The sequence below is a fragment of the Zingiber officinale genome, chromosome 7B (assembly GCF_018446385.1).
Source record: "Zingiber officinale cultivar Zhangliang chromosome 7B, Zo_v1.1, whole genome shotgun sequence".
In the NCBI taxonomy this organism is placed as follows: Eukaryota; Viridiplantae; Streptophyta; class Magnoliopsida; order Zingiberales; family Zingiberaceae; genus Zingiber; species Zingiber officinale.
The window spans coordinates 82,852,121-82,924,209 of NC_055999.1; the positions used below are offsets into that span (position 1 = coordinate 82,852,121).

Genomic DNA, 72,089 nt, shown 5'->3' on the forward strand with positions numbered 1-72,089 from the left:
AACTTTTGTTTAGAATTAATCAAGGGGGAGAAAAAGAAAGTTAAGTTAAATATTTTTATTTTTCAAATGTCAAAGTATTTTTCAAAAGGAAGTTAAGTTTTTCTTTGGTTTAACTATTTTTGAAAGTTTAACTATTTTATGAAAATAACCTTAAATATTTTTTTAAGGCAAGTTTAAATAGTTTTTTTTTTCTGGAAAAATAAGTTTTTGAAAAAGTTTTTTTTGGTTTTTATGAAATTTTTTCAAAAATCTGAAATAAGTTTTTGAATCTCTTACTTAACTAAGATCTAAGTACTTAACTAAGTTTTTATAAATCCTTTTAAAGCTAATTAAGTAATTAAAGTATTTATAAAAATATTTTTAAAGCAAAGTACTTAACTAAAGTTTTTATCAAAATCTTTTGAATGTTAAATACTTAACTAAGTTTATGTTTAAAAATTTTCAAAAACTAAGTACATGACAAATTATTTTTCAAATCTAAGAATTTAGCTAAGTTTTTAAGGAAAAAAGCTAAAGCCTTTAAGTAACTTTTGAAAGTGCTGGAAACTTTGTTTTGTGTTCATATGTTTCAATATAAGTGTACCACTATAAATAAAACATAGATTGTTTTCAAAACATTTAAAATGTCTAACTATGATATATGGGCAAGATGTCCATTGATTAAACATTTACTTTTCCCATAGTTGGTCTATGATTACTATTTTTGCACATTTCATGTTTCAACACTATAGCATAAGCATAAGTGAATTATGAGTATCATCCTGCCATCTCACATCTATGTTTAGAAATATAATCCAAGTCATTGTGAGATGTAATGAAGGTAACCTCTACTTAGCTCTTCTTATTATAAAATTCTATCAAGGCTAATGATGTGAATCCAAAAAGAAAGATATCTCAAGAACCCACAATGAATGGAAGAGGAAAGAACTAAATCGGTAAGATTGATGAAAAAAACCTCGACCCAATGCTTAGAAAAGCATGAACCTTGGTATAGAAGATGGTAGACGCCACAACCTTGGGATGGAGGTTGATAAGTCTTCGAACGCCACAAGGAAATGCCTTGATAAGTTCTAATTCAATGAAGAACCAACAAGTGAGAGCCTTACCGTGCTTTAGATTGAAAAATATGTCAAAGATACATGTGTGGTTGTCACCCCCTTTATTTATAGCTATAAGGTGACAAAAAATTCCTAAAAAGTCAAAAGAAAGCCCATTTAGTAAAGGCCTATGTAGACTACTTAGCCATTTTAAGCTTATGGTTTTATTACAACCCAAATAAAAGTAGAAATTGAGTCTAAATTAATCCTACATATCTCTACTACATAGACATGAGACTTAAGTGCTAATTAAGCTCATCTAAGGCTTGAATTAGGTTGACTATGCCGAATGACTTGCTCTTGGTCAAACCTTCTTCAATGGTAGCTTTAGCCTTCACATCTTCAATTAGTACATTAAGTGATTCCTTCATCCTTCTAGCCTTAGACCTTGTAATTGGACCTCCATTAATGTATAATGGATCATCATTAACATCTAGAGTGGGTTGATCATGCTCTATGGCGTTAGCTTGTTGCTCTCTTTCTTTGACTCCATCATTCCCCCTTTCCCCAAAAGGATTCGTCCTCGAATCTTGATCACATACATCAAAGGGAGAAAGATCAGAAATATTAAATGTAGCACTCACATTATAATCACCTAGTAAGTCAAGCTTGTATGCATTATCATTGATTCTAGCAATGACTTGAAATGGACCATCTCCTTGTGGATGCAACTTAGTACGATGTTCAGTAGGGAATCTTTCCTTCCTCATATGAACCCAAACCCAATCTTCGGGTTCAAAGATCACTTTCTTTCATCCCCTGTTGACTTGCATAACATATTGTTTAGCCCTCTTTTCAATTTGCAATCGAACTTTTTCATGCAGTTGCCTCATAAACTCAGCTTTTCTGGTACCATCTAAACTGGCACGCTTAGAGACAGGCAAAGGTGACAAATCTAAAGGAGTTAAAGGGTTGAATCCATATACCACTTCAAAAGGTAAAAAAATTAGTAGTAGAATGCACAGATCTATTATAAGCAAATTCAACATGTGGTAAACAATCTTCCCAACCTTTTAAATTCTTTTGAATGATAGCTCTCAATAAAGTAGATAAAGTTTGATTTACTACCTCAGTTTATTCATCTATTTGTGGATGACAAGTTGTAGAAAACAAAAGCTTTGTTCCCAATTTTTCCCATAGTGTCTTCCAAAAGTAGCTTAGGAACTTTGCATCACAATTTGAAACTATGCTCCTCGGTACTCCATGAAGCCGCACAATCTCACTAAAAAATAGATCCGTAATATGGTTAGCATCATCTATTTTCCTACAAGGAATAAAATGAGCCATTTTAAAAAATCTATCCACAACGACAAAAATAGAATCCATACCTCATTTAGACCTTGGTAGTCCTACAACAAAGTCTATGGAAATATCAACCCAAGGTTCACTAGGAATTGGTAAAGGTGTATATAATCCATGAGGTAAAGATCTAGATTTTGCTTGCCTACATGTAATACACTTCTCACAAAACTTGACTACATCTCATTTCATGTGTGGCCAAAATAAATGCTCTACCAACACTTCTAGAGTTTTTCTTACTCCAAAATATCCCATTAGTCCCCCACCATGAGCTTCTTGGATTAATAATTCCCTTAATGAACAATTAGGGGCACATAACCTATTCACTCTAAAAATAAATCCCTCATGCCTATAAAACTTCCCAAATGCAGCATGTTCACAAACATCAAACATATTTCCAAAGTCAGGATCATTAGAATATAGATCTTTAATGTATTCAAATCCTAACAATTTAGTGTTCAAAGTAGAGATCAAGGTATACCTTTAAGACAAAGCATCTACAACAATGTTTTCCATTCCTTGTTTTTATTTGATCACATAAGGGAATGATTCAATAAACTCCACCCATTATGCATGATGTCTATTCAACTTACTTTGGCTCTTCAAATGCTTCAACGATTCATGGCCAGTGTGAATGACAAACTCTTTGGACCACAAGTAATGCTGCCAAGTCTCTAAAGCCCTCACCAATGCATACATCTCCTTGTTATAAGTTGGATAGTTCAAAGCTGCTCCGCTGAGTTTCTCATTAAAATAAGCAAGAGGTCAACCTTCTAGTATTAGCACAACTCTAATACCTATTCCTGATGCATCACACTCAATTTTGAAAGTTTTAGCAAAGTTAGGTAATGCAAGTAATGGTGCAGAACTTAGCTTCTCCTTAAGTAAGTTGAAAGTTGAAACTTGTTCACTATCCCAATGAAACCCAACATTCTTTTTAACAACTTCAGTTAAGGGTGCAGTTATAGAACTAAAATTTTTAACAAACCTCCTATAGAAACTTGCCCACCCGTGAAAGCTACGTACCTCAGTTATCATTTTTGGTGTTGGTCACTCACGAATTACCTTAACCTTTTCTTCATCAACTGCTATTCCCTTAGCACTAACTATATAACCAAGAAACTCCATTTGACTAGTGCAAAAAGAAAATTTTTGAAGGTTAGCATACAATCTTTCATTTCGTAAAACAAGTAGAACTTTTTGTAAATGATTGACATGCTCATCTAAATTCTTACTATAAATCAAGATGTCATCAAAATATACTACAACAAAGTTCCCAATATAAGCACGCAAAATATGGTTCATTAATCTCATGAAAGTACTAGGTGCATTAGTTAGCCCAAATTGCATGACTAACTATTCGTACAAACCATACCTAGTTTTAAAAGCAGTTTTCCATTTATCTCCCTCACACATGCGAATTTGATGATAGCCAAACTTCAAATCAATTTTAGAGAAAATGCAAGAATCATATAGTTCATCTAGCATATCATCTAATCTAGGAATAGGATGACGATACTTTATCGTAATTTTGTTGATAGCCCTGCAATCAACGCACATTCTCCAAGTTCCATCCTTCTTAGGCACAAGCAAAACAGGAACTAAACAAGGACTCAAACTTTCTCGGACATACCCTTTTCTCATTAACTCTTCAACTTGCTTTTGAAGCTCCTTCATTTCTATAGGATTGCTCCTATAGGCTGGTCGATTAGGAATGACTGCTCCTGGGATGAAGTCAATTTGGTGCTCTATTCCCCTAAGTGGTGGCAATCCATCAAGAACTTCTTCAGGAAAGACATCATCAAATTCCTGCAAAAGAAATTTAACAACACTAGGCAAAGAAGGGTTAAGATTGTTAGTGTTGAAATAAGCCTCCTTGTACAAAAGTACAATTATCGACTATTGAGAATAAAAAGCTCTCTTAACCTCTCTTTCTTTTTCATAAAAGCTCCCTTTTTTACTCTCTTTCTCTATTTTTTTTGTTTGTTTTCCATTCTTTTTTTCACTCCTCTCATCCTCACTTTTTCTTTTCTCACACTCCTTTTCTTTTTCATTTTTTTTCTCTCACAATCTTTTCTTTTTTCACTCTCTTTTTTTATCCTCAATTGATCTTCATATACTTGCTTAGGAGTTAATGGTACAAGAGTTACAAGTTTACCATGCATCTTAAAAGAATATTTATTTGTGAAGCCATCGTGCATGACCCTCCTATCAAATTGCCATGGTCTACCTAAAAGAAAATGACTTGCATGCATTGGTACTATATCACAAAGAACGTCATCATGATACCTACCAATGGATAATGAAACCAACACTTGCTTAGTGACCTTAACTTCCCCGCAATCATTCAACCATTGTAGTTTATAAGGTCTAGGATGTTTAGTGGTAGGTAAGCACAATTTCTCAACCAAGATAGTACTAGCAACATTAGTGCAACTTCCCCCATCTATAATCATACTACATACCTTGTCTTTGATGTGATCATGGGTATGAAATATGTTGTCTCATTGTTCTTCATCTTCTTCCTTCACTTGCACATTTAGAACATGCCTAGTGACAAGGGCTTCACCTTCGACGGGATACTCTTTTACATCACTTTCCATCCATGGTGGCACGACATTATCATCTTCGGACTCACTCTCAGTTTCAATATCACTATTTTCTTTCAAAAGCATAATTCTTTTGTTTGGACATTGTGAAGCAATATGTCCTCTTCTGAAACATTTAAAACATTTAATATCTCTATTTCTTGAAGATTGGATAGGTTCTTTATCTTTGACCAATGGAGAACCAGCATCTTTATTCTTCAAAAACTCGGTCTGACTCTTTGATGCAAATTTATCATCTCTTTTGTTCCAACTAGATTTCCAAGTGGATGAATTTTAACCATGCTTGATTGAACCCTTCCTTTTGAGTTGCCTCTCAACTTTCATGGACATATGCGCCATATCTTTCATCTCCACATAATGTTGCAACTCCACTACATTTGCAATTTCTAAATTCAAACCTTGTAAAAATCTTGCCATGGTTGCTTCTCGATCCTCCTCCTCATTGGCTTGAATCATGGCAATCTCCATCTCCTTGTGATATTCCTCCACAGTTTTGGGTCCTTAGGCTAGACTTTGTACTCGTTGGCACAAATCTCGATAGTAATGTGATGACATGAACCTCTTTATCATAATAGATTTCATCTCTTCCCAAGTGCCAATGGGTCTCTCGTTGTTTCTTCTCTTGCTTAGAATAATTTGATCCCACCAAATAATAGCATAATCAATAAATTCAATAGCAGCTAGTTTTACCTTCTTCTCTCCAGAGTAGTTGTGATAATCAAACACTAATTCAACTTTCTTTTCCCACTCCAAATATACGTCTGGATCGCTTTTGCCTTGAAATGAGGAATCTTCATCTTGATATTTCCCAAGTTTCTATCAACATAATCATTCATTCTTTCTCTTCTACCACCAATTCTAGCATGACCAGATCTGCCACTAGAAACTATATCATCAATGTCCTCAGATACGCCATCATCATCATCATCATTGTTGTCATCAAAGTTATATTGTCTTGAATTTCGTGTAGGAACTCTACCCGCTTGGCTATTTTGCAATCCCGAAATTACAGCATCTTGTCTCTCTAATCTGTCGAGGATTTGATTGAATCTGATTTCCATGCATTCCAAGTGTTGTCTCAAGGCTCGTTGTTCAAGTGTTTCTCTCAGTCTTTCTTCCTCTCCACTTGTCATTATTAATGCAATCTGTTGACACTCAATTACTCAACTCACTAATGTTAGCTCTTTAAAGAACTTAGAATGGTGGCAATTTCCCTATAAGCATTCGTTGACTAATTTAAACTCCCAAAGGTATTAGGATAAAAGATAGGAATTGATATAAAAATACAAGTTGCATAATTGAAAACTGATATTAAGGATTGAAAAGAAATTTGCAATTAAATCTTGGCATAACTTAAATGGAAAATATGGAATTGGAAAATGCAAGTATACTAGACAAGACTTTAAAGGAGATGCGGAGTATATTAGGCAAGACTTTAAAGAAAATATAGAATTGGAAAACGCAAGTATACTAGGCAAGATTTTAAAGGAGATGCGGAGTATACTAGGCAAGACTTTAAAGAAAATACGGAATTGGAAAATGCAAGTATACTAGGCAAGACTTTAAAGGAGATGTGGAGTATGTTGGGACCTTTGTGCCCACTAGAGGGGGGGGGGGGGGGGGGGGGTGAATAGCGGCTCGTCGCGCTTGCGTCGGTTTGCTTCGTCTTGATGATAATATGCAACGAAAATAGAATACAAGACTCACACAACGCTAACAAGTAGATTTACTTGGTATCCACCTCAAGAAGAGGTGACTAATCCAAGAATCCACACACGACACGCTATCTCCACTATGAAAAACTCCTTCTCGGTCGCAACCGAAGGTGGAGAAGCCTTGTACAAACTCACCCACAACACAAACACGAAAACAAGAAGAAGAAATACAAATACACGTAAAGACACTCTCTTCTTGCTTACTTGTGCTTGTTGTTGCCTCTTGAACCTTGAGAGAATACTCCCAAGAGCCTTCAAGAACTGGCGGAGAAGATCGGAGAAAGTCGCTGAAGGTCGCTGTAAGCTCGTAGAAAACAAATAGTAAAAATCTACGGAGAAAACGCTCCGCCAAGGCTTTAAACAGTGCTCCCAATCGATCAAATCCATCCCTAATTTATTGCCACGTCAGCACTGCTCCATCGCAGCCATCCATCACCTACATCCTGCGCAACGGTCACTTCCCAATCGATCGACCGATCGATTAGGACTGCCTGAATCGATCACCTAATCGATTCAGCACCTTTCTGTGCTCTCGCATTCGCGTGAGAGCTTCTGCTGCCCAATTGATCGACCGATCGATCGGCAGCTCCCAATCAATCGCTCGATCGATTGGGAAAGCCTCTGTGCTGTGATTCCACATCCCAATCGATCGATCAATCGATTGGGCCTTCCCACAATCTCAGCGCACCCCAATCGATCAACTGATTGATTCGACCTTGGTTCAATCGATCACCCGATCGATTGACCAGCTTGGACTTGACTCAAACTCAAGTCCAAAATCTCCAACCCAACTCCTGGTCAACCGTAACCTGTTGGGTCTCCATCCTTAGCATTTGGCTACACCCGACCAACCTCGAACTAGCCTTCTAGCCTCCTCCATCAACCTTGCATCCCTCGGATATCTCTCATCCTTCACGCCTTGCCTTCAGGAGCTTCCTTCGGCCTCATCCTAGTTGTTGAGTTCTCCTCGCCAAGTCACACTAGGATTTACCTTGCCTAGACCACATGCTTGGACTTACAACCTGTGCCAAGATCACACTTGGACTTTCCAATTGTCTTGCTCCTCACCAGGACTTTTTCCTTTGCCAAGATCACACTTGGACTTTTCAACTACCTAGCTCCTCACCAGGACTTTCCCTTGCCTAACTCCTCACTAGGACTTTCCCATTGCCTGGCTCCTCACCAGGACTTTCCCTTGCCTAGCTCCTCACCAGGACTTTCCCAGTCAAGTCTCCTGTCAACCTTGACCTACTTGACTTGTATTCTCATCAATCTGGTCAACCCTTTGACCATCTCCATAATCGGACGATTGCTCCAGCAATCTCCTTATATTGTCAAACATCAAAACTCAAATCCTGACTCAAGCTTGACTCAACTCAAGCTTAGTCAAACTGGTCAACCTTGACCTAGGGAAATTGCCCAACAATCTCTCCCTTGTTGATGTTTGACAATACCTCTAAGCTAGGCTAAATCCCATAGCCTTAACCTCTTCTTTATACCAAGGCTAAATCCCATAGCCTTACCTCCATGATAAAACATGAATGAAGGTTTCCTTCATTCTCTCCCTTTCCTAGAGGACAAACTCCCCATGCTTGAGATGAAGGCTTAACTTAACCTCCAATTCTCCCCCTTTGTCACACATAAAAATCAAAAAATAAATTCTTCTCTATAAGTGTTAACTCTTCGTTGTTTACAACCTCATATATTGTTAACAACCCCACAATGAAGATCTCATAGTCTTCATTACCGCCAAAGCTCCCCCTTGAACTCTACTTCACTTCACAATGCTCATCCTAGAGCATGCATCAACTTCCCAATGAAACTCCCATTCATTGTATTAAATGCTCCCCCTTGAGCAGTAATCTTCTTCTCAATGCTCATCCAAGAGTATTTTTCACTTTACTAATGAAGGTCCGATCCCCTTCATTAACCCAATGCCCCCCTTGAGCAGTAATCTACTCCACAATGCTCATCCGAGAGCATTTATCATCCTAGCAATGAAAATAACCAATCTTTCATTGATCCCCAATACTCGACCCTGAGTATTAATTCATCACGAAGGGTTAACCCCCTGCCAAGGTCTTTGAAAAGATTTTTATGTTTTCAAATACTAACTCCCCCTAAAAACATGGTCAAACTTCTATCATTGCACCAACAATGACTTGAGTTTCTAAATAATTAGGAAAATCAAAACTCGAAGGTTTGAGGTTCAAAATTTAATAATGAAACTAAACCTCAACCTAAACTTCACCTAAGTCGATATTAACCAAACCATGCTTGTTTTCATCATGAAAACTCCCCCTAAGTGTATACAAATATATTATAAAGGATTAGGAATGGTTAATGACCCTTGAAAACCAAAACTTGAAGTTTTAAGGTTCCAAAATTCAAAATTAAAACTATCCCTTATCCTAAACTTCACTTTGGTTTCTCTTAATCAATCCATACTTGTTTTCATCATGAAAAACTCCCCCTAAATGTATATAAATGTATTCCAAGGGGTTTGGAGTGGTTAACGAGACTTGAAGTGACTTGAAATGCTGAAATTAGGCTTTTCAGGCCAAAATCAGACTTCCCAATCAATTGAAGTTGGGACTCAATCGATTGAAATCACTTCAATCGATCCATTGATCGATTCCGCAAGCTAATGCTCGTAGAAATTCCCTCTGAATCGATCGACTGATCGATCCAGACTGGGTCAATCGATCGGCTGATTGATTCACTACCTTTCTATTCGCGGGAATTGGCTTCCCAATCGATCGGCTGATCGATTGAACTCAATCCAATCGATCGGCTGATCGATTAAGTTTCTGATTTCTCTGAAATCCAATTTCAGCGAAATTCAGAAACTCCTCAAAAATTCTACAAAAATCTAAAAATCATGAAAACTCATGTAGACATTATTTAGGGTATATTTTATCAAGAAAAATAGTTTTCTATGAAAATACTTCCTATTTTCAAAGATTGACACAAATTTAAAAACCCTTGAAAACTTCAATGTTTTCTCCTAGTTTGTGTCTAACTTTCCAATGATGATTACTATCAAAAGATAATCTTCACCAAAGTTTTCCAAAAATATTTTAAAATGATTTTCAAAACCAATATCCAACCATGTTCTTTGGGCTCAATGCACATGACTTGTACATTAGCTTTCCCAATGATTGGAAGACACATAACTATGTGTTTTAATGAACCTAAAACTCAACAAGATGCACTAGATCAATATCTTGAGTTTTGTTCACCATTTTAATATCTCACTTGTATCTAACGTGTATTAAAATACATACAAGTCACCTTATAATTCTTGTGAGATGTATATTTGATTTTGCCCTAAACTAAGGGATTATGCATATCTATCTAGGCATTATACGATTTATGATCATTCACTTAGAATGTCATTTGGTATAATCTCACTAATTGGGATATTTACCATTCATGATAAATGTCTTTTGTCCTTAATTACAAGGAAATTGACATAATGCATGATAATTAATGTCATACATCAAAATAAGTAATTTTCAAAAGAAAAAAAAAACATGCTATAGCTACATGATGTATGTATGGCATGACATGATATTTTTATATTTTTTATAATAAAAATGAATGCATCGCATGATGTCATGACATATAATATGCAATTAATCATGGAATTTTAGTATAAATAAAATATACCCAGATAATCTATCTAAGTATTCTTAAACCTTAGCTAAAACCTTAAAATTAAGCCTAGATTGCTTATCTCTTGAAGGAATGCCAAAACCCAACTTGGCATTTCTTTTACCTCTTTTCTATTTGTTCCAATTGAAATTAAGAATTCAATCCTCAAATATTTGTTTGGCACATATCACTCTCTTTAAGGACCAAACATTTAGATTGAGACTTAATTTTGCTCTTAATCCCTTAAGAACATACTAATATCTCAATTAGACATTTCTTATCATTTCTCCAAGTGTGCCAACTAACCTTTGATGTAATTCCTCAAGGTTTGGTACAACTTACTCTTCCAAAGAGTAATTAATTTGATTAAGGTTTAAATTTTCCCTTAACCTCTCGATAGAATACCAAATTTCCAACTTGGTATTTCTTTTTGCATTTGTGTCAATTTAAATTTAAGTCCAATTCCTCAAGACTTGGCACATTTTACTCCTCCAAATAGTAACACTTTAGATTAACACTTAGATTTCCCTTTAATCACTAAGAAGATACCAAAATCCCAACTTGGTATTTCTTATAGTTTCCTTAGGTGTACTAATTTTTAGATTAATTTCAATTCCTCAAATTTCGGCACGTTTTACTCTTCTCAAAGAGTACCCCTTAATCCTTCTCATTTTCAAAGGTTAGTAAAACCTTGAAAATGCTCTCCAAGTGCCAACTTCATCAAGGTTGGGTTGACTACCCTTCCGATTAGAGTTAACACTCTCTAAACCCATCTAGGGTGTGGAGAATATGTTCCTAGGAACCCAATACCTATTGGTGCTCCTTGGATGCTCTAGGTACTCACTAGGGATAACTTCCCTAGATACCTTTTTAAGGACCTTTCTTGGTTTCTTAGAAGCCTTGGTCACTTCCACTAGGTCACTTTTAGGGCTAACTTCCCTTGTAACCTTTTTTGTGACTTTATTTGGCCTTTTTGGAGCCTTAGTCACCATTACTAGGTCAACTCTAGGAATGACCTCCCTTGTGACCTTCTTTGTGACTTTGTCAGACTTCTTGGAAGTCTTAGTCACATTGGTCTTGCCAAAAGTACTTTTAGGGATTCCTTCCCTAGTATCTTTGACTTGACCTCTAAACCTAGGGTTGGTCCCATAGCTATATGGAACTCTATGAAAGGAAGTCACATCCTTCTTGGCTTTAGGTTTGTGTCACAAACCTCTATAGCCATTGGATGGCTCTTGTCTAGCTCTCCCTAGAGTTTGCTCATTTTGACCCTTAAGTATATTTTCCATTCTTGCTAGAGTCCTCTCTAAGTTATCAAGTCTTGACCTCAAGACTTGGTTTTCTGTCATTAAATCCATAGATTTGGATTTTTCTTGACTCCTATGAGCATTTCTATTCTTAGGAATATATCTAGAGTCCTTGGTGTTATTGCCTAAGTTGTTATTTACTTTCCTAACATTAGGTGTGGTAAATCTAGCATGAGGAGGAATATATTTGTCCTTACTTCTACCATACCTCCTAATCTCATGGAAATTAGCATTTAAATGATGTACCTTATTTCTAACATGCTCTTTACCATTTCTAAAAGGAATTGTGTCATTAAATGTTACCTTGGGTTTGCTCTTAAAAGTTTCCCCTAGACTTGTGCTTCCTCCTCTAATTTTGATTGGCTTCTTCCCTTTAGGGCATTGACTCCGGTAATGCCCATTTTGATTGAATGAGAAGCACACAATGTGCTCCTTGCTCTTGCGTTCCGTGGGACCAATCTCCTTGGGCTTCTCCTTGCCCTTGGGTACTACTTGACCCTTCTTCTTGGCCAATTTGGGACAGTTACTCTTATAGTGCCCATGCTCCCTACACTCAAAGCAAATGATATGATTTTTATTATTTTCAATTGAAGTTCCTATACCTTTGCTTGTAGGGATGATGCTTGATTCTCCATTTGATGTAGCTTGCATGTGGAGGTTGCATCATCTTCTTCTTCTCCTCTTGAGAGTGTGGGTGCTTCCACTTCTTCAACTCTTGAGGATGTGGATGCTTCCACCTCTTCCTCTCTTGAAGATGTAGAGGATCTCTCATCTTCTTCCTTCTCCTCCTCTTCCTTCTTCTCCTCGAATGTTGACCTTGTGTCAACATTGGATTGGTCATTCTCTTCATGGACCAATGAGCCCTTCTCCTTGGGCTCCTCCACTCCTTGGAGTTGTGTAGGGTTCTCATGATAGGCAATAATCTTTTTCTAAAGATCACACGCACTAGTGTATTCACCTACACTCAAAAGGATATTAGAAGGTAATAAATTAAGCAATATGTTCGTTACCTCCTTATCCGCCTCTGTTATCTCCTTTTTTTCCTCGGTCCAATGTCGAGGTCGAAGGCGCTTCTCCTTTTTGTCCTTTGGAACTTCAAATGGGTCCTCCAAGACCATCCATTGGTTCCAATCCATTTGGAACCAAGTCTCCAATCGGTTCCTCCAAAAATTGAAGTCCTCTTTGTTGTATGGAGGTGGAATCCGGATGTCCCATCCGGGAGGTCCTTCACTCTCCATCTTCTTCTTCCTCTAGCTTCTTGCTCTCTTGGTGGTTAGTCCGTAGAAGAGCGACCTCACTCTGATACCAATTGTTGGGACCTTTGTGCCCACTAGAGGGAGGGTGGTGAATAGCGGCTCGTCGCGCTTGCGTCGGTTTGCTTCGTCTTGATGATGATATGCAGCGGAAATAGAATACAAGACTCACACAACGCTAACAAGTAGATTTACTTGGTATCCACCTCAAGAAGAGGTGACTAATCCAAGGATCCACACACGACACGCTATCTCCACTATGAAAACCTCCTTCTTGGTCGCAGCCGAAGGCGGAGATGTCTTGTACAAACTCACCCACAACACAAACACGAATACAAGAAGACGAAATACAAATACACGTAAAGACACTCTCTTCTTGCTTACTTGTGCTTGTTGTTGCCTCTTGAACCTTGAGAGAACACTTCCAAGAGCCTTCAAGAACTGGCGGTGAAGATCGGAGAAAGTCGCTGAAGATCGTTGTAAGCTCGCAGAAAACAGATCGCAAAAATCTGTGGAGAAAACGCTCTGCCAAGGCTTTAAACAGTGCTCCCAATCGATCCAATCCATCCCCAATCGATTGTCACGTCAGCACCGCTCCATCGCAGCCGTCCATCACCTGCATCCTGCACAACGGTCACTTCCCAATCGATCAACCGATCGATTGGGACTGCCTACATTGATCGCCCAATCGATTCAGCACCTTTCTGTGCTCTCGCATCCGCGTGAGAGCTTCTACTGCGCAATCGATCGACCGATCGATCGGCAACTCCCAATCGATCACCCGATCGATTGGGAAAGCCTCTGTGCTCGCGATTCCACATCCCAATCGATCGATCGATCGATTGGGCCTTCCCACAATCGCAGCGCACCCCAATCGATCAACTGATCGATTCGACCCTGGTTCAATCGATCGCCCGATCGATTGACCAGCCTGGACTTGACTCAAACTCAAGTCCAAAATCTCCAACCCAGCTCCTGGTCAACCGTGACATGTTGGGTCTCCATGCTTAGCATTTGGCCACACCCGACCAACCTCGAACTAGCCTTCTAGCCTCCTCCATCAGCGTTGCGTCCCTCGGATATCTCCCATCCTTCACGCATTGCCTTCAGGAGCTTCCTTCGGCCTCATCTTAGTTGTCGAGTTCTCCTCGCCAAGTCACACTAGGACTTACCTTGCTAAGACCACATGCTTGGACTTACAACCTGTGCCAAGATCACACTTGGACTTTCCAATTGCCTGGCTCCTCACCAGGACTTTCTCCTTTGCCAAGATCACACTTGGACTTTCCAACTGCCTGGCTCCTCACCAGGACTTTCCCTTACCTAGCTCCTCACTAGGACTTTCCCGTTGTATGGCTCCTCACCAGGACTTTCCCTTGCCTAGCTCCTCACTATGACTTTCCCAATCAAGTCTCCTGTCAACCTTGACCTACTTGACTTGTATTCTCATCAATCTGGTCAACCCTTTGACCATCTCCATAACCAGATGATTGCTCCAGCAATCTCCTTATATTATCAAACATCAAAACTCAAATCCTGACTCAAACTTGACTCAACTCAAGCTTAGTCCAATTGGTCAACCTTGACCTAGAGAAATTGCCCCAACAGAGTATACTAGGCAATACTTTAAATAAAGATACGAAATTGGAAAACGCAAGTATACTAGGCAAGACTTTAAAGGAGATGCGGAGTATATTAGGCAAGACTTTAAAGAAAATACGGAATTGGAAAATACAAGTATACTAGGCAAGACATTAAAAGAAATGCAGAATTAGAAAATGCAAGTATAGAAATAACAATTCTCTATACCCATCTTCTTTTTTTTCTTTCCTTTTTTTTAATTTTCAACCTTTTTTTTTTTGCTGAAAATATTTTTTCCTTTTTTTTTTTTTTTTGAATTTTGGCCTTTTTTTTATACCAACAAGACGACTAAAAACTCACTAAGATTGAGATGATACCGATAAGTAGATAATGTTGAACAAAATAAACAAAGATTCAAGCACAAAAGAAAAAGGATAACGAAATCGATTCAGAAAAACCAAAGCTCTGATACCAAATGATGTGAATCCAAAGAGAAAGATATCTCAAGAACCCTACAATGAATGGAAGAAGAAAGAAAGAAAGAACTAAATCGATAAGATTGATGAAAATAACCTCGACCCAATGCTTAGGAAAGTATGAACCTTGGTATAGAAGATGGTAGACACCACAACCTTGGGATGGAGGTTGATAAGTCTTCGAACGCCACAAGGAAATGCCTTGATAAGTTCTAATTCGATGAAGAACCAATAAGTGAGAGCCTCACCGTACTTTAGATTGGAAAATATGTCAAAGATACATGTGTGGCCACCCCCCCCCTTTATTTATAGCTATAATGTGACCAAAAAAACCCTAAAAGGCCAAAAGAAAGCCCATTTAGTAAAGGCCTATGTAGACTACTTAGCCATTTTAAGCTTATGACTTTATTACAACCCAAATAAAAGTAGAAATTGAGTCTAAATTAAGCCTACATATCCCTACTACATAGACATGAGACTTAAGTGCTAATTAAGCTCGTCTAAGGCTTGAATTAGGTTGACTATGCCGAATGACTTGCTCTTGGTCAAACCTTCTTCAATGGTAGCTTTGACCTTCACATCTTCAATTAGTACATTAAGTGCTTCCTTCATCCTTCTAGCCTTAGCCCTTGTAATTGGGCCTCCATTAATGCATAATGGATCATCATTAACATCTAGAGTGGGTTGGCCATGCTCCATATCGTTAACTTGTTGTTCTCTTTCTTTGACTTCATCATTGCGTGCTTATATTTTGTTGTAGTATATTATCATCCTACCATCTCACATCTATGTTTAGAAATATAATCCAAGTCATTGTGAGATGTAATGAAGGTAACCTCTACTTAGCTCTTCTTATTATAAAATTCTATCAAGGTTAAGTATTCCCCCTTTTTGGTCTTATGTCAACTATTTTTTTGAAAAAAAAATTAAAAATATGACTCTAATGGTTGACTAACCCTAAAAATCCTCTAACCTTTGAGAAATGACTTTGACACCCAATATCAATACTTCTTAATTGGGTTAACCAAATATTCCTTAGGGATCCATTTCCTATCTATAGTCTTTATCTTTGATTGCCCCTAGCAATTAGACAATGATAGGACTTGTCATTGTTGGATTCCTTATACCCTAAGCCCTTTTTGTGCCCTTTGGCTCCTAATGATCATATTTAGGATTTTGGAGCCAACTTCAAATTTTTTAAGGGCTTTGGTAAGGTATTCTACGTTTTCCCTTAAATTCTTATTTTCTTCTTCTAAACATGTTACATTTAAACTAAAAGTGTGCATACTAGAGTTATCACCCTTAGAAGACATGGATTCTAATTTTTATTCAAACATACGAATATCATGTTTTAAAGATTTGTTTTTCTTTTTAGCCTTAAACAAATCTTCATTTGTATTTGAAAAATTTTTAACTAAAGTTTGAGTGGGTAGATTGTATAGCTCACTTATTGAGAAGTCTGAATCCGATGATTGCCCTCCCCCTTCACTTAAGTTCCCTTATTCTTCACTTGAGCTCTTTCCTTTTACATTTTCCGATGAGGTGGAGGCAATATCATCAATTCCCATTAGAGAAAAATGGGAAACATGGTGTTCTTCTTCCTCCGTTGATGATGGATCATCCCATGTTGCCTTAAGATTTTTGACCTTCTTCCCCTTTTCTTTTGTCTTCTTCTTCTCTTCCTTCTTCTTTTCTTCTTTCTTCTTTAGGAGAGGATATGTATCCCTCATATGTCCTTCTTCTTGCCAATTATAGCAAATAATTCTCCTTATCTTACTTTTGCCCCTTGAACTTCTCCTAGCATGAGATTTGTTAGTTGAAAATTTTTTAAATGCACTTCTCATTTTTCTTACCATATACGCCTCTTGATCACTATCCATTGAGGCACTTAATTTGTCAGAGTCAGATGATAGTGGGGATGAAGATTTCTTCTTCTTGCCCTTTACCTTGTTTGCCACAAGAGCTACCCCTCTTGATCTATGTGCTTCTTAATTCAACCCTTCAACTCTAGTTTCGTGGAACTCCATTATTGATAAGAATTCATCTAGAGTACACTTCTCTAGATCCTTTGAAATGTAGAATGAGTCCACTATTGACATCCAAGTTGTGGTTCTTGGAAAAGCATTTAGGGCTTTCATCGTCATGTCTCGATTTGAAAGTATTTCACCTACACTTGTTAGTCCATTAATAATTTCCTTAATTTTAGAAAGTAAAATTGATACAGTTTCTCCTTTCTTAAGCTTGATGTTGTTGAGTTGAGATCGGAGAAGGTCTCTTTTTACTAACTTTGCTTCTGATGTCCCTTCATGAAGCTCCACTAGCTTTTTCCCAAAGTCCTTAGCACTTGTGTAGTTTCCAATCTTAGTCACCTCTTGTTTGGGAAGAACACTTAGGAGGTGATGCATTGCTCTTGAGTTCTCTACATACTCTTCCCTTTGTTTCTTGCTCCATCTTATTTTCTCAATTAACTCATTGTTTTGATCCCTAGGCATCTCAAAATCATTTTCTATGATAAGAATTATATCAAAGTCGATTTCAAAGAATACATCCATTCTTTTCTTCCATAAAGAAAAATCTCCTTCGAATTTTGGTGGTTGAATGTGTGAGCCAACCATTTAATGATGTTGCTCTTCTTGGTGATTAGTCTGTTGAAGGGCTTCCTCGCTCTGATAACACTTGTTGGGGGTCAGATGACCGGCTAGAAGAGGGGATGGATAGACGATGCCCACAAGTTGTTTGCTTCCTACAATGTTAGCTTACAGAGTGGGAATACTAAAAACAACAAGCTAAACTACAAAGATTACAAGAACAATAAAGCAAACCGCTAACACAATTCCTTTTATGTGGTTCAAAGATTGCTTGCTCCTACTCCATGGCTTATCCTTGAGGTGGGCGAACCCTTAATCCTTTGGTGGATTAGTCCCCAATAATTTCTAGCTAGAGTTTACTCCTTATCGATGGAGTACAACCTCTCACAAAGCTATCTTCCTCTTACAAGATGGAACTTAGGTTTAGGAGGAAGAGAAAGGCATCGAAGCTTTGGACAAAGACTTAGTGGTTATTCAACGAACATCAGTAACCTCCTTCATGCCTCAAAGCTCCCTTTAAATAAGAGAAAAGAGTTGAACACAAGGTCAACTCATCTCGGCACCAGTCGACTGGTCCATACACCAGTCGACTGGTGTAGCCATTGGGTACAACCAACAGCTCTCCACAGAATCCGAGATTCTGCCAATGGTCGCCAACGACCTTGTACCAGTCGACTGGTGTCAACACTAATCGACTGGTCTTTGCAACCATCGGTCACAAAACCATTCTTTGCTCTCGTGAATTTGGACCAGTCAACTGGTCTCAATACTAATCGACTGATACCTTACATTTATTCATACTCATCATTTCCAGAGTCACCCTTGAAGCCCTCTTCCTTGGCATTCGTCCCTTAGATGCACACAAGCCTATGACTCCTCTTCATGCATCCTTTACATTGTCTTAAAGTCTGCTTCCCTTGGCTCCACTCTGTTGCTCCTTGTCCGGCAATCCCTCGGATGTCTTTCACATCATCCTTCACCGTCTCAAGGACCCGAGCCCTAGGATGAGCTTCTGTCATGTGTTTCACCAAGTCCTACATGATTCAAACACATATAAAAGCCTAACTTAAACTCTTTGACATACACATTAAAACCATGATCATATTGATCAATCCTAGGTCGATTGCACCAATAGATACTTGTCTGAGAAAGTCCTAACTAGTGGTTAGGTAATAAAAAGACCTAACTGGATATTAGACAATGAAAGTTCTAACAGGGCTAGGCAGTGAAAACCTAGTCAGAAACTAGGCAGTAGAAGTCCTAGTGGGGCTACATAGTGAAGACCTAGTTGGGAATTAGGTAATGGAAGTCCAAGAAGGGTTAGGCAGTGAAGGCCTGGTTAGGAACTAGGTAGTCGAAATCCTAGCAGGGCTAAATAGTCAAGAACCTAGTTAGAAATTAGGTGGTGAAAGTCCTAGCAGGGTTAGGCAGTGAAAGTCCTAGCAGGGCTAGGCAGTGAAGACCTAGTTGAAAATTAGGCAGTGGAAGTCCTAGCCAGACTAGGTAGTGAAGACCTAGTTGGAAACTAGATAATGGAAGTCTTAGCAGGGCTAGGCAGTGAAGACCTAGTTGGGAATTAGGCAGTGGAAGTTCTAGCGAGCTAGGCAATGAAGACCTAGTTTAAAACTAAGCAATGGAAGTCATACAGGGCTAGGCAAGGGAAAAATCCAAGTGAGTTAAAGGTTGACCAAACACTTGATGATCGAAAGTTCAACGGGAACTTGGCACGATATGGAAAGTCTAAGTTGGTTAATGGTTAATCAGACACTTGGTGAAGAAGCCCTAGTAAGTCAAGATTGACCAGATGTTAGGTAATGGGAAGTCCCAACAGGTCACATATGATTAGATGTTGGGGAGTGGAAGTCTTGGTAGGTTAAGGTTAATCGGATACCATATAAGATATGATTTCAACCATGAAAAGGATGAAATTAGGATTTGTAATAAATTGCCAAGGAATGGAATTGATTGACAAATCCTAAATCCAAATCTTAGGGTTTTGATTCTCAAATCGATTAAGCAGTACCAATCGATTAGGGTGATTAAATTAGCAGGAGATGCACTTAAGCAGAAGATATTTGAATCGATTAGGCGAAATGCCTAATCGATTGGGAGCTATTTTCATGAAGCACAGAAAGATACTAGATCGATTAGGCTAATTGATTCAATATGACTCAATTGATTAGGGTAATCAATTGGGAGCTTTGTTATGACAACACAAAAGGTGTTGGAATCAATTAGAAAATTGATTAAGACTAAACAAATCGATTAGGGTAATTGATTGAGAGACTTTTCGCAATAGAACAGAAAGCCTCAGAATTAATTGGGACAATCGATTAGAAGCTTCCTAATTGATTAGTATGACTCACCAATTGATTAGGGATTCGAAAAAGAGTTGTTCTGCAAGGTGGATGGTTGAATTATGACGTAACAATCGAGTGGGAAGAAAAGCTAATCGATTAGGAGCCGAAAATCAGCTCAAGGAGAATTCATATAAAGGGTAGTTCATGCAGATCCTCACACGCCTATTCTTGAGGGTTTGGAGGAGAAGTTGTGCTGCATTTCCAACCACCAAGAGGTAATCTAAAGCGACAAGTAAGTATCCAAAGTAAAGAAGTCATTGTAAAGTGTTGTGCTTTCATTTGCTATTCATTTTTTGGTGTTGCCTATATTTTATTCTTGTGAGAACAACTTGTATGAGACTTCTCTTCATCTAGAAAGTTTCTAAGAAGGAGGGATTTCATAGTGGATGAAATCATGAGAGCCGGACCCTTGGATTAGTTACCTCAAGGAGGTGGAGAGCAAGCAAAATTAAGTTGTTAGCATTGCTTCAAGTTTTTCATTGTGATTCAAGTTTAAAGAAGCGATCGAAGCTATTTACACCCCCTCTATATCTCTACATGTCCTAACAAAGTTGTTTTTTACTCTTGAAGAGTAAAAGTGCGTCAATTAAATTTTTGAAGTATTGAGCTTGATTAAATTGGCACAAATAAGATAAAATTTACAGATGTGTCAAACTGAGATTTTGGCACATTCTAAGAAGATGGGAGCAATTTATGCTTATTTTGGCATAATATTTAAGGATGAAACTTAGATGAAATTCTATGTATTTTCTTTGTGCTATAATTGTCATGTTTTATCTATCCCTATCATATGTCATGATATCATACTTTGTATTTATATTATTATAAAAAATGTTATATGTTATGTCATACATACATCATTTAGCTATGATAGTTTTTCTTTTGAAAATTATTGATTTGATGTATATCATAATCATTATCATGTATTATTTTAAATTTATTGTAATTAAGGATAATAACATAAATTAATATCATAGCTACTGATCAAAGTTAAAATGCATAGATAGAGAGATGTGTGCTCCCTTAGTTTAGGGAAAACCTATTTTACATCTCACAAAGACTATAGAGTTGACTTGGATGTGTATTGAGACATATTAGATACAAATGAGATGTCAGGAGGAATAACAAGATTTAAGATATTGATTTAGTACATCTATTTGAGTTTTATTTTCATCAAACTACATAGATTTTATGAAATCCAATCATGGGGAAAGCTAATGTGCAAGTCATGTATAATTAACTCATAAATCGAGGTTAGAAATTTATTTTGAAAATAATTTTAAAAATATTTTTAAAAAACCTTGGTGAAGTTTATTTGTTGATACCATTGATTAGTTAGATATAAAATTAAAGTGAAACATTAAAGTTTTCAATGATTTTCAATTTTGTATCATTATTTGAAAATATAATGTATTTTAATAGAAATTTATTTTTTCATGATAGTATATAACAAAAGTAATATCTACACAAAATTTATGATTTTTTTATTATCATAGAATTATTGATGAATTTATGAATTTTGATTTGAAATTGAATTCAAAAATCAAAATCCCCAATTGATTAGGCAATATAGCCAATCAATTAGGGCACACTATAATTGATTGATAGTGGATGTTAATTGATTCACATTAGTTGTAATCAATTGATAGATAAAATTAATTGATTATCATGACCGTGTTTTGGCTGAAATGGTCTGATTTTAGTCCATTAAGCCACATTTAGTCAATTTAACTATCTCTAATCCTTTGAAGTGCTTAGGTAAGTATTTAAGGGTAATTTTCTTGATAAAAATAAGAAAATAATAGTTAAAGATGACTAAAGTGAAGTTAAGGAGGAGGTTTAGATTCATGGGTGAATTTTTAACCTCATGACTTAAAATTTTGGAACTTCTTATAGGTTTCGGAACTCCAAATCATTATTGGTGCAATAATATATTGGGATTCAATTAAAGGCCCATATTAGAAAGATTTAGAAAAGATCATGGATTTAAAAGATAAGATATTGTCATTGGCATGAGGCCTTTTGGGTAGAGCCCAAGAGCAAAGCTATAAGAGCCTAGGCCCAAAGTGGACAATATCATATCATTGTGGAGATATGTGAACATCCTTTTGTACAATACTTGGTATCAGAGTCATGGTCTAGACTAGATACTATGTGGGATGACCTTGAATGAAGTTGATGTAGGAGCAGCGGAGACCGACAAGAGGGGGGTGAATTGCTGAAAACAAAAAATAAAAGTACCCTCCTCGAATTTCAACTCAGAAATAAATGCAGCAATAAAATAATAGAAACTAAATTAAGGAAACAGAAAAAGAAACAGGAACAGAAGAGACTCAAGGATTTAACCTGGTTACAACCAAGGAGGTTGTTAATCCAGGACAGTAGAAAAAGCACAGTAAGAAAAATCTCCTTCTCTGAAGGTGGAGAAGCATTTTACAATTTGGAAGCTCACTAGTTGCTTAGGAATTGCTTACAGATTGATTGCTTGAGTTGTTGTTGAATTCCTAGCTCCAGGGGCCTTTTTATAGCTCCTGGAAAGTCTATTTTGAGGGTCCAAGGCGCCTCCAATAGGGGTCCAAGGCGCCTCCAAGAGATGAGTGGATAAAACTTTATCCACGGTATGAAACGGTCACATTGACATGTTGAAGGCGCCTTCAACAGGGTTGAAGGCGCCTTCAATCTGGAGGCGCCTCCAAGCCTGCTGGAGGCGCCTCCAAGCTGGCAGCTCATTTTCCAGCCTGGTTTCTTCAGCTTCCGACGCTCCGTTCTTTTGGGTGATTGCGGCCAACCGGAATAGGGCTCACCCGAACCCAATTCCTGGCCTTCTCCTCAAGCAGCCTTCCGTCCCGGCTTAACGTCCCTCGAACGCCGCGCACGCTCTTCACGCCCACCGGAGTACTCTTCCGCAGCTCTCTCGTCCTTCGGACGCACCAAGCCCGTCGGCTCCCTTCCCGTGCCGTCCTTCTCGCTAGCTGCGTCTTCCACTCGACTTCCTGTGCTCCTAAGCTCCTGCACACTCAGACACAGGGATCAAACACAACAGGATCTAACCAACTTGGTTGATCACATCAAAATTACCACGGGGTCCAACAATCTCCCCCTTTTTGATGTGAATCAACCCAAGTTCAAGTTAGGGTAACAAATAGACATAAATAGTAATTTTAAAGAAAAATTACTAAACTAACATATTTAAGCATAATTTTGCAATAAATAAAATTACAATACATCTTAAAAAAAATAGGTAAAATTTTTATTTTCCTAATTCTCCTTACTCCCCCTAAACTTGTACCTTACTCTCCCCCTTTGATCACAGCAAAAATGGGGTCTTAAGTAAAAAAAAATTTAAGTAAGATTGAAGTTTTGGAAAAAATTTCTAAGTAAAAATGAATTTTTGAAAAAATTTCAAAGTTAAATTGAATTTTCCAAAACAAATTTCTAAGGTAAAAAAAATCCTAAGTAAATTTTTTAAATGTTCCCAAAAAAAACAGTCTAAGTCAAATGAAGTTTTCCAAAAAAAAATTTCTAACCAAAAAAAAATTAAGTTAGAATTTTTCAAGAAAAAATGTCTAAGGAATTTTTTTTTGTTTATTTTAACAAATATTTGATAAACTTTCAAAGCATTATTTAATTCTTATTTAATGCTTTTTCAGAAAGTTAATTAAACATTTTCTTTCAATATTTTAGCTTCCAGGTCGTGGGAGGCACTAGGCCTTCTTGGTTATTGGAGCAACAACCACTTCCTTAGACAAAGCTTCCATAAAGAATTTCAATGTTTAATTTTCTCTCTTAAAGCTTTTTAATTAAAAAAATTAATTTAGCACAGATTTTGGAACCCAATAAAGGTTTCTTCCAACAGGATTAGTCAAAAACCTAGGGGGTATATAAACTTTAGGAATTTTCCTAAGTTGACCCTGAGGCTTCTTTATATACCAATTTAATTTTCTATAAAATTTAAGTTTTGATTTTGGAAAAACATTTATCTTTATGCATGCATCAGTTTTTAATTTTTCAATTTCAAATTTTAAAATTTCATTTTCTTTTTCTAATTTATCTAATTCTCTAGAAAGAGCTTTAATAAATCTAAACGATTGATTCGGGGTTAGATTGCGTACCTTTGTTACCTGATCTGGTGACGCTCCCTCTTCACTGCTGCTTTCTTCTGACGTTCCTCCCCCTTCGTCGATGCTCATCTCTGAGCTGGACATTTCTTCTAGCTGATGGCTGGCCATCAGTGCTAGTCCCGAGAATTCTTCGACTTCCGATTCAGAGGATGACGAATCATCCCACGTGGCCTTCAGATTCTTGTGCTTGGAGGGTTCTGGTTTCTTGTATTTTGACATTTCTTTTTCTTTCTCCTTTCTCTTTAGCTTTGGGCAGTCATCTTTGATGTGCCCCTCTTCATTGTAGTTGTAGCAACGAACCGTCCTCTTCTTTCGATGATGCCTCTGCGATTTAAATTTGTTAGTACTAAAAAACTTATTGAAGCGTCTTACCAGTAGTGCCGCTTCAGATTCGTCGACTAAGGCTTCGGAGTCAGAACTGTTCATCTTTGCCTTTAAGGCAATGTTCTGACTTGTCTTCTCTGCTCTGTTGGGTTCTGAAACTCGAGACTCGTGAAGTTCAAAAGTGGAAAATAATTGTTCTAAAGTACTTACCTCGAGGTCCTTAGAGATGTAATACGCATCTACTAAGGAAGTCCACTCTGGAGTTCTCGGGAAGGCATTGAGCGCGTATCGGATAGAATCCCAGTTGGTTACCTCTTCTCCAAGGTTCGTTAGTTGCATTATCAGCTCCTTGATTCTCGCTTGGAGTTGCACTACCTTCTCGCCTTGGTTCATCTGGAGGTTCGTTAACTGGTTCCGGAGGATGTCGCGCTTCGCTAGCTTCACTTCGGAAGTACCTTCGTGAAGCTCCAGGAATTTTTCCCAGAGATCTTTCGCGGAGTCGTAGCTTCCGATCCGATTTACCTCCTGCGGCGGTAGAACGTTGAGTAGATGGAACTCAGCCTTTCCGTTGGCGACGAAATCTTCTTGCTTCTTTTTCATCCAGGTATTTTCCTCCTTATCTTTCAAAACTGCATAGCCATATTTCATTATTAACATAATGTCAAATTCGGTTTTAAAAAATACCTCCATTTTGCGCTTCCATGTGGCGAAGTCTCCGTCGAACTTCGGGGGATGGATGTTCGCTCCGGCCATCGTCTTGATTATAGTGCTTCAGTTGGTGGTTAGTCCTTCTGAGGTGATCAGGCTCTGATACCAATTGTAGGAGCAGCGGAGACCGACAAGAGGGGGGTGAATTGCTGAAAACAAAAAATCAAAGTACCCTCCTCGGATTTCAACTCAGAAATAAATGCAGCAATAAAATAATAGCAACTAAATTAAGGAAACAGAAAAAGAAGCAGGATCAGAAGAGACTCAAGGATTTAACCTGGTTACAACCAAGGAAGTTGTTAATCCAGGACAGTAGAAAAAGCGCAGCAAGAAAAATCTCCTTCTCTGAAGGCGGAGAAGCCTTTTACACTTTGGAAGTTCACTAGTTGCTTAGGAATTGCTTACAGATTGATTGCTTGAGTTGTTGTTGAATTCCTAGCTCCAGGGGCCTTTTTATAGCTCCTGGAAAGTTTATCTCGAGGGTCCAAGGTACCTCCAATAGGGGTGCAAGGCGCCTCCAATAGGGGTCCAAGGCGCCTCCAAGAGATGAGTGGATAAAACTTTATCCACGGTATGAAACAGTCACATTGACATGTTGAAGGCGCCTTCAACAGGGTTGAAGGCGCCTCCAAGCCTGCTGGAGGCACCTCCAAGCCTGCTGGAGGCGCCTCCAAGCCTGCTGGAGGCGCCTCCAAGCCTGCTGGAGGCGCCTCCAAGCTGGCAGCTCATTTTCCAGCCTGGTTTCTTCAGCTTCCGACGCTCCGTTCTTTTGGGTGATTGCGGCCAACCGGAATAGGGCTCACCCGAACCCAATTCCCGACCTTCTCCTCGAGCAGCCTTCCGTCCCGGCTTAACGTCCCTCGAACGCCGCGCACGCTCTTCACGCCCACCGGAGTACTCTTCCGCAGCTCTCTCGTCCTTCGGACACACCGAGCCCGTCGGCTCCCTTCCCGTGTCGTCCTTCTCGCTAGTTGCGTCTTCCGCTCGACTTCCTGTGCTCCTAAGCTCCTGCACACTCAAACACAGGGATCAAACACAGCAGGACCTAACCAACTTGGTTGATCACATCAAAACTACCACGGGGTCCAACAGTTGAGGGTAGGCCTGGAGCAAATCAGGGTGACCAGATAGGGATGCTCGCGGGGAGGCTTGGAGTAGGTCAAGAGTGATTGGATGCTTACGGGGAGGCCTCGGAGCAGGTCAAGGTGGTCGGATGTTCGTAGGGAGGCTCGAAGTAGGTTAGATTGATTAGATGCTTGTAGGAAGGCTCTAGAGCAGGTTAGGGTGACCGGATGCTTGTAGGGATGGCCGAAGCAGGTCAAGAGTGAACGGATGCTTATGGAGAAACCTAAAGTAGGTCAAGAGTGACTAGATGCATATGCTTGTGGGGAGGCCCAGAACAAGTCGGGATGACCAGATGCTCACGGGGAGGCCCGAAGTAGGTCAAGAGTGATAGGATACTCATGGGGAGGCCCGAACCATGAGAGTAATGATGGTCCTTCATTTGAGGGGAGAATTGTTGGGATTTAATCAAAGTCCCACACTAAAAAGATTTGGAAAAGATCATGTGTTTAAAAGGATGTAAGATATTTTCAATAGCATGAGACCTTTTAAGTAGAGCCCAAAAGCAAAGACATGAGAGACTAGGCCCAAAGTGGGCAATATCATCCTATTATGAAGATATGTGAACATCCTTTTGTACAACATAATAGAAGTTGGAGCATTCTTTAAGGGGGAGGTTCTCCTTAAAGGCATGATGATGGATGGATGCTCAAGGTTGAGTATTGGAGACAATGGAAGGGTATTAGACCTTCATTGTAAACTTTGAATGACAAAAGGATGAATTTTAGGGAGAAGATTTTTGATATGTATCAAAGGGGGAAAAAATAGAGGGTTCAAGTTAGGAAACCCTCATTTATACTTTGACATGAGATAAAGAAGGGAGTTGGGCTAATATAGGTTAGTCTAACTTAAAGAAATTGCCAAACATAAAAAAGGAGGGATTGTTGGTGCAATCATCCTTGAGTCAAAGTTAACCGGTTTGACTAAGTTTGAGTTGGCTCAAGCTTGAGTTTCGATGATTGACAATATGTGAGAGAAAAGTCAAGTAGGTCAAGGGCGGACCAGATACTTGTCTGGGAAAGTCCTAACTAGATGTTAGGCAATGGGAAGTCCTAACGGGCCTAAGCAATGAAGACTTAGTTTGGAACTAAGCAATGAAGACCTAGTTGGGAACTAGGCAGTGAATACCTAGTTAGGAAGTAGGCAATGGAAGTCTTAGCGAAGCTAGGCAGTGAAGCCTAGTTGGGAATTAGGTAGACGAAGTCCTACTGGAACTAGGCAGTGAAGACCTAATTGAGAACTAGGCAGTTGGAAGTCCTAATAGGGTTAGGTAAAGTAAAAGTCCAACTAGGTCAAAGGTTGATTAGACACTTGGTGATCAAAAGTTCAACGAAAAGTTGGCACAAGAAGGAAAGTCCAAGTAGGTTGGCCGAACACTTGGTGAACAAGTCCTAGTAAGTTAAGGTTGATTAGATGTTAGCTAACGAGAAGTTCCAACGAATCATGGATGACTTTAGGATTGGGCAAAGGAACCCTAAACTCGGGTTGGGTTATGGGTTGGGCAATCGATTAGGATAATCAATTAGAGTAATCGATTAAGAGTTCATGAGAGCATATAAGGGGAGTAATCGATTGACTTATGATAATCGATTAGGGTAATCGATTAGAGGTGTCATTGCCAGAGCACAAAAGATGTCGAAATTGATTAGGCAATCGATTCCGGCAATGCCAATCAATTAGGGAAATCAATTATGTTGTGTTTCTCTTGTGAATAGAAAGCCTTGAATTGATTGGGGTAATCGATCAAGGAAAATGTCAATCGATTAGGGAAATCAATTATGTTGTGTTTCTCTTGTGAATAGAAAGCCTTGAATTGATTGGGCCAATCGATTAAGGCAAATGCTAATCGATTAAGGCAAATGCTAATCGATTAGGGCAATCGATTAGGTAGTGTTTTCGTGAGAACAGAAAACTTCTGAATCAATTAGTGTAATCAATTAGAAGTTGCCAAATCGATTGGTATGACTTACCAATCAATTAAATGGGCGAAAAGAGTTGTTCTGTAGGTTTTGAACGGTTAAACTGACATGAAATTGATTGGGGGTAAGCTAATCGATTAGGAGGCGCCGAAGTAACCTCAGAAAAGGAGTTTTCACACAAATTTGAAGAACACTTGTTTCTACCGATTCTTTGGTGTTTGGAGAAGAAAATGTTGTTGCATTTCCATCCACTAAGAGGCAATCCAAAGTAAGAAAAGAACAAGTAATGCAAGGTTCTTTATTATAAACCCTAAAAGTGATTCTTAATTGTATTTTGTATTTATGTTTTTGTCTTCTTGTTGTATTCTCATATTTGAGTTTGTATGAGATTTTTCTATCTCTGAGAAAAAATTTTACATAGTGCATCTGTGAGAGTGAAAAGGGACCCTTAGATTAATCATCTTAAGAAGGTAGATACCAAGTAAAATCAAGATATTAGTATTACTTTAAATTTTTCATTATAAATCATCTTTAAAAAAAGTAAACAAAGTTATTCACTCATCTTTAACTCTCTATATATCCTAACATATGCATCTTTAAGATTCAGCATGTTACCCCTTTGAAGTCCTCATTTGTCGCCCATGTGAACCTTCCTATTTTGGCTCCCTTGCCATTGCCACGCACCTTTACTATCATGTAACATGATTTTGTCTTACAGCATCTTCTATATAATAAATTTTTTTGTAAACATTTTTTAAAAAAAATATTTTACTCATATGTCATTTCCATAAAACAAATGGACCTTAATTTCATTTATCGTTACTAAAACTATTATGTTTTTTCCATTCAATTTAATACAACTCCTAGCGTTTGCAACAAAAATAGAAACGCTCAAAGTGAACTAATTAAAAAAAATAGAGGTTTTACGAGAAATACAATCTGTTTTCTAATTACCTCCACGATGAGTATTTCTTGTATAATGATACTTGACCTCCTCACGTATGACTGCGAAGTGTTGAGTTGTTGGATGACAAATTCTATTTTTTATTATCATTGTCTAATGAAATTTGGGACTAGATTGGCTAAGTTTGACATTACCTGATTTGATAATCATTTTTTTATAATGATATTTATTGTTCAATTACGCATCGTTTCCATTGTAGTCTGATAACGTGCCCCTTTAGCGTTGCTTCTCTACGGTAATTGAACCATTTTTCCCTTGTTCTTGAGATTGTTTGTATGCCTAATTCGGCAACCAACTCACTTCAAAATTCATACAAAACAATGAATTCGATGACAAATATATACAAAAGAATGATATTTTACTGCACAATGGTGGGTGACATCCAACGTGAATGCTCTTATACTGCCAAAATTGATTTTTTTTTCTTCTCTTATCGCATGTAATTTTCTTCTCTCTCCTGTATGCAACTCTTCTCTCTTTCTTGCATGCAAGGTGATATTAGTTTGTACAAACCAGTACTGAGGTGGTGCTGGTTTCTACAAGCTAGCACCACCGTTGTTGTTGGAAGACCAACACCGACGTTGATTTAAAACCAGCACCAGCCAACATCACATTGATGCTAGTCTTAAAAACCAGCACCATGTTAGTGTTGGTCATTAAAGACCATCAACAACTGATGCTCGTTTCAAACAAAGACCAGCACTAGTTGGTGTTGGTTTTAAACAAGCACCAGCCAACACCAACACTGGTGTTGATATTTAAATACCAGCATCAATGTTGGTGGTGCTAATCAGCACCAACATGTGTAAAATTAGCACCAATGTGTGAAAATCAGCTCTAACATGTGCAAATCAACACCACGTTAGTACTGGTTTGCATAAATCAATACAAACATGATGTTGATTTGCGCAAACCAATACCAACATGCTTAAATTAGCACCATATTGGTGCTGCTTTGCATAAGTCAACACCACGTTGGTGCTGGTTTACGCAGATCAACACCATAAATCAACACCATGTTGGTGCTGGTTTGCGCAAACCATCACCAACATTTGCGCACGTTGGTGCTGGTTTACCTAAACCAGCACCAACGTGGTGTTGATTTGTATATGTTGGTGTTGGTTTGTGTAAACTAGCACTAATGTGGTGTTGATTTGCATACGTTAGTGGTGGTTTACGTAAATCAACACCATGTTGGTGGTGGTTTGCGCAAATCATTACTCAAACGAGTACCAACGTTGGTGCTGGTTTTCTTACTAGTCGGTGTTGATTTGTGCAAAGCAGCACTAGCATGGTGTTAATTTATGCACATTGGTGCTAATTTGCACAAACCAATAGCAATGCTAATGCTGCTTTGGTACCGACACTACAACAAAAACCCTCATAGACATCGGTTTTCCACCGGTGTCTATTACATTTTCGACCGATGTCTATGAAGGCGATGTAAAAGGTCTGCTATTTTAGACATCGGTTTAAAACCGGTGTAGTATCACTTAACGACACCGGTGTTCGAATCGGTTATTAACCGGTGTAGTATCACTTAACAACACCGTTTCATCAACGGTGTAAAACCGATGTAATATTATATGTTAATAACACCAGTTTTGGCAGCGGTAACCGACCGATGTAATATTAGTTAATGACACCGGTTTTGCAGCGGTGGAAAACCGATGTAATATCAGTATTGTTTAATGACACAAATTCGATTTCTAAAATAGTGAAAAATCGATAATATACAAACAAATCAATATCCATGTAACCAACACATAAATATTATTTTTACAACATAAAAAGATAATAGATATTGTACACATCAAGTCCGTATCCATAAATTACACAAATATTCTTCTTACATCAAGTAAGAAGCTCTTTTATTCAATTGTTCGACATCCATCTCTTTGCTTGATTTCTTCTTCCTCATGGAGGCCACCTTCTTTATCCTTTCCTTTACGTCAACTGCAGTTGCATCTGCCACTTCAGCTTCAATGTCTCCTTTCTCCTGATTTTGATCATGCTCCTCCTGTTCCTTTGATGATTTTTCTTTCTTGGATTTCTTCTTCTTTAAGATTCTGTTCCCTGAAGGAGCACCAACACTTTCTTTCTTCTCCCCTTCACTACTTTGCTCCAGTTGCTTATAACAAGGATAAACAAATTCAACACACATTAAACAGTCGCTTCATATGTATGAAGCAACTCAAGTGAATTAAAATTTACTATCTATCAAAAATAAACTAATTATGTGAAAGAAGACATTACCAGCTGTCTCATTTTAAGCAGTATTACTATCTTTATTTGCAATGCCCATTTCATGTAGAAGTGCATCCAGCTCTGCCATTTCCTTTTTCTTAAGCTACTTCTTTGACAGTTGCCTTTCAGCATCTTTGGGTGGTGCTGAAATAGGAGCAGGTTTCTCAATGGTTGGTTCTTTCCTAATAGCCTTTGGTTCATTTTCAGGTTCCTCAACATCATCATCATCACCCATGTCAAGACCATCATCCTCACTTTCACTTTCCTAAACACAGGAAAAAAGAGAGTACTTGTTATAAATAAAATAAACTTAAATATCTGATATAAACAAACATGTAAGAAAAGAACTGACTCTCACATGTGAGAGTAAAGCAAATAGTAGATAAGCAAATGGAGTTTGAAACTGAACTCTAGAATTTTTTAAGCTGATTTTGAATTTACAAAGTGCAGGGCTTGATGTCATCTTGGAATCTTCGCAGCTGCTATTGGTGGAATTGCTGAATTAGAATAAGCTGCTAGATTACTGGATTTTGTGGTCATTAGTAAAAGAAACCAGTGAAGCAGAATCTGATTTCCTGAAATCTGAAGTACAGGAATTCTCTGAAATGAATCTGAAGTCTGAAACTATGAAACTTTTGGCAACTGCAATCCATGGAATCCTTGCTGAATTGATTCTGAATTGTTGAAATGCAGAAATCATTGTTGCACCTTTCAATGTTTCAATAGAAATCCGTGAAACTAAGTTCATGGTTAATGCAATGCTTGTTCTTAGAGAATATAATCAGCAGAATGACATTGAAATGGAAGTATAGCAGTGAGGTTTTGGGCTGTATTGCAAATCAGAAAAACATTAGCTGCACATGAATTCTGAAATTGATGAAAGAAAGGGAAAAAAAATAGAATCAGAAATCAGCTAAATTTCTGAATTCTTTTTGGCATTATTGCCTAACGACAAAGATTAATCCCAGCTTGAAGATCTCCTAAAAATTCAGAACCTGGACAACACAACAACCCTTTTGCAAGTTGTGGTTAAAACAGTGGCACAATGAAGAGTATCAAGTAGAGAGGATAACGTGCCAAGATTCTTGGGAGGTTATCCAATTGAAGAAGAGTTTGGCTTAATCTCTTGTTTTGGCATCAACAAATGGTGTTCTTCATTTCCCTTGATAAATTCTTTCATACATCTCAAATTTGGTAACTCATCTGGTTTATTCTTCTACTACTCTCATTTATTCATTAATTCTTCTCCTTTTTGCTTGCTTCACTTAGTTCTTTGTTACTCCATTTCAATTCTTAATAAATCCTTTTGATTCATGCATGCTATGCATTTACAATGGTAGATAAGAGAAAATGAGCAAGCTTATGGTAGTGAAGTGTTGTGAGTAGCCTTTTAGTGAAACTCCATTTTTGCACAGGTTTTTAAGAGCTAGAGATGAAATATTACCTTGTATGAAAAACAATCTAAAACATATATTTAAATAGCTTAGATTTCATTGTCAACAGCTAGCCAACACATCTGAGTGCAATGTGTTCACATACCTCCTCTATGGTCTCCTCAACCTTCTTATTGTGGTGCTACTCCGATACTCCCCAAACAGCCTGGGGCGGCGCCGTGGTAGCATAGTAATCGTCATCGTCGTCGTCTCCAACATTAGCCCAGGACATGGACGTCAAAGGCGCCAGGGCCCAAAACACTTGCTTCTCCTGCTCCTTCCCTTGGCTCTTGGAAAAAACAAATGTGAACTAGCTAGAGACAATAAAAAGGATATGTTTACAGAGCAATAGTCATTCCAATGGAACTCCGGTGACTGGTGAGGAGGAGTTATCTTCGTTCCTTCAGGAGGAAACCTCGTCCAGGACTTCTTCCTTGGATCAAAATATGTCTGCTTCAGCTCCCTCAACTGTGCCGAACTAGGCTTCCTGATTGTGTAGCTGAACAAAAAACATAAAATTTTTACCAAACAATAAATCACTTGGATTTTCAAGTAAATGCCAATTATTCAGCTCTTTAACCATTTACCTAATGCCTAATTGGAGGTTCAACATCAGGTCGTAGTTCTTGTGCCCTTTCAATATCGTCTGCCCTGGCTTTTTTGCCTCCGTCGTTGACCACGCGCTGGAACTCTGTAGCCGTTTCACGGTTCCAATGAGACTTCCGCTAGCATTAGATGATTCATCCCTGCATAACAAAGACGACTCGAGGCTGTCGACGACATCGCAAGTGGCATCCCCGGCCTCGGAATTAGAATCCCAGATGTAGATTCTGGGGTAGTTCTTTTCCGTTGCCAAGCCGAGCTGTTGTGGTGATCGCTAGGATCCATCGATCGACCACCCATTGGTGGACAAATGGGACATCGGTGTTGTCGGAGCCGATCTATTATCCAGATGAAAGAAGGGAGAGAAACTTCTCCTCCCAGCAAGGGTCTCTTTCCGCGATGCCACTCCGGTACGGTAATAGCCTCCTTCTAGGGCATTGGGGTCGCCGCCACTCCAGCTGTCGATGTAACAACTACCGTCGGGACAGGTAAAAGCACCGTTGCCCTTTAGGGCGGCGCCATTCTTCCACTGATCGACGCAGCTGTTGCCATTGGGCCAGATGAGGGTGCCATGGCCATGGATGACGTCGACGCGCCACTCGCCCACGTACTGGTTGCCGTTTCGCCACAGGCAACGCCCATGGCCCCTTGGAGGTTGCAGCGCCACGTACCCTCGTAGTAGTCGCCGTTGGCATAGGACTTACTGCTGAAACCCTGCTTGCGGTCGGTCGCCCACTGGCTGTGGTAGGTGTCGCCATCGGCGCCGGTGAAGGTACCAACGCCATCCATCCGGCCCGATCGGAACTCGCCCTCGTAGGTGGCACCCGACGGCCAGGAGAACTTCCCCTTCCCGGAGGGCTTCCCCCTCAACCAGTCCCCCTCGTACATACATCCGTCTGCCCATAGGTACTTCCCACGCCCGTGAGGCACGCTGCAGGCGAACCCACCGGTATACAAGTCCCCGTTGGGAAGCACCTTCTCCACGACGGCCCCCTCCTCCTCTTTAGAGGGATCGACCGCTAGGGTCACTCTCCGCCCACCACCCCCACGTCACCGTCGAGAGATCCATTGCTCGTCTTTCAAATGGTAACTCCAAAGGAGGATGCGGAGGATTAGGGTTTCATGAGAAGGCCAAAAGAAAGCGCACTAAGAAAGTCGGCCAGAATTTTGATTTATAGACACCGGATTTTAAAAACCGCTGTTAAAATCGGTGTCTATTAATGAAAAAAAGACGCTCATAGACATCGCCTAAAAAACCGATGTCTATGAGCGAAAATTTGCGCTCATAGACATCGGTTTTTGGAAAAACCGGTGTAAAATACTTAAAGACATTAGTTTTTGCTTAAAATCGTTGTTGTTCCACCGATGTCTATGAAGATTTTTCTTGTAGTGCGGTTTGTACAGACCAGCACCAACATACTGGTGCTAAGATTAGCACGTTGGAGCTGGTCTTTAAAAATTAACTCCAACATTAGTGCTGGTTTGTAGAAACCAGACTACTTTACATGCAGGATAGAGAAGATAATTATTACATCTAGATGAGAGAGATTAAAAATTTTGGATTAAATTCACGTCAGGTGGCCACATAGGCTATCACCCATGGTCACCGGTCTAAGGATGTGTATGGTATATATTTTTCTCTCTCTCTCTATAGGGGGTTGGATATGTCCTGGATCTTATGCTGCACACTCTGTGCACACCTAATTTTTTTTTGATTTGATTTTTTTAAAGTATAATACTATAATCCAACCCCTAAATTCTAAAAATAAAATCTTAAATGGCATACCTGCAAGCTAAAAAAACTAAAATGCATAGTCACGGAGTGTTCGCCCACATTGTGTGTATATATATATGTGAAATGTTGCACACCCATACGTGTGTATCTAGTATTTTAAAAAAAAAAAAAATTCTTTAACATAAATATTATATCCTAAACTCTAAGCACCTGGTATTATTTTTTTTAAAAAAATGTTCATTTGCTTTAACCTAAATATTATACCCTAAACTCTAAACAAAATTTATTAATAATAGGTGCTCAGGAATATGTGCACAACAAAATATTTCCCTATATGACGAGCGAAATGTTATACATACGTCAATGAGCACCACCTTGTGTTATTTTTTTTTAATTTTCACTTTCTTTAAAATTTTATCTTGCACATCCTTATTCAAATCCATCTAAGGGCCTCAATTTACTTTTACCGATCAGAACATTTCAACGGACTTTTGAGCGCCCAAACTTATACTCAGTCGACTATGTCCAAGGTAAGGGTACGATATATATATATATATATAGATTTGATATGTTGGACGACGCTTTGTGTGTGACCGTGAGCGACGCGTAGATATGGCGTTGTCAACTCGATTTCCCTACAAATAAAATATACCATTTATTCTCTGACCCCTCCCTCATGCAGTCCAAAATCACGTCGTGGGAAATTATCAAAATTAAAATTGAAATCTCCCTCGCCGCTCTCCCACTCTCGCTCCCTCTGTCTTCGTTGTCTGTCGTCCGACCGACCTCACAAGCCACCGGGAAAGTTTAATATTAAAATCTCTCCCTCGCCGCTCTCTCTCTCCCTCGCTTGCTCTCTCTCTCTCTCTCTCTCTCTCTCTGTCGCTCCCTCTGTCTTCGTCGTCCGTCGTCTATCGGATCTCGCACTCCCGCCAGGAAAGTTTCATCGACGTCTTCAACCTCACAGCTGCTGTGAGAGCTAGTCCACCTCTCTCCATTCCCAATGATAATTCTTTTCATTTTAATTTATTATTCACACCATTATAGCCTACATATATTAGAAGGATTAATGTTATAACATGCAGGGATGACGTCGACTATAAACGCCTACAGGCTACAGCCAAGTGGGCTGCAGGTTAGCTGCTACATGTTGAAGTAGCCACTTGGTAAGTCATTTATTTTGTAGCTACATTTTCTAGCAGATATTACCACTACAAATAGTTAATTTTATGTATATCAATTTCGTAAAAAATTATTTGAAATTATTTTGTAAAGATGCATCGCCTTTGCTTCGCTTCTAAATGTTGCAGCAACTACTTTGCAGCAAATCATCCTTGTAGCTGCTACAACTTGTAGCAGCTAACTTGGAATGATGGTCGTAGAAGGTAGTGTTGGTTGCTACTCGGAAAGCCTATAGGTTCCACTGTACAAAAATTTTGTACAAAGGTCTGAACCTTTTCCTAGCTACCATGTGTTCTTTTAAATTAAATTTTGGATCTCCTGCGGAACTTAACACGTTTGATCCAAAACTTAATCTATTTGTTCTTTTAGGTTTTGACTTGGATCTCCTGCGGAACTTAACACGTTCGACCCAAGTCTCCTTAAGTTATTAATTCCATTAAATATCAATTTCCATAAAAGGTTCCCAGTACTGACGTGGCGAGGCACATGGCCTTCTTGGATATGGGAGCAACCACCACCGACTAGACAAAACCTTTAATAGAAAGCTAATATTTAATTTCCTAAAATAACTTTAGGTTAACCAAAGAGAACAATCAAATCACAAGGAAAAGAAAGAAACAAAAGAACACAACTTCGAAAAACCATATTCGAAATACTAGAACGTAAGCCTCTTGTATTTGGTATTATTTCCATAAATAACTAGCATGATGCGGAAATAGAAATTACTAGTTATACCTTGTAGAAAAACCTCTTGATCTTCTACCGTATTCCTCTTCTAACCTCGGACGTTGTGTGGGCAACGATCTTCCAAGATGAGAAACCACCAACCACCTTCTTCTCCTCCAAGCAAGATTCGGCCACAAAGGGAAACTTCACCAAGGAGGAAAAACAAAATACTAACCAAGCTCCAAGAGATGCTAGCTTTCTCTCTTCTTCTTCTTCTTCTCCGAGTAGTATCCGGCCACCACAAGAACTCCAAGGAGAGGGAGGTTCGGCCACCACAAGAGGAAGAGAAGGAGATGATGGCTCCACACCAAGGAGCAAAAGAGGAGAGGAAATAATAGATGTTGTGTCTTGTGAAGGCACCTCACCCCTTCTTTTATATTCCTTGGCCTAGGTAAATTAGGAAATTTAATTACAACAAATTTTCCTTAATTTCCTTGACATGATTTAATTGAGAAAATAAAATAATATTTCCCAATTAAACAATGATGGTCGGCCACATCAAGAGGAAACAAATTGGACAAGTTTTAATCAACAATTAAAACTTTCCTTATTTGTTTCCGTAAATTTTAAAAATAAAATTTCTCTTTAAAAATCTCTTCATGGTTAATAAAAGGAAATATCTATAATTTTAATTTTATTAACATGTGAATAATTTTAAAGAGAAAATAAAAACTCTCCAATCTACAAATAAGGAAAGAGATCTAATCTCTTTCTTTAATCTTTGTAAAACTTTTACAAGAGAGATATTTTAATTTTAATTCTCTTTAAAATATATCTTCCACATAATAATATAATCTAAAATTAAATTTCTTTTTATTTAATTATGGCCGGCCCTACTAGCTTGGGTTCAGCTAGGGCCGCCACCTTAAACCCTAGCTTGGTTCCCAAGCTAGCTTGGCCGGCCCCTTTAGGTGGGTATAGAAGGTGGGTATATGTGGGTATAGTACTCTATAAATAAGAGGCTACGATAGGGACCGAGAGGAGGAATTGGTTTGGTCTCCGATAAAATTAAGCATCCCATGCTCGCCTGAACACACAACTTAATTTTATCAATGATAATTCATTCCACTAGAGAACTATCATTGAACTACCGCACCAATCCCAAATTACATTTTGGGCTCCTTCTTATTATGAGTGTGTTAGTCTCCGTGTTTAAGATATCGAATGTCCACTAATTAAGTGAGTTCGACAACTCATTTAATTAATATCTAAGTCCAAGAGTAGTACCACTCAACCTTATTATCATGTCGGACTAAGTCCACCTGCAGGGTTTAACATGACAATCTTTATGAGCTCCTCTTGAGGACATTATCAACCTAGCATCACTAGGACACAGTTTCCTTCTATAATCAACAACACACACTATGAGTGATATCATTTCCCAACTTATCGGGTTTATTGATTCATCGAACTAAATCTCACCCATTGATAAATTAAAGAAATAAATATCAAACATATGTGCTTGTTATTATATTAGGATTAAGAGCACACACTTCCATAATAACTGAGGTCTTTGTTCCTTTATAAAGTCAGTATAAAAGAAACGACCTCAAATGGTCCTACTCAATACACTCTGAGTGTACTAGTGTAATTATATAGTCAAGATAAACTAATACCTAATTACACTACGACCTTCTAATGGTTTGTTCCTTTCCATTCTGGTCGTGAGCTACTGTTTATAATTTATAAGGTACTGATAACATCATCTTCTGTATGTGACACCACATACTATGTTATCTACAATATAAATTAAATGAACAACTACAAACAAATGTAGATAATTAGACCAAATGTGATTCTTTATTCATAATGAATGTTTACAAAGCTTAGGCTCTCAGTATACACTCCAACAGGTAGGAAGGATTTATGCTACGACGTGCAAGGCTAACGCCTGCTACAACCGCTGCAGCCACTTGGGCATTCCTTTACTGCTACAAGTTGTAGCAGCTACATGGAGAGTTAGCTACTACAACGTGTAGCAGCTACCTGTCGACTGTTAACTGCTACACCTTGTAGTAGCTAACTCTCCATGGAGCTGCTACAACTTATAGCAGCTAACTTGGTAAGTCATTTTTTTTAGTAGTCATATTTTCTAGCAGAGATTAACCAAAAAAATATTTTTGTAGCTGTACATCAGCTTGTTTTAAAAAATGATTTAAAATTATTTTCACTGCTACAGCGCCTTTGCTTTGTTTGCTGCTACACGTTGAAGCAACTACTTCGACTAATAACTACTACACTTTGTAGCAGCTAACTTTCCAGGTAGCTGCCACAACTTGAGGCAGCTAACTCGGTAAGTCCTTTTTTAATAGCCATATTTTTGTAATTGTATATCAACTTGCTAAAAAAATGATTTAAAATTATTTCCGCTGCTGCAGCGCCTTCGCTTTGCTTTGCTGCTACACGTTGAAGCAGCTACTTCGACTAATAACTGCTACACCTTGCAACAGCTAACTCTCCAGGTAGCTGCCATAACTTGTGGCAACTAACTCGGTGAGTCATTTTTTTAGTAACCATATTTTTGTAGTTGTATATCAACTTGCTAAAAAAAATAATTTAAAATTACTTCTGCTGCTGCAGCGCCTTCGCTTTGCTTTGCTGCTACACGTTAAAGCAGCTACTTCGACTAATTACTACTACACCTTGTAGCAGCTAACTCTCCAAGTAGTTGCCATAACTTGTGGTAGCTAACTCGGTAAGTTGTTTTTTTAGTAGCCATATTTTTGTAGTTGTATATCAACTTGCTAAAAAAATGATTTAAAATTATTTCTACTACTGCAACGCCTTCGCTTTTCTTTGCTGCTACACGTTGAAGTAGCTACTTCGACTAATAACTGTTACACCTTGTAGCAGTTACTTCGACTCATAACTGCTACACCTTGTAGTAGCTAATTCCCCATGTAGCTACCACAATTTGGGGCAGTTAACTCATTCAGTCTTTTTTTTAGTAGACATAATTTGATATGTTGTTTATCAACTTTCTAAAAAAATTATTTAAAATTATCTTCGCTGTTGTAGTGCCTTTGCTATGCTACTACCCCTTGAAGTAGCTACTTCGACTAATAATTGCTACACCTTGTAGCAACTAAATCTTGCGGCAGCTAACTCGGGAGGATATATGTTACAACGACGTAACAGATCTTTCTTCGTTGACGCTCCACCAAGATGTGACTCTGCATTCTCAACCAATAATTGATCATAGCAATCGCAGTTTTTTATCTAGTTCAAGTAAATGAGGTTTCTTACATTTCGTTGTAGAAACAAATGCAGCACGTTAAAGCTGCTACACGTTATAACAGCTAACGGTCCAAATAACTTTTTCTTACCAATTACCCTTTTTGCAAATATTGTGCAAATATATATAGTGTGAAGCTACTCAAGTATATATTCTGTCCATTAAATAATGCAGATGATCACTGGCACCTACTTATAATAGACCTCCAAGAAGGTCACTATATTCATTATAACTCCCTTAGAGCCTCAGAACTATACACATCTAAGTTTCAAAATTTTGTAAGTAACTGCCATGTTGAGTAAATCATAATGTATTGGATGTATGTGTGTATTAGTTACAAACTTCAAACTCGTGCAGGTGGATTTTTTTAAAAAATATGGACCCATCTTACTATGAAATGTGGTATCCAAGGCTACATTCCTTAATGTCAAGAGACTTTGAGGTATCTACGATCCTGGATCCAACACAAGTAAAATCGTAAGTACATATGTTTATTTATAATTTTATACGTATCCATATTTCCGCTAGCAATTATAATATTAAAAGTGTGAAATCAAGTCTATCTTTCAAGTTAGATTGTGCAATTTTTGTGATGCGATACGCCGAGAGTTTAATGTATCGAAGGCCAACAAATTTTGGACAAGCAGGAATGAAAGAATTTAGTTTTCATGTTGGTCATAAAATTTTTAATAGCAAACACTGGATTAAAGACAATGTGGGGGTGTAAACGTTGTAACGACCCAATTCCTGGGTACTAATCTGTGAGCCGGATCGCTACATTAACTACTGAAGCTACTGTGCGGAAAACTGGGTAAAATAAAATTTCACTAACTGACTCAGTTAATCTGACAACTGATACACCCATGCTGTTATAAGGAAGGATTCAAGCCCCATTCCGGTTGGTGTACATGTGCTAAGGAGGATACTTGACCTCCCATCTGAGCTAGGAACTCAGAACTAACTTCCCAGCTAGCTGCTGATCGATCCACGGATCGATCAAACTTGTCGCGATTCTGTACCCTGCTGGATCGGTCGGCAGACCGATCCAGGTGTGTCTGGATCGGTCTGCAGACCGATCCAGGCACCTGGAGACGCTGGGATGCTCTCTGTTCGGTGTTGGATCGGTCGGGCGACCGATCAGATAGCATACATTAGCATACTGTATGCCTCTGGATCGGTCGGCAGACCGATCCAGGACCCTGATACTGCAACGGATCGGTCGGCAGACCGATCCAACTCTGATACGAAATCAGAGTTTCTGATTTCAGAACTTTCAGGCACTGGAACGTACCACAACTCACAGACATAGGTTCTAGATACATGAAAAACAATCTAACATTAACCTACATGCGTCCTAAACTGAACAAACTGAATAGTGCATAGTTTTACTGGATTAAAACATTTAACCAGCTAAGGACTAAATCATAAACAAACTAACAATGTAAATGCTGGAATTAAGCTGTTTCGACCCCTAGGATCTTTATTCCAAACCCCTTGCACACACACACCTCCATAGCATTGTCCTCCAGCCTCCGTTAGTCCACTTTTCTTTTACCTGTATCTGCAGTATAAGAAAAGTAGTACCTGTAAGCTAAAGAGCTTAGTAAGAAACCATCTACCTCACAAAAACATGCAACGATGCGAGTATGGTTTCAAAACATGCTATTTGAAAACTGAACTGAGCATGACAACATGGCATGGCATACAAACATGTACTGAACTGATCATGGCATACAAACAAGCTGAGCATAGCATACTGTATCTGAAACTAAGCATACATACTGAACTGGTCATGCATATACATCTAACTGGTCATGAACTCAAATCATGAAACTTAACTGAGATAATCAACTGAAACTGAAACTAAGTTAGTGTTTCCATCACTGATTACATATTTGGAAAACTATATATAATAATAGATGAAAATACTAAACATCTTCTGGGGCCACTGCAATCTATGTCGCATCCCTCGAGACCCGGATTGCAAGTTCGAATCCAAATAGGGTTACTAGGTTATCCGAACCTAGGGACGACTGTGGTCCAGCCCATGGATATCTGATCCAAATACAGTGAACTGAATAAAAGTAAAAATTGATATTTTATTTTACTTTGTTGTTCTACTAGGTCAAAACCTAGCTAGGTTATCTGAACCTAGAGGCTACCGTGGGAGCCCACCCAATGGATATCTGATTCATATAGCTGTAATAACTGATAAATAACTGAATAAAATGTTTCTAATATATTTTACATGCTGTTAGGACGCCTATTGGTGCATCCTTCTGAACTGGGCATTCTACCGAATGCTTGGTGTGCACTAAAAACACACCCTAAAACTGAAAACTGTAAAATTACTGAACTAACGCCAAAACTAACAAGCGAGAGCAATTATACTGCAGGTGAGGGGTTTCTTACCTCAATCTCAAGGTTTTCTTACGATTCTAACCGCTAGGTTTTCCGGAAAACTGCTCCGTTCGACGAACCGCTTACGTCCTCACGTTCCTTTCGCGGAGAAGAACCTTTTTCGTGTTGGAGTCGTCGCCGGAAGATGTTCCCTTGACCCTTAGCTTGGTGTGTGCCGTGCGTGAGGAAGAGGGGAAGGAGAGAGGTGCGGCGGTTTTAGGTTTCGGGTGAAGAAAAACCACGGTGAGAAATAATCTCAAACTTCTCACTTAAATCCTTATTTATATTTACTAATTAATTCATCCAAAATCAATTATAAATATAATTGATTCCCTCTTCTTTCAGCACGGCCCTGCTGGGTTCAACTGGTTACTAGCATTATCCCTTACACCATAGGTCTCGAGTTCGATTCCCGCCTAAGCTATTTTGGGGTTCTAATTATTTTTGCTACTTCCGCTACTCGGAAAATTTCGGAAAAATATCTAAAAATTCCAGAAAAATCATAGAATAATTCTAAAATAAATTTGGGAATTTTTCGGGCTTTATAATCCCCCATACCTTATAAAAAGTTCATCTCCGAACTTAAAACAATTCTGGGTACTTCTGTCTCATGCTGGCCTCTGTCTCCCAAGTCGCCTCTGCTGCTGTATGATTTTGCCAGCTGACTTTGACTAATGGTACTTCCTTGTTCCGTAATTCCTTTACTGCTCGGTCTATTATCTGAATAGGCCGACTGTCATAGCTGAGATCATCACGGACCTGTACCAACTGGGGCTCAATCACCTGGGTGGCGTCTGGAATATGCTTCTTCAGCATGGAGACATGAAATACGTTGTGGACAGCTGACATCTCCTGAGGTAGCTCTAGCTCATATGCTACCTTGCCCACTCTCTTCGTGATAAGGTATGGACCCACATATCTGGGAGCTAGCTTGCCCTTCTTCCCAAAACGCATGACTCCCTTCATGGGAGCTACTCGAGGAAACTGTATCCCCAACCGAAAACTCTAGGGGTCTGCGTGTATCGGCATAGCTCTTCGACGGCTCTGAGCTGCCTCTATCCTCTGGCGAATCTGCTGTATGGCCGCTGTGGTATCTGCTACTAGATCCGTCTCAAGCTCTAGTTCTTCCTGCTCACCACTCTCATACCAAAGATTGGTGATCCGCACCTCCGCCCATAGAGTGCCTCATAAGGTGCTATGCCGATAGTGGCTCGATAATCGTTGTTGTATGCAAATTCGCTAGACTCGGATATTTGCACCAACTTCCTTGAAATCTAGGGCACAAGCTCGAGCATATCTTCGAGATTTACTCGCTCCGTCTGACCATCCGTCTGAGGATGGAAAGTCAGGTAATTTTAATGGTGCCCATAGTGATCGCACACCGTAGTGTGATGTAAATCTTGTCTCCGATATAATGGTTCAGGACTCCATGCACCGACTATCTCCTTGAGATACAACCGAGCTAGCTGCTCCATGGAATAGGATATTCGATAGCTAAGAAGTGGGTGATTTAGTCAACTGTCGACTATTACCCAAATGGCATCAAAACCATTCGTGGTTCCGGGTAATCCCACTATGAAGTCCATAGAGATATCCTCCCACTTCCATTCTCGAACTGATCTACCGCAGAACTCCTCCGGTCACGATGTTCTCGCCTTAACCTCCGATGTGTTAGACAGATGCCGACGATTCTGGCGATATCTCGCTCATCCTGTGCCACCAAAATCGCTTTTTAGATCCCGATACATTTTGGTGGAACCAGATGCATCGATAGGGAGTCCGTGAGCCTCGCCTAGAATCTGCTGTAGTTCCTCCCGATCCGAACACAAAGTCCGCCACCACAAGACACTACCCCACCGCGGACACTCAACTCTCCATTTTCTCGATTCGCTAACCTTGCTTGATTTTCCGATTTCGTGATCCCGCCTTGAGTCGTCTCGGATATCATCAAGGTAGATGCTAAGGACATAGTGGAAAGTCGTCCGACTATAAGCTCGAGACTAAAGGCTGTCCTTCCTTAGGGTGGTGACATAGTGCTAAAGATAATAAGGTAGCACTGGACTTCCTGCCGAAAAGCGCTCTGCTACCTTATTAGCTTTCCCTCGATGGTAGAGGATATCTATGTCATAATCTTTGACCAGCTCTAACCATCTCGCTGTCGCATATTCAGATCCTTCCGAGTAAAGAAATACTTCGACTTTGATGATCTCAGATACACTCGTGACCGAGCCCGCATAAATAATGTCTCCAAATCTTGAGAGCGAACACCACTGCCGCAAGCTCAAGGTCGTGAGTAGGATAGTTCCTCTCATAATCCTTGAGTTGTCCGGAGGCATAGGCGATCACCTTGCCTCGCTGCATCAAGACTGCCCCTAATCCCAATTTAGAGGCGCCACCGTAGATGTCGAAGCTGTCTGTGTTTTCTGGTAAAATAGGAGCACCGGTCAATCTCCGCTTTAGTTCATTCTCGCAGCCCTCCGTCCACCAAGTTTCGCTCTTCCCGGTGAGAGTCACTGGGAGGCTATCCTGAGAAGTCCTCACGAATTTCCGTAGTAGCATGCTAATCCCGTAAAGCTTCTAATTTCACCGCGCCTCGGTCTCTTCCGCTACTTACTACTTCTATCTTGTTGGGATCTACCATAACACCATCCTTGGAGATGATGTGACCTAGGAAGGCTACTGGTCCACCCAAAATTCACATTTCGTGAATTCATGTGACACCGTTCTCTCAAGGATCCGCAAAACTGCTCTTCAGATGCTCGCATGGTCCTCCGAGTGCCCTGAATAGATAAGAATGTCATCGATGAACACGATGACAAACTTGTCTAAGTATTCTCTGAATACTGCTCATGAGGTCCATGAAAGTAGCTGGAGCATTTGTCACGCCGAAGGCATGACTACGAACTCGTAATGTCCGTATCTGGGTCCCGAAAGCGGCTTTAGGTATATCACCTTTCTTGACTCTAACCCGGTGATATCCCGATCCGAGGTCAATTTTAGAGAACACTGTGGCTCCTTTAGCGGGTCAAACAGTCATCTATTCCGGGAGAGGGTACTGCTTTTAATTGTGACTTGGTTCAAGGCACAGTAGTTCATGACAGGCGCATGCTTCCATCCTTCTTCTTCACGAAGACAGTGCTCCCCATGGTGAGTGACTAGGCCCTCGAGAATTGTCCTCAAGTCTCAAGTTGGTTCCGCTCGGGAGCCCATGCGACACTTGCTCGAAATTGGATTTGTGCCGGAATGAGCTCTATCTCAAATCCAATCTCCCTGTCTGGTGCTAAGCCCGGTAGCTCTTCCGGGAAGACTGGTAGTCACAAACGACTCGAACCTCCGATAGCTGTTGGTTCTTGTCCTGGCCGGTGTTGACTACATTTGCTAAAAATCCTATGCATCCCGAATCCAATAGCTGCTGTGCTTTCAATGCCGAGAGAAACTTCGGCTGTTCTCTTTGGTTTTCCTATGAACTCAAATTGTACTCCTGCTTCAGGTTGTCTCTTTACGGCACTCTATAGAAGCGCCGTATCGATCGTAAAATCCATTCCAAAGATGACATCGTAGTCATCATTTCTAGCACTATCGATCACCAAAAGTTCCCCGCCCGCTATAATGACCGCACCGCCCGAGCCGCGTAGATGCCATAATGTCTCCCGAGGGTAGTGTTGTAAATTGACCGCTGAGTAACTCGAGGTGTTAATTCCTTGCAAATGCCCCGATACATAAGAGTGGGTTGCCCAGATTTAATAAGACAACAGCATTATGTCAGAAAATATCGATCCGACTGTGACAACCGCCGAGGCATTTGCTACGCCCTCTCTCGTCGCGAGAAAATCGCATTCGGATAGCTGGGGCTTCTAATCGCCTCGATCGATCAGGACCATCTAAGGCAAAGATACATTCATGTAGTCTACTGGCCGAGCTCTCATCGCATCGGCCGAGGCCGAGGAAGGTCGTTTTGTTCGCATCGCTTAGCCATCTACCCTTCCCCGCCCACATTCAAACAACTCGCATTTTGCAAACTCGGATGATGTTTCCCACAAGTAGTACATTTGGGATGTCTGAATGTTTTCCACCGTCCTCCTTTGGGTCACCGCTTGCCTTGCTTCCTTCCGCTGGAGCTATGTCCTCTGTTTCACCGAGTACCGAGCTAGCTTGTCCTGGCTCGTGGAAACCCGTCATTGGTGATATTGGCCGATAGTGCTCGGTGATCGAGCACTACTCACTAGCTCCTCCGTGGTTCAGGCTCATGAACGCCACCACCACATTCATCGCGATCTCCGGTCCGAGCATCTTCAAAGATCAAGCGCACTGCCTTCTCTCGAGCCGACTAGTTCGACACCGACGGCCAACCGCTGAATTTCTTCATGGCCTCGAATCGATAGGTTGTCCCGACGAAATTCAGAACTCGCCATAGTGTTTCGTCATGACTGCATGTGAAAGAATTCCTCAAGAATTCTTTCTCAAGTTGGCCCATGTCATCCGGTTTATCGCCACTTCGATTTAATCCGCCCCACCACATGCGCATCTCCCGTTAAATGTATGAGGCACACTTCACCTTTTCGTGCTCCGGCCGCCTAGAAGCTCCATCGTGCTTTCCAAAGTTTTTAAACCATGCCCGAGCATCCCATGGTTCACCGGTGCCCAGAAGTTCTCGCCTTAATTCTCCGCCATCGATAAGGTAAGCTTTCTCTTAGCCCTCGCCATCGGGGCCACTGACCGTACCGCAGTCGAGCCGGTACTACCTCGTGATTACCGGAGTCGTGAGGTTCAGGAGTGACTGGGGGAGTAGTTCACTGGTTAGCCTTTAAGGAGGCTATCTCGTCACGATCGCCTAACCGGCCAGAAATGAGCCACTAGTGCCAGAAGGTCCGGGAGGCACCGAACCGCCGCTCATGCCGGGCTCACCACCGATGCTTTTTAGCCGGACGCCCTCGCACCATTTTCTAAATAGAGAACACATATATATAACTAGGTTATCATGTTATAGTTAACTACTGGTAGCATGTTAAATACTATCACCGTAAACATGAATTAATTAACTACCAACATGAGAGCAAACATGAAAGCACTTATAACCGATATGAAAGTGAAACAAAATTGAGTGAGAGATGTTCTTACTTGAAAGTCTGTAGGCACAATGCTGATGTGTGTGTAGAAAGTAAGGAACTTGCTCGATACCACTCAGTAACGACCCAACTCCGGGTACTAATCAGGAGCCGGATCGCTACATTAACTATGAAGCTACCGTAGCGGAAAACTGGGTAAAATAAAATTTCACTAATCGACTCGGTTAATCCGACAACCGATACACCCATGCTGTTATAAGGAAGGATTCAAGCCCCATTCCGTTGGTGTACATGTGCTAAGGAGGATACTTGACCTCCCATCCGAGCTAGAACTCGAAACTAACTTCCCGGCTAGCTGCCGATCGATCCACGGATCGATCAAACTTGTCGCGATTTCAGACTCGCCGATCGGTTCGGACCGATCCAAAGTATCGGATCGGCCGGCAGACCGATCCAGCACCGGAGACGCCGATGCTCTCGGGCCGGATCGGCCGGACGATCGATCGATAGCATACAAGTAGCATATCAGAGGCTCGATCGGCCTACCGACCGATCCAGACCCGATATCAGAACGGACGGCCTGCATCGATCCACTCGATACGAAATCGTAGTTTCGATTTCGTAACTTTCGTGCACCGAACGTACCACAACTCACGTATATAGGTTCTAGATACATGAAAACAATCTAACATTAACCTACATGCGCCCTAAATCAACAACATAGTGCATAGTTTACCTATTTAAAACATTTAACCACCTAAGGACTAAATCATAAACAAACTAACAACGTAAATGCTGGAATTAAGCTGTTTTGACCCTAGGATCTTTATTCCAAACCCCTTGCACACACACACCTCCATAGCATTGTCCTCCAGCCTCCGTTAGTCCACTTTTCTTTTACCTGTATCTGCAGTATAAGAAAAGTAGTACCTGTAAGCTAAAGAGCTTAGTAAAAAACCATCTACCTCACAAAAACATGCAACGATGCGAGTATGATTTCAAAACATGCTATTTGAAAACTGAACTGAGCATGGCAACATGGCATGGCATACAAACATGTACTGAACTGATCATGGCATACAAACAAGCTGAGCATAGCATACTGTATCTGAAACTAAGCATACATACTGAACTGGTCATGCATATACATCTAACTGATCATGAACTCAAATCATGAAACTTAACTGAGATAATCAACTGAAACTGAAACTAAGTTAGTGTTTCCATCACTGATTACATATTTGGAAAAACTATATATAATAATAGATGAAAATACTAAACATGCTGCTGGGACCCTGGCAACTGTACTTACTGTGCGCGCATCCCTTCGAGACCCGGGATTGCAAGTTCCGAATCCAGCAGGGTTACTAGGTTATCTGAACCTAGGGACGACTGTGGGAGTCCAGCCCATGGATATCTAATCCAAGTACAGTGCCAACTGAATAAAAGTAAAATATTGAATACTGTTTTATTTTACTTTGCTGTTCTAGGTTATCTGAACCTAGAGCTAGGTTATCTGAACCTAGAGGCTACTGTGGTAGTCCACCCAATGGATATCTGATCCATATAGCTGTAATAACTGATAATAAACTGAATAAAATATTTCTAATACATTTTACATGCTGTTAGGACGCCTACTAGTGCATCCTTCTGAACTGGGCATTCTACCGAATGCTTGGTGTGCACTAAAAGCACACCCTAAAACTGAAAACTGTAAAGTTACTGAACTAACGCCAAAACTAACAAGCGAGAGCAATTATACTGCAGGTGAGGGGTTTCTTACCTCAATCGCAAGGTTTTCTTACGATTCTAACCGCTAGGTTTTCCGGAAAACTGCTCCGTTCGACGAACCGCTTACGTCCTCACGTTCCTCTCGCGGAGAAGAACCTTTTTCGTGTTGGAGTCGTCGCCGGAAGATGTTCCCTTGACCCTTAGCTTGGTGTGTGCCGTGCGTGAGGAAGAGGGGAAGGAGAGAGGTGCGGCGGTTTTAGGTTTCGGGTGAAGAAAAACCACGGTGAGAAATAATCTCAAACTTCTCACTTAAATCCTTATTTATATTTACTAATTAATTCATCCAAAATCAATTATAAATATAATTGATTCCCTCTTCTTTCAGCACGGCCCTGCTGGGTTCAACTGGTTACTAGCATTATCCCTTACACCATAGGTCTCGGGTTCGATTCCCGCCTAAGCTATTTTGGGGTTCTAATTATTTTTGCTACTTCCGCTACTCGGAAAATTCCGAAAAAATATCTAAAAATTCCAGAAAAATCATAGAATAATTCTAAAATAAATTCGGGAATTTTTCGGACTTTACAAACGTATTGTTAAACTGATTATAAAGGTATTATAATTTTCATAAAATTAGACTTGGTGGTGTAAATGTATTTGTAATATTGCTATCAATGCCTTGCGAAGCTAATGTAACGCCCGCCCTCCCTGCTAACCCTAAAGGACGGGGCTACAATACTCTATGTACAAATTACAGCGGAAGATTTAAAATAATTTTCTTAGTTTCATAAAAACTTTTCTTTTGTTTTCTTTTCATCACAACCAAACTACACTATCATGGCCTCAATAACATGATATCAAAATTAGTAGAAACATAACATCAAGTCACACATAAGGTACTACAATTCATGATACCAAAGCGTAGTTCTTTAAAAGTTTTTAAAGCAGGTTCTTATTTGGTTGCCTAGCCACTGCCACACACATCTCCTTGCCCCTCCTGCTGCTCCTCTAGCTCATCCAGCTTTTTCCTTTATCTGTGGTACAAGGACAGTAAGCTGTGAACACTCATGGCTCAGTAAGTTCCTTTCCTACTAACTAAAACCGAAAATCATAGTATAATCAAAGAATGTCTCAACATGGCATCACTTCAACTAGTCATGACATAATGTAACATACTCTTTTAAGCATATCATGCAACATGAAGAAATCATAACTAGTCATGGCATATCATAGCGTAAAGCATAGCATGAAGCATAACATAATCGTATCTAATCATGGCATATCATCATAAGGAGTCATGGCATATCCTACACATGAACATATCATGGAACATAACATAATCATATCTAACCATGGCATATCATAAATCATCATAAGGTATATGCAATATGATTTTGTAAAACATGTATCCGTAAAACATGTGTATGTCTCATGATCTTTAAAAACCATTTCTTCTTACATATATATACTTGAACATAATCTCAACTTAAAGGGGATCCCGGCTATGTACCAATTACATATTGCGCGCAACCTATGTAGGTCCAAGGTAGCAAGTCTTGAACCCTACAAGGTAACATACTAGGCCCGAGTCTTACTCCATCGACCTAGGGGCACTTAGGAGCCCATCCCTAACGAGGCCCGAGTCTTATTCCATCGACCCCGGGGCGCTTATGGAGTCCACCCTTGGTACAAGCCATATAAAGTAAAGTATATGTCATACTTATACATATCATACATCATAAAAGCATGCATCACTTAGGCACACATCATATCATAAAAGTATGCATCACTTAGGCATACATCATGTCATAAAAGTATGCATCACTTAGGCATACATCATATCATAAAGGTATGCATCACTTAGGCATACATCATACCATAACAATATGCATCACTTAGGCATACATTATATCATAACAATATGCATCACTTAGGCATACATCATATCATAACAATATGCATCACTTAGGCATAGATCATATCATAACAATATGCATATCTTAAGCATAAAACATATCATCAAGCATGCATAATTTAACCACATAGCATATCATAAAAGCATCCATATTTTAAGCACTAACCATAGCATCAAAGCATGCATAATTTAACCACATATCATAACATAAGCATGCATATTTTCAGCTCATATCATATCATCAAAGCATGCATAATTTACCCACATATCATAACATAAAGCATGCATATTTTGAACTCATAACATATTGTAGAAATTCTCATCTTGTATAGCTCACAAGCATACATGTCTAAGCATAAAAGTGTATCATGTGCTCATCCAATCATAAGGAACAATGTAACATGATTAATTTGGGTACTAAGCTTCCTAATCCTTTGAGTTCTTATCATGGCCGAAACCCTCTTAGGTGCCCATTTAGGTTTTAAACACATCCAAACATGTAGAACCTAATTCATTCACATATCATTTTCATAGGAAGTATCATAAACAAGGTTTACTTGGACTCTAAGTTCTCCAAGTCCTTAAACCTCATTTGGCCGAATCTTAACAAGTGTGAAACAAGGTTCTAAAGGACATAAAGCATGGAAACCTTAACCATATTTATAGCATTCATTTCAAGGAATATGGTAAGCACCATTGAGTTAGTTCCTAAATTCTTTAAGCCCTTAAATTTATGTCTTGGCCGAAACTTACAAGTACTCATTTAGGTTTTCAAGCAAGCATACAAGCATGTGAACTTACTCTAACATCATGTATAAATTCATAAATGGCATCATACAAGTGATCATGGCCAAAATTTCCCTTAGCATCAATTTAAGTCACTAACAACATATAGCATGTGAATTTTAGCTTTCTACATTTCATATTTCATGGAGAGTGACATGAGCATGTTTAATGTAAGTTCTAGGGTTTCTAGGGCATGTATCCCTTCATGGCCGAGACCTTAAGGTGTCCATTTGAATCATAGTTAAATATATAAGCATGTGAACACAATCAACATGTTATCTCAATTTCATAAGAAGCATCTTTAACACATGAGGTCTAAATTTTAGGGTTTCTAGGTCTTTAAACCCTGCATGGCCGAACCTCATCAAGCATAGAATTTGTTCAAATGGCATAAAAGCATAGCAAGTCATAACACATTTCATAACATGTATAAAAGTCAAGCACTATAAGCATACATTTAAATTGTGTCTTAGGTTTCCTAGGTTTTTCCTTTCTTTATCTCATAGCCTATGTTTGGCCGAAACCTTCAAGTCTTTAAACTAGGTTTTAGGTGGCCTAAAGTATGGAAAACCTAAACAAGTTTTATGGAAAAAATATCAAAGAAACTATACATATAAGTTTGGTTCACAACAAGCTAGGACCCTTGTGGTCATAATTATCATATATCATGCAACCAATTTTCCTATACTCTAATTAAGCATGGGAGCATTAAACAACTTTCATATCTTATTATCATGGAGGTTTTGAGCATGTTAAAAATCTGTTTAAGATATTCTAAGTCATCCACCTTACCATGGCCGAAACATTAAGAGTGGTGTTCATGAGTTTCTATCAACATACAAGCATGCAACTTCTTTAAGAAACTCTATATTCTATCATATAAACATGGTGAGTTTAAATCCAAAGTATTCCTAACCCTAAACCCTTCCTTGGCCGAAACTTGTGTGTGGGATACTTTTGGTTCCAAGTAACCTTCAAGTATGAAAACAATAATGGCTCCTTAACCATTTATTTAGAGGGTTTTGTGCAAGTTAGGTAAACAAATAAATTCCCTAGCCCTTATAAAACCTTTTTGGCCGAAACTCTAGGGTTAGATACATCTCTAATCCAGCATCACATATATATAAAAATATGAGAGAAAACCTTCTTACAAAGCATAGAAAAATTATCATGAATCAAGACTTATTTTAAACATTCCTAGGATTACAAGTCCTTCCTTTGGCCGAATTTTTCACAACTTTGTTCTAGGTTTTAAAATCCTCATAAAATCCAAAAACACATCAAAACTACTTGTACCACAGGTAAGGGGATACTTACATCCTTTTCGCTTGGGGTTCTAAAGTGTGGTGATAGAAGAAAGGGTTTCTTCTTCTTGTTCTCCTCCTTTGTTTTCCCTTGTAGCCTTACTTGTATCCTAGGAGGAACTTTGTTTTGGGGGCCGAAAATGGAGGAGAGGGAGCTGAGGTTCTCGGTGATGGAGAGGGGAGAATGAGAGAAATGAGTGAAAAATCCAATCTTCTCTTCACATGCTCCCTTTTTTGTTAAGGGGGAAGAGGTAGCAAAATTGGTTTTTGCTTTCCTTCTCCCTTAGCCCCTTTTTTCATTTTTATATTTATTTTATTTATTTATTTGTTCTCATCATTCATGATAAAACAAGGGGGAATGAATCCCCTTAATTCCCCTCTTTAAGTCACGGCAAAGAAGAGGAAGAGGGAGAGAAAAGAAGGAAGGCAAGTTGCCTTTCTCTTGTTCTTTTCTTGCTTTCTTTTGGCTATCTTTTACTCTCATCCTTATCATGAGTTTCCCTCCTTTGCTATCAATATATTATTCCTATCCCAACTGGTTATTACCCATTAATCCTATCATTTACATCATGAGAGATTCAAGGTTCAATCCTTGACCACTCCCTATTTTTATTTCTTTTTATTTCTTTTTGCTTCAACATTCTACTAATATTTTTCTAAGGCAAATTCATCATTCTCATATTTATCTTAAAAGCTTAGTGGGTGTTACAGCTAATACAGGGTATAGCTTCAGATAATGTATATTAAATGTGGCAAAATACAATTGTATATTTTTATGATCGAAAGTAGGTACTACTACAACGTGTAGCGGCTAATCTGCAGATTAGCTGCTACACGTTGAAGCAACTACAACATAAAGTCACTGCCATAGAGGAAATGCTACACGTTGTAGCAGCTAATCGCCATTACTAGTCGCAGAGTGTAGCAGCTACTCTTGAGAAGCTGCTACAATTTGTAGCAGCTAATCCGCACTAATTACTACAGAGTGTAGCATCTACTCTTGAGAAGCTGTTGCAATTTGTAGGAGATCACTTTAATACTATATCTTGATAAGATATAATTATATTTCACCACCCCATCCGGTTGCCTTTAATGTGGTATATGGAAATGATGGTTCAGTTACTACAAAGGTGTAGCAGTTACTACATGTATTGTGAAGTTGGCGAGCCCACCTTGTAGCATTACATCTAGATCTGGTAAAAATAATAGAAATAATATTGTTATGTATATTCACTTGGTAATAAAAAATGTGAAAATATTTTAATCAGCATTAGCTAGTACAACGTTGTAGCAGGTATTGCACTAGTTGCTGCATGTTGTAGCAGCTACATCATAAAGTATAACACTAGAGTAAATTGTACACATTATAGCAGCTAATCCTAAGTAGCTGCTACAAAGTGTAGTAGCTTATCGCCAGTAACTGCTACACGTTGTAGCAGCTAGTCTTTTGTTACTTCTATCTGTCCTTGCAGCATCTACTGTTGCATGATGGCGCAGCTAGTCAGTGTGTACGGAATGTAGGTCTATTCTCAGGAACTGACGACCTGGGGTTTACCCCGCCATGCGTCTATGGCCTGTGTACCTGCATGAACCTCCCTCCATATCCGTGGGGACGGCACTAGGGGGGCCGCTAAGGTAGCGGATCTACCTTTTTTTGTACATTAAATGCACGATAGAATTCATTACCCGACAGTTGGTTAATCCTTGTCTTTACTATCTGTATTATGATCTTTATCTTTTCCTATATCGTAATGGGTTGTAGTGAGTCTTTTGATGAACCATGGACTCGAAAAGACTATTGATACAGTCTGACCTGGATGTTGTTTTGATGTTGACACTGATTTAAGTTTCAATCAGATATTGAATTAACTCAGACAAATCAGGGTTGACTTGGTTGACCTGATTAATCTGATTGGGAAAAGTCCGAGCAAGGAGCTTGGCACGGGAGAAGTCCTGGTGAGTGAAGCCAGGCAATTGGAGAAGTCCTGGTGAGTGAAGCCAGGCAATTGGAGAAGTCCTGGTGAGTGAAGCCAGGCAATTGGAAAGTCCTGGTGAGTGAAGCCAGGCAATTGGAAAGTCCTGGTGAGTGAAACCAGGCAATTGGAAAGTCCCGTGAGTGAAGCTGGGCAGGAAAATCCAGATGGATCAAGGGTGATCGGACATCCGGTAAAGTCCAAGTATGGAAACTTGGCATGTATAGTCGGAGAAGAGCTCGGTAGCTCTGGACCGTCAGGATTAAGGGTAGCAAGCTTGGAAGCTTGCTCTTAAACATACTTTGATCGGTCGATGACCGATCCAAAGGGCACAAGTACGGGTGATCGGCCGCAGACCGATCCAAAGGACACCAGTGCCTCGATCGGTCTACGGACCGATCGCAAACACCAAGAGCATATCAGAAGTTACCGATCGTCCGCCGACCGATCGGTGAGAACTCGTGAGCATCGCGAATACCGCGATGCTATCAGATCGACATCGACCGGTCTCGGACCGGTCGATTGATGCCTCGATCGGTCCGAGACCGATCAAGCCAGGCGACACCGATCGGCCCGAGGACCGATAGTTCCCGATCGGTCCGCACCGATCAAGAACGATCGAAAAGAGATTTGAACGCGTATGGATCGGCCTCGCACCGATCCATACTATAGTCTGTTTTGCATGCACTTTCTCTGATTCTTTCTGATTCAAAGTTGCTTTTGCCTAAATATTTCTAACCATCTGCTGCAAGATTTTGAGGTGCAGGTTACTGGTAATTTGCAATTGGTTGATTTCAAATTGAGCTTCATTAGTAGAGGATACCAGAGAGACTTTTGCTATGTTCCACTGTAAACCTGTTAAAGCAGCAAAGTCGTGGCTGCGATCTGGCGGTGATCTGGCATCGATCAGCTCAACTCATGGTGATTGGGTGGAGCTCAGAGACACCAGTGAAGACCAGAATTCCATTGGTGTGAGCTCAGATGATCAGATGAGAAAGAAGCGTGATTGGCGATGCTATGGCTGGATGCAGAGATTTGCTGCAGTTTGGCAGGGATCCGTTGCGGGCGAAAGGCAGAGATGGCAGAGACATAAAAGGCTGGTTGAAGAGAGGGTTAAGAAGAAGTTTTTCTGGAGAAAGAAACTCTCTGTCGATCGGTGCAAAAGCTTTGACGCTCGGGGCTGAGAAGCGGCTGTCTCGACTTGCTCTCTGTTTCACTGACCTTCGCGTGACTGTAAGCTTAATTTTCATTCTCCTAAGTCACCAAGCTCAGTAAGTCTTGTGCTATATTCTACATACCCGTTGAGATTTTGTTGAGAGGTCACTCCACCGAGAAGGAGAAAGTTCATAGCCGGGTGTTCACCGGGGTTGATCTACCGAAGATCGGCTTGTCCACCTTACGGACACCGAGGAGTAGGGGCAAGTTATCCCCGAACCTCGTAAACACTTGAGTCACTGTGGTTTGCTTTGTTTCTTCTCTTATTCTTATTCTGTTCTTAACTTGTTTTCCGCTGCGCTAACCACTCGTGTGAGTTTTATCTTTAAGTTTTAGCTTTTGAAGAGGCTATTCACCCCCCTCTAGCCATCCAAGATCCTAACAAGTGGTATCAGAGCTTGGAGCTCTTCATCCGGCTTAACAACCTAAGAGCAAAGAGATGGCCATGAGGGAAGGTTTTAGCACAAATCGACCACCTTACTTTGAAGGGGCAGATTTCCAGTACTGGAAGGGACGCATGGAGTATTACCTAAAGACGGACATTGCCATGTGGTTCTCAGTCAAGGAAGGCTACACACCACCAAGAGATGAGGAAGGTAAGGAGCTCGAATCGTCAAGGTGGTCTACCGAACAACTCCGCAAAGCACAAGCCGATGCCAAGGCCATGGTCACCTTGCAATGTGGAATCGCCAAGGACCAACTAGTCAAGGTAGGTCCTTTTACTAGTGCAAGAGATCTATGGAACAAGCTCATTGAGCTTCAAGAAGGGACTCGGGACTCTCGAATTGCCAAGAGAGACTTGTTCCTCAACCAACTCCAGAACCTCACCATGAAGGAAAATGAGAATGTAAGTGAACTTCATGGTAGGTTTAAAGAGATCATTAACGGTCTCCATTCCATAGATGAACATGTAGAAAACCGCGATCTTGTAAGGTATGCACTTAAAGCTTTTCCTAGGAATGCCTTGTGGTCATCTATGGTAGATGCCTACAAGGTATCCAAGGATCTTTCAATTGTCAAGTTAGATGAATTTTTCTGTGAAATGGAATTACATGAACTTGCTAACAAAGGCCAAAAGGAGAAAGGTATTGCTCTTGTTGCAGGAGAAAGGAGCAAGGATGGGAGAAGGAAGAAGGAAAAGAAGAAAGAAAAGGAGATCTCCTCATCCACCTCTTCCTCCGAGTCCGATGACGAAGGCGAATCATCGTCATCAAGCGAAATGGCGAATTTCGTGAGGAGGATCATGAGAAGAAGCCGAAGATACAAAGGTAAACCTAATGATCCGAACATTGATAAATCTAACGTTACGTGCTATGAATGTAGTAAGAAAGGGCACTACCGAAGTGAGTGTCCTAAGCTCAAGAAGGAAGAACGAGCCAAGAAGAAGGAAGAACGAGCCAAGAAGAAAGAAGAAAGAAGCAAAAAGAAGAAGGCCCTTAAGGCCACTTGGGATGAGTCATCTTCAAGCTCATCCGAGGAAGAAGAGAAGAAGGAGAAGAGCACTCGCCATTTAGCACTCATGGCAAGGGAGGACTCCGGAAGCGATGGCAACTCAAGTGATGCTTCAAACGCGGCCTCATCATCCTCGGATGATGAAGAGGTAACCTCTTCTCATGTAGAAAAATGTTATAAGACTATTACTCATTTATCTACATTGCTTAAAAAATCGAAAACAGAAAATAAATTGTTAAAAGAAGAAGTAGAAATGCTAAAGGCTCTTAGGGAAGATGAGGTTGATGACCTCCATCTAGAGCTTCTTGAAGATGAGAACAAGGCTTTGAAGAGTGAGGTTGAGAAGCTCAAGAAAATGCTTGAGAAATTCTCAACTAGCTCTAAGACATTAGACATGATCTTAAATGCCCAAAGGGCAGTCTACAACAAAGCCGGGATAGGTTATCAACCCAAAGAATCGAGTTTTATCTCATTAGTGTCTAGGACCCAATACCATAGATCAAATGATTCTAGGGTTCATGGAACTAGGAAGGGTATGACCAAAGCATGGGTTCCTAGGTCACTTCTTGTAGATGCATTAGGTCCCAAGATTTGGGTACCTAAAACATCTATCTTTCGTATCTTGTAGGCATTGATCGAGGGGGAGCACCTATCAACTTGGTTTGTTGATAGTGGATGCTCCAAGCACATGACCGGGGACAAATCTCTATTTGCTTCTCTTCAAAACAAAAGTAGAGGTAATGTGTCCTTTGGTAACAATGGTAGTCTTAAGGTAATAGGAGTTGGAGACATTCATATATCCGAATGTCTTCATATCAAGAATGTCCTTCTAGTCAAGGGAATGACTTTTAATCTCCTAAGTGTCAATCAATTGTGTGATACGGGTTACACAATTGAATTTCATTCAAGTCAATGTTTGGTTAAAAACATTGACACACTTGACACAGTACTAGTAGGCACAAGGGTAGACAATATTTATCAAGTATCATTTAAAAGTGCTACTAATGCTTTGATTAAGTGTTTCATGTCAAAAGAAGAAGAGTCTTGGCTATGGCATAGAAGGTTGGCACATGTAAACATGAAGAACATCCGGAAGCTAGCAAACAAAGGATTAGTGCGAGGCTTACCAAGCATCAAATATCAAAAGAACAAACTATGTGATGCATGTCAAAAGGGTAAGCAAACAAAAGCGGTTCATAAAGGTAAAAGCATTGTAAGTACTTCTACTCCGTTAGACTTATTGCACATGGACCTATTTGATTGCAGTAGTGTAATATCTTTGAATGGAAGTAGATATTGTCTTGTGATTATTGATGATTTCACTAGATATACTTGGACCTTCTTTTTGAAACATAAGGACCAAACCATAGATATTTTCATTTCTTTTTGTAGAAGAACGGAAAATGAAAAATCAACCACAATTAAAACCATTAGGAGTGATCATGGTGGTGAATTCCAAAACCATAGGTTTTTAGAGTTTTGTCAAGAGAAGGGTTATAGACATGAGTTCTCTACTCCGAGGACCCCACAGCAAAATGGGGTTGTGGAGAGAAAGAACCGAGTCCTACAGGAAGCTGCACGAAGCATGCTCAATGAGTACTCTTTGCCGAGCTACTTATGGGCCGAAGCTGTGAGTACAGCTTGCTATGTGCAAAATCGAGTCCTAATACACAGATTTTTAGGGAAGACCCCTCATGAACTTTGGTTTGGGAAACCACCTACAATTAAACATCTTAGGGTGTTTGGTTGTAAGGTGTTTATCTTAAACACAAAGGATCATCTTGGGAAGTTCACGGCTAAGGCTGATGAAGGGATACTGGTCGGGTATTCACTCATCAGCAAAGCCTATCGAGTCTACAATAGTAGGACTAAATTGATTGAAGAGTCCTCTGATGTAGCTTTTGAAGAAATCCCTAATTTAAATGATCAATCAAGGGATGTAGAACAAATTCAATTCGAACTTAGAAGGCTAAGTTTGAATGACCAAAACATCGAAAGAGTCGAAATTGACTCTGATAATGATGAGCAAGGACAACAAAGAACTCAGGTGGATCCATTGCCTGATATTGAGTCCTTGTCTGTGCCAAGTGAGACCACTCATGAGGCACCATCAGCACCAAGGCAGTCTAGGCTAGACACTAGTCACCCCCAAGACCAGATTGTGGGAGACATCCATCAAGGGGTTAGGACTAGGTCATTCTTTAGAAATGAGTCCAATGAGGTCGCTTTGATCTCAGAAATTGAACCTAGATTAATTGATGAGGCATTGCATGATCCTGAGTGGATCATAGCTATGCAAGACGAATTAGGTCAATTTGAAAGGAGCCAAGTATGGGACTTGGTTCCCAGACCTAAGAAGACCACCATTATTGGAACCAAATGGGTCTTCAAGAACAAATTGAACCAAAAGGGAGATGTAGTTAGAAACAAGGCAAGACTTGTAGCCAAGGGCTATAGTCAAGTTGAAGGCCTTGATTATGATGAGACATATGCTCCAGTGGCCCGATTAGAGTCCATTCGCTTAATGCTAGCTTTTGCTGCACATAGAGGTTTCAAGCTCTATCAAATGGATGTAAAATCGGCCTTCTTAAATGGTCTCATTAAGGAAGAAGTTTATGTTGAACAACCACCGGGATTTGTGAATACCGAATCTCCAAATCACGTGTACAAGCTCAAGAAAGCACTTTATGGGCTTAAACAAGCACCACGAGCTTGGTACGAAAGGTTGTCAACATATCTACTAGAGAAGGGCTTTGTTAGAGGACAAATAGACCCAACACTATTTCTACGTAGAGATGGTGAAAATATTTTTGTAGCCCAAGTATATGTCGATGACATAATTTGTGGCTCAAACAACAAGGGCTATTTAAATGAGTTCATCACTCACATGGAGAGTGAGTTTGAGATGAGTCTAGTGGGAGAATTGACTTTCTTCCTTGGACTCGAAATCAAACAAACTAGAGATGGTATTTATGTCCATCAAGCAAAATACACTCAAGAGATGCTCGAGAAATTCAATATGAGTGACTCTAAGGAAGTGTCCACTCCAATGGCGACAAACACTCGCCTTGACAATGATGAGAGTGGAAAACCAGTTGATCTAACGCAATATAGAAGCATGATCGGTAGTCTTCTATATCTCACAGCCAGAGACCGGATATACTTTTTCTGTGGGCATGTGCGCTAGGTATCAAGTCTGTGCAAAGGAATCTCATTTAATTGCAGTTAAAAGAATTTTGAGATATCTTAAGGGCACAATAAGAGTAGGTCTTTGGTATCCTCGTACGGAGTCTTTGACTTGATAGGTTATACCGACTCGATTATGCAGGGTGCAAATTGGATCGGAAAAGAGTGGGGGTTGCCAATTTTTAGGGTCATCTTTAGTTAGTTGGTCAAGTCGGAAGCAACATTGTGTTGCTCTCTCCACGACCGAGGCTGAATATATTGTCATGGGAGAGAGTGTATCACAATTGTTGTGGATGATACACACCCTAGAGGATTATGGACTTTCTTATAAGGGTGTACAAGTGCTATGTGACAACATTAGCACGATCAACCTAACTAAAAATCCAGTCCATCATTCGAGGACTAAACACATTGAAGTGCGTCATCACTTCATAAGAGATCACGTAGCTAGGGGTGACATTGCACTCACATATGTTGAGTCAAAGTCAAACCTAGCTGATATTTTTACCAAACCCCTTCCGGAGAATGAATTTAGTCATTTAAGGAGGGAGTTGGGAATGTGTTTGGCTCCTTAGGTCATTAGAACTTTACCATGATCAATAAGGACTATTAAAATGACAAGAGTAATTGGGACAAAAATTTGGGCAACTTGGGAACATCTCACATACACTATAAGGTTTAACAAAATGTTTTTGTTTGCTAGAAATGGGGTGAGATGCTAGGATCAACCAAATTATTCAAAATGTATCATGCATCCCTTGAATAATTAGGTTGAAGAGACATTAATTGAGTTTGGGGAACACCATTACACAATTCATGTGTATTTGGTTCCTAGATCTTACTCATATATTCCAACCAAGGAATCTTGGTTGGACATTTGCCTAGAAATTCTCTAATCATGGTTGATGGTTGATGTGTTGATTGGTATTGTTGCTTGGTTCATGTCATGACCTTGATTGATAAAACGCTAGGTTATTAAAGGAAATAATAACAAATTGGATATATTTTGACAAACTTGAAACTAAACATAACAAGAATCAAGAATTTCAGCTTTCATGCCTTGATTGCAAATTAGGACAAGTTGTCTATTTTGACAAACTTGAAACTTGTCTGAAATCTCAGTGTTTGTAGTCGAATATGAAAGTCTCAAATTATAAACAAATTCACACCATAAGAGCCCATCGTTAGGACATAGTTATGATTGTAGATTCTCAGGGTTCTAGATATTGAGTTTGACAGTTTTACTGGAGAAACTTCTACGACCTATCAAACATATCTAAGGATTTCGGTTACTGAAATCACTGAAAATTTCAGTATCAGACACTGATCGAGACCGATCCAAAAACTTCCCAACCTTACTGTCAGTAATCTGATCGGTCCAGGGACCGATCAGGGTATGTTTGTGCGGCTCACCGATCGGTCCAGGGACCGATCAGGATAATCTGATACGCATAGGGTTCTTCTGATCGGTCCATGGACCGATCAGTGGTTCTAACTTGGGCTTACTGTTCGATCTCTGATCGGTCTACGGACCGATCAGGTAGTTCCCTGATCGGTCCGAGGATCGATCAGCTTCGCACTTCCTGATCGGTCTACTGACCGATCAGGAGGTTCCCTGATCGGTCTGGTGACCGATCTGTGGGCTTCCGAAACCTTCTGATCGGACAACCGTCCGATCTTTTCTTCACTGTACACCCATCTTAACCCTTAAAACCCCCGATTCTTCTTTCCCTCATTCACACGAACCCTAGCCGACTCTTCCCACCAGTTCACTCCTTCTCTTCTCTTTGCACGCCGAAGCTCCAGCACTCGCCCTATACTAAGGTTCAAATGGCACCAAGGTAACTTCTTACCTTTCTAGAATTTGGCAGCATTATGTTTCTCACTGAATTTGTTGTTTTGTTGTCTCGGTTCTTAATTGTCGGTGGCTCCGGTGCTCCCCATTTCACCCCATTGTGTCCCCTTAGGAAGAAACCCACTGATGGTGAGGGAACCTCTAAGGAACCAACCAAGACATCCAAATCCAAAACTCCTGCTGCTTCTTCCCGACCCCAACCGGCTAGTTCCAGTAGATTCCCAAACCGCCGGACTGAGGAAGCTTTTCAACAAAGGACATTCAAATTACTCCCTTGTAGGTCCGTGGATAGAAAATTCATGGACGAATTTTGCCCACAAGTGTCCGAAATCTTAGCATACTACAAACTCGATACTCTAGTCTACTTGGAACGGGATATCAACTATGACTTGGTCTCTGAGTTCTATAATAACCTTCATGAGACTAATGATCAAGGTTTTAAAACAAGAGTTGCTAAGCGGACTCTTGATTTCAGTATCTCATCTTTCTTTGAGTATCTCGATTGTCGGAGGTGTTCCGGTGATGTCTTTTCGATATTTCCTGACTTACCAGAAGAGTTACCTCCACCGTTTGATATCTCATCTGACGAAATCTATGAGTACTTCTTCAGACAGCCTAGACTAGGGCTAGATGAGCTAGATGTTGACTTCCCTACTTTTGCAGCCTTGAGATTATCTCCTCAAGACTACATTCTTTTTAAAATTGTCACGAACTGCCTTCTACCTATCACATCTAAACCACTATCTGAGATCCGACCATATCATTGTCTTATGCTTTATGGTTTGCGTCGGCGTCTCGATTTTGATATCATGTCAAGCATCTACTCCTCGATCATATCATATTCTCAGCCTAGCGGCTTCACTATTTATATGCCTTATGGGCATATAATTACTGATTGGCTTGAGACCCTTCAGGTTGATGTCTCTAAGGGTAGAATAATCAAAATGATCAGGCAGGATTGCCGACTTGGGAAACGAGCATTTTCCAAGTCTGGAATCATAGGGCGAAATGGGGAGGTTCAGTGGAAGGATGGGAGAGCTTTAGGTGAGTTACCACGACAGGTTGCAGCTGCTCCTCCTGCTGACATTGGCGAGGCGGACCCTGATCTGCGCTGGCAGATCGCGGAGTTGGAGGACCGATTTGATCGCCACGAGGAGATGGTGGCTGCTGAGTTCGTTGGTCTACGTCTCCACATTGACCGACGCTTTGAGACCCTACAGAGACATCAGCTGGCTACTCATCAGGCGTTTATGGGATGGATGGCCAGCCACCCACCACCTCAGCCTTCTACAGACGATCCATCTTCAGGCAGCGGCGTGCCCCCTCAGGGATTCTCTTATCCTGTTGCTGATGACACTGCTCCTCATGATGAGGATGCGAGTTGATTTTGATTATGTGATTGATTGTTGATTGTGCTACTTTGTTCTAGATACGATGTTGATTGCCTGTCCTGGATGGTTGCTATTTTAGACATTATGTTTATTTTCATGCGTTTTGTACTCCTATGATATCTTTTTCATGCTATGTATATGACATTGCTTGAGTTCTATCATATCTTACTTTTTTTTTGTGGATTATGATATGGGTTTAAGGGGGAGGTGTTTGTCAGTCCTCATATTTTTTATATATACCTTTTCGGTGTTTGACAAAGGGGGAGAGAGTATTTGAAGTTTAGAGACGAATTGTAAACTCAATATGAAAAAGGGGGAGAAGATATTTGAGATATATCCGTCTTAGGGGGAGGATCCCGATTTCCCTAAAATTATGGATATGAAAGCATTTCTGATCTAAACTTAAATCGTGTTGTCAAACAACAAAAAGGGGGAGATTGTTGATACAGTCTGACCTGGATGTTGTTTTGATGTTGACACTGATTTAAGTTTCAATCAGATATTGAATTAACTCAGACAAATCAGGGTTGACTTGGTTGACCTGATTAATCTGATTGGGAAAAGTCCGAGCAAGGAGCTTGGCACGGGAGAAGTCCCGTGAGTGAAGCTGCAATTGGAGAAGTCCGTGAGTGAAGCGAGCAATTGGAAAGTCCCGTGAGTGAAGCTGCAATGGAAAGTCTCGTGAGTGAAACCAGCAATTGAAAGTCCCGTGAGTGAAACCAGCAATTGGAAAGTCGTGAGTGAAGCGGGCAAGGAAAATCCAGATGGATCAAGGGTGATCGGACATCCGGAAGTCCAAGTATGGAAACTTGGCATGTATAGTCGGAGAAGAGCTCGGTCTGGACTGTCAGGATTAAGGGTAGCAAGCTTGGAAGCTTGCCTCTTAACATACCTTGGATCGGTCCGATGACCGATCCTAGAGATATCGTGTTACCGATCGGTCCGCCGACCGATGAGAACTCGAGCATCGCGAATACCGATGTTATCAGATCGATATCGGGACCGGTCGATTGATCGATCGGTCCGAGAGGACACCGACGGTCCGAGGACCGACAAATTCTCGATCGGTCCGATCGAACGATCGAAAAGAGATTTGAGCGTATGGATCGGTCTGCACCGATCCATACTATAGTCTGTTTTGCATGCACTTTCTCTGATTCTTTCTGATTCAAAGTTGCTTTTGCCTAAATATTTCTAACCATCTGCTGCAAGATTTTGAGGTGCAGGTTACTGGTAATTTGCAATTGGTTGATTTCAAATTGAGCTTCATTAGTAGAGGATACCAGAGAGACTTTTGCTATGTTCCACTGTAAACCTGTTAAAGCAACAAAGTCGTGGCTGCGATCTGGCGGTGATCTGGCATCGATCAGCTCAACTCATGGTGATTGGGTGGAGCTCAGAGACACCAGTGAAGACCAGAATTCCATTGGTGTGAGCTCAGATGATCAGATGAGAAAGAAGCGTGATTGGCGATGCTATGGCTGGATGCAGAGATTTGCTGCAGTTTGGCAGGGATCCGTTGCGGGCGAAAGGCAGAGATGGCAGAGACATAAAAGGCTGGTTGAAGAGAGGGTTAAGAAGAAGTTTTTCTGGAGAAAAGAAACTCTCTGTCGATCGGTGCAAAAGCTTTGACGCTCGGGGCTGAGAAGCGGCTGTCTCGACTTGCTCTCTGTTTCACTGACCTTCGCGTGACTGTAAGCTTAATTTTCATTCTCCTAAGTCACCAAGCTCAGTAAGTCTTGTGCTATATTCTACATACCTGTTGAGATTTTGTTGAGAGGTCACTCCACCGAGAAGGAGAAAGTTCATAGCCGGGTGTTCACCGGGGTTGATCTACCGAAGATCGGCTTGTCCACCTTACGGACACCGAGGAGTAGGGGCAAGTTATCCCCGAACCTCGTAAACACTTGAGTCACTGTGGTTTGCTTTGTTTCTTCTCTTATTCTTATTCTGTTCTTAACTTGTTTTCCGCTGCGCTAACCACTCGTGTGAGTTTTATCTTTAAGTTTTAGCTTTTGAAGAGGCTATTCACCCCCCTCTAGCCATCCAAGATCCTAACAAAGACGCATCCGTTTGACTCGTCTTTATCAAGCAGTAGAGTTTGTTAATGCCTCTTTTCCTATAAATAGGCAATTAACATAACTGACTCTTTCACGTTGCCTTGGCTTTGGTCCACATTATAGCTCCTTCATGATCATGTCTTGCTTTAGCAGGAAGATGAAACCCTCTCTGGGTGGTGTTAAAGAACCCCCTATCGAAGAGGATTCAAGCTCTACGTCTTCTTCACTTGAAAGATCAACTGTATCAGTAGACTCGTTTGCTTCCCGGTTTGTATTATTCATTCGTCTTATATTTTATATCTTTCTTTCCTTGGAATCACGAAGTTTCTAAAATATTCATAACAGGTATCTCAGTTTAGTCATGGAACATTATGTTGTTTGTGGCTATATTAAGATTCTCACAGAACAACGGAATCAGGCGAGGAAGGAGTTAGAAGATGTCGTTTTTCGAGAGAAAAAGAACCAAACTGAACTGTGCAGCTACGGCAACAACTGTCCCAAGTCAATGGGTCATTAAAGGATGCTACAAAACAGAAGAATAAGTGAAATATCACTCTTTTTGAAGCTCAGCCTCACATCTCCATAGTGATGCTGCCTTTCTACGAGAGAAAAGGAATAAAACTGTATTTGTCCAAGTGCGACGATAACTATGTGAATTTAATGTATCACTAGAGAATGCTATAAAGCAAATGATTTAAATAGTAATGTTTGTATTAACTATTTGGCTTAAGATATTGTTTGTCTTATGTTATTATCAAACCCAACTATAGTATCCAAGCCTTCTTCGTTTACGCTGAACAAGAGTTGTAGTACCTGAATCTCAATTTTGTATTTAGATCACATAATTGAGCTTCTATACATTTTATCTATTTGCTTATAAATAGTCAGAAGCTGCTACATGCTGTAGCAGCTACTGCAGCACATTTTTGCATTAACATCTAGTTGTTCGAAGATGGTACCATGTGTAGCAACTTTTAAAGAGTAGCTGCTACACTATGTAGCAGTTACTAGCGATTAGCTGCTACTCAATTGCTGCGAAACTCCAGACACGTAGCTCCATATTGTATAGCAGTTACTACGGATTAGCTGCTACAAGGTGTAGCATCTACTGTAATACATCGTGTAGCAGTTACTGGGGAACTACACATTGTGTAGCAGTTACTGCGGATTTGCTGCTATAAGGTGTAGCAGCTACTGTAGCACATCGTGTAGCAGTTGCTGCGGATTAGCTGCTACAAGGTGTAGCAGCTACTGTAGCATATTGTAGCATTAGCATCAAGTTGCCCGACGATGCTCCCATGTGCAGCTGCTTCTAAAGAGTAATTCCTACACTGTGTAATAGATTAGCTGCTACATATTTACGGGTAAACTCTAGATATGTAGCTGTCACATCGTGAAGCAGTTACTGCGGATTAGATGCTATAATATGTAGCAGCTACTCCAATGTTGTGAGCTCCCAGAACATGTAGCAGTTACTGTTGATGCAACTAACAAGCTCCACTCTCTATTAAAAATTATATGGTCAGTAATTTATTATAAAAAAAATAAATTTATGCATACTCATCAATTTATTTTTGATGACCTACGACATCTGTTCTATTTATCCGTCATGTCCATAGAATGAATACTCATAGCTGTCATTTATGAGAGGTATGAGAAGTCATACCTGTCATAAAATATGACTTGCCAAAAAATCAAAAACCCGCTTTGTCAGACGGTCAGCTGTGAATGCGTGAATACAACTATTCCTTGTTGGCGTGGGTGCTGGGGTCGAGCGTATTTGCCTTTTGCCACCGTGAATACAACTATTCCAATATTGACTACTAAGCATCGCTATTTTCCTATATAACAGAGGTAGCTAGGCTCATTTCTTGACATCCAAAGATAAAATGAGTAGCTTATAAATGGATTGACGGCATTTTCCCCACACCACCTTCACCATTTATTTTATGGCACCTAGGGTACATCTTCAAGTGTTTCTTGCTGTAGAAGCGGGAATGAGAAAGCACCCATGTTGCCTTCCATGGTATAGTGTATGCTCCCATATTCGTAAAGGAATTTCGTTAATGCGAACATCATTGTCTAGCATGGATCAACGTACGTGCCTGGGTTTAGGCTGCTCAAGGAGTGGTCTAAATTCTGTACAATTTTCCATGTGTGCAACAAAGAGCATCGATCATTCACCGAGGAATTATCATGGAGTAACAAATAGATTATGGGCTCGATGATCTTCTCTCAACCCTGAGCAAATGACGTGAGGGACATGTTATCTTTAATTGATAATTTTATATTTACTATGGATTATCTATGTATTATTCTAATTTTATTTCTTTGCTATGTTGTGATATGTTTATGCAGTAAATTAAAATGGATTCATTATTCAATATCATACTCACGAACAAGGATCAAGGAACATCAGGTCCACGTTGTAGCAACTACAACATTATAGCTGCTACACCAATGTAGCAACGGGTGGGGTCGGTGAAATGTAATTATACTTAAGTTGATGGTGTAGCAGTTACGGGCCAGTAACAACATATGACTTCATGTTGTAGCAGTTATCTATCCGTAGATGCTACAATACAAAGAGAGGCATTATGGAAGGCATCTCAGATCATTAATAGAATAATAGCATATAAATCAGAATAGTAGCATAAATTCTTCCAACGTGTAGCAGCTTCTCAAAAGTATAAAATGTAGATACCATCTTGTTGATCGTAAACGAAAAAAAACCTACAGACTATAGTTGGGGTTGATATAATGAATGAAATGCAGATACCATCTTGTTGATCGTAAACGAAAAAAAAACCTACAGACTATAGTTGGGGTTGATATAATGAATGGTATAATATTAATATTGTAAATAAAGATAATAACATAACACAAACAAGAGTAGCTTGTAAGTTGTTGCAGCATGTTGTGGCAGCTCACAACTCTGGATTAGCTGCTACAAAGTGAAGCAGCTAATCCGCAGTAACTGCTACATGTTGTATTAGCACACATATCGGGAGCATCTACTACAATGTGTAGCAGCTAATCCGCACTAACTGTTACACGATGTGGCAGCTCACGTGTCTGTGGTTTCTTAGAACATGTGTAGTAGCTAATCCGTAGTAACTACTACATAGCTACTCTTGAGAAGCTGCTACACGTTGTAGCATCATCTGACAACTACGTGCTGCAAGGTGATGCAGTAGCTGCTACAGCATGTAGCAGCTTGAAAGTGATGATACATTATCTGTAGCAGCTTTGCTCTAAGTCCAAATAGGCTTACCAAGTAACTGCTATATGTTGTAGTAGTTTACTATCCAAGTAGCTGCTACATGTTGTAGCAGCAAAATTTCCACGTATCTGCTCCACGTTGTAGCAGGTAAGGGTATTAGTTGCTTTAATAACATGTTGTATTTAGGAAGTGTACAGTGCAACATAAATCTTTGAGTGCCCCTAGAATAATTACTCATAGCAGTCATTGCCCCCTAGAATGACCACTCATAACAGCCATCACTCAATAGCTACTCATAGCTGTTATAAATCATAACCCGTGACTAGTTGTCTAATATGTTATTTTGTCAGAAGGGCAACTGTGGGCTCGTGACTACACCTGATTTCCTATATAACAGAGGGTCGTAACGTTCATGAATGTCACAAAGGAAAATGAGTAGCAGATTCATGGATTGGCCATATTTTCTCGGCACTATCTTTGTCATTCCTTTCACGCCATCCTCTATAAATCTTGAAGTGTATCAAGCTCCCAAATCGGGAAAGCCAAAGCGGTCAAGTAGCCTTCCACGCTCTATAGTATGCTTCCATAATCGTAAACATATTTCCTTAATGTGAACACCATCGTCTAGCTCCCATCAACATACGCGTACGATGGTCGACTGCTCATGCAAAGGTCTAACTTTTGCCTCAAATCATGTGTGTGTGACGAAGGGCCTCTGTAATGCCCCGAGGAATCCTCATGGAGTAACCATAGGATTCTCTTGTCCTCGGATTTTTCCCATCCTCGACCAAATGACATGAGTGACATGGAAAATAAGACATGGTGTATTATGTTTAGAATATGGAGTATGTTGATCAAGGGAGATCGTTCATGGAGATTACTGTGGATGCAACTCGACCAATACAAAAATGACACAATCTGTGAGAACAATGTGAACGCTCCTAGGGTTTCTGAACACTGTGTTCATATTAAACTTATGATATAATCGAAATGTAATTTTATTCACAATCTGTCGTTTATTTTCTTACCTTTTAAAGCATTGTAGCAGTTAACATTTCAAGTCGCTGCTACAGTGTTGTAGCAGTAAACCATGACAGTTACTGCCACTGTTGGAGACAGAAACGATTGCAGTAGATATTTTAGCGTTGTAGCAGGTATCATTCCACGTAGCTGCTACAACGTTATAACAGCTAACCGTCGAGTTAGCTGCTTGATATTAGATGGTACATGGTTATCATCTGTATGTCAGTAATGTAGAGGTGGTAAGCACAACAACAACTGTGAGATTGAAGACGTCGGTGAAATGAGAATAGACGAGGGCGATATAGAGAGCGGCGAGATAGGGATTGACGTGCCAAGTAGTTTGCAGCGCCTTTGCTTATTAGTTGCTGCAACATGTTGTCGCAGCTCACAATTGTGGAGTAGCTTCTACAAAGGGAAGCAGTTAAGCCGCAGTAACTGCTACACGTTGTGTTAGCACATATATCGGGAGCAGCTGCTACAATGTGTAGCAACTAATCCACAGTAACTACTACACGATGTGTCAGCTCACGGTATGTGGTTTCTTCAAAAATGTGTAGCAGCTAATTCATAGTAACTGCTACACAGTGTAGCAGCTACTCTTGAGAAGCTGATACACATTGTAGCAGCATCTGACAACTACCTGTTGTAAGGTTCTACAGTAGCTGCTACAACATGTAGCAGCTTGTGCGTGATTTATACGTTATCTGATAAACCATGTAAAAGCTAAAATTAGGTGATCTAAATAAAAAACTGAGATGGAGAAAGCAAAGCATGACACTGTAAGACTGGGAAAATAATTTTTAATCAAGTTGATATACATAATATGAAAACATGGCTACTGGATTAATCTCTGCTAGAAAATAGGGCTGATAGAAACACGACTTACCAAGTTAACTGCTACAAGGTGTCGCAGCTACACGGAGAGTTAATTGCTACACGTTGTAGCAGCTACCTCTCCATGTAGCTGCTACACCATGTTGCTGCAAAGGAAAGTCCAAGTGACTGCAAGCGGTTGTTGCATAAATCGTTTAGACCTTCTACGACGACCAATCCAAGTCAGATGCTACAAGGGCGGTTTCCTGCGAAGTAGTTGATGCAACGTTTAGAAGCGAAGCAAAGGCGCGGTGTATCTTTATACAATTATTTCAGCTAGCGCCTTTACCAATTTTTGTAGGCAATAACGGTGTGGATTAACACAGCAACTGTGCGATTGAAGGCGCCGGAGAATTTTCCTACCAGGAGCGCAAG

The 72,089-nt window shown here is 40.0% G+C and overlaps 1 protein-coding gene across 4 annotated transcripts; it reads right to left on the bottom strand.

The window, feature by feature from the left end:
• Window positions 1-30,836: 30,836 nt before the first annotated feature.
• LOC122006152 lies at window positions 30,837-34,511 on the bottom strand. Of its 4 annotated transcripts, none has more exons than XR_006118640.1 (5): window positions 33,368-34,511; window positions 32,887-33,279; window positions 31,757-32,055; window positions 31,357-31,612; window positions 30,837-31,231 (listed from the first exon to the last, which is right to left on the bottom strand). XR_006118640.1 is itself a non-coding variant. In XM_042561530.1 (5 exons), coding segments are annotated over exons 3-5 (540 nt in total). In that variant the 5' UTR covers window positions 31,708-32,021; window positions 32,887-33,279; window positions 33,368-34,508; the 3' UTR covers window positions 30,837-30,949. The 4 variants fall into 4 exon arrangements, 3 of the variants coding, with proteins under 3 accessions (XP_042417464.1, XP_042417463.1, XP_042417465.1); XM_042561530.1 differs by having other exon boundaries at window positions 31,706-32,021; window positions 33,368-34,508; XM_042561529.1 differs by having other exon boundaries at window positions 31,706-32,055; window positions 33,368-34,508.
• Window positions 34,512-72,089: the final 37,578 nt, after the last annotated feature.

Excerpts from the sequence above, each read along its gene's own strand:
- LOC122006152 (XM_042561530.1), bottom strand. Across the intron at positions 31,232-31,356 it reads TGCTTAAAATGAGACAGCTG|CAACTGGAGCAAAGTAGTGA; the intron begins GTAATGTCTTCT and ends CCTTGTTATAAG.